The sequence below is a fragment of the Cyclopterus lumpus genome, chromosome 19 (genome assembly GCF_009769545.1).
Source record: "Cyclopterus lumpus isolate fCycLum1 chromosome 19, fCycLum1.pri, whole genome shotgun sequence".
In the NCBI taxonomy this organism is placed as follows: Eukaryota; Metazoa; Chordata; class Actinopteri; order Perciformes; family Cyclopteridae; genus Cyclopterus; species Cyclopterus lumpus.
The window spans coordinates 3,479,283-3,551,371 of record NC_046984.1 but is presented as its reverse complement, the minus strand read 5'-3'; the positions used below and the strand labels follow the sequence as shown (position 1 = coordinate 3,551,371).

General features: G+C 43.7%; 2 protein-coding genes, 2 non-coding genes and 1 pseudogene across 7 annotated transcripts; 2 read left to right on the top strand and 3 right to left on the bottom strand.

Moving 5' to 3' along the window:
* LOC117749069 overlaps positions 1-6,155 on the top strand; it is a 9,081-nt pseudogene extending 2,926 nt beyond the window's left edge.
* A 714-nt stretch (positions 6,156-6,869) lies between these two features.
* On the bottom strand, positions 6,870-6,941 carry trnac-gca. The gene has a single exon. It is a non-coding gene; the product is annotated as a tRNA-Cys (tRNA).
* A 13,896-nt stretch (positions 6,942-20,837) lies between these two features.
* On the bottom strand, positions 20,838-20,909 carry trnac-gca. The gene has a single exon. It is a non-coding gene; the product is annotated as a tRNA-Cys (tRNA).
* Positions 20,910-44,415: 23,506 nt separating this feature from the next.
* mrpl27 (mitochondrial ribosomal protein L27) lies at positions 44,416-49,565 on the bottom strand. Its single transcript, XM_034558736.1, has 4 exons — positions 49,440-49,565; positions 48,053-48,181; positions 47,028-47,095; positions 44,416-46,927 (listed from the first exon to the last, which is right to left on the bottom strand). The coding sequence occupies exons 1-4, from the start codon at positions 49,477-49,479 to the stop codon at positions 46,721-46,723; spliced, it is 444 nt and encodes a 147-aa protein (XP_034414627.1). The 5' UTR covers positions 49,480-49,565; the 3' UTR covers positions 44,416-46,720.
* On the top strand, positions 49,097-56,254 carry eme1 (essential meiotic structure-specific endonuclease 1). 4 transcript variants are annotated; one of them, XM_034558733.1, is made up of 9 exons: positions 49,097-49,279; positions 50,486-51,142; positions 51,233-51,360; positions 51,561-51,656; positions 52,839-52,960; positions 53,072-53,210; positions 53,691-53,806; positions 53,899-54,088; positions 55,193-56,254. In XM_034558733.1, the coding sequence occupies exons 2-9, from the start codon at positions 50,512-50,514 to the stop codon at positions 55,367-55,369; spliced, it is 1,599 nt and encodes a 532-aa protein (XP_034414624.1). In that variant the 5' UTR covers positions 49,097-49,279; positions 50,486-50,511; the 3' UTR covers positions 55,370-56,254. The 4 variants fall into 4 exon arrangements, with proteins under 4 accessions (XP_034414624.1, XP_034414623.1, XP_034414625.1 ...); XM_034558732.1 differs by lacking the exon at positions 49,097-49,279 and adding an exon at positions 49,785-50,016; XM_034558734.1 differs by lacking the exon at positions 49,097-49,279 and adding an exon at positions 50,023-50,175.
* Positions 56,255-72,089: the final 15,835 nt, after the last annotated feature.

Here is a 72,089-nt window from a genome sequence, read left to right as displayed (position 1 = left end):
GTCCTGACAGTTTGATTGTAATAATACAGGAAAAATCTGTAAGATAACAGTATTTCGCTGCAAAACCTGTAATGAAATTATGAAAAGCATTATGAAATAGAGAGGGATGTGGTGGAACAGTTGGAGGGGGAGAGGAGGAGAGAGCCAAGCAGAGACTGATGAGGAAGGAGAAACAAAGGCAGATGGCGAGGTCTCAGATGGGTGAGTTATAGATACATTTAAAACTGATGAACAGCATTTGATTTATCGTTTTTTTCCCCGACACAATTCAACCAGAAAGAGTTTGTTTGACATGTGATAACTCCTCTCCGACAGAGAAGCTCAACCCCGTTACAGAACTGGTTGTCGGCAGGAAAACCGGTAAGAGCTCATGTGGGAACACCATCCTTTAGCGGAGAGGCCTTCCACGCCGAAACCCAAACCACCTCCTGCACCGAAAAACGAACCGCAATCTGCGGCGAGACGGTGGCCGTGCTGGACACACCGGGCTGCTTCTCCGTGACCTCTGACCTCCTGCACGTGGCATCCTGTGCTATCCTCCTGGTCGTCAACGTGAGCTCCTCATTCACTGCTGAGCACGCGGAGGCCACGGAGAAACAGCTGGAGGCAGGCGGAGGCCAGATGTGGAGCCGAGCTGCGGGTCCTGTTCAGCCACGGCGATTGGCTGGGCGAGACACCAGCATCGAGACACCGGGGCGAGGGGGCTCAGGTTAACGAGCTCATCGGCCTGATACGGGAGACGCTGGTGGGAGACAGGTTGGCTATCCTTCACAGAGATGAGCTCATGTGGAAACGGGATTCTTTAAGAGATGTGACGCCGCGTAAAAGAGGTCAAAAGATGATCACGAGCGGCAGAACGCGACGACCGTAAGTAAATGTCGTGCACTGACTTTCATCACACTGTCTTCAAGAGTTTATCTGCATTCACCCTCGAAGCGCCCCGCCTGTCTCTTTCAGACACACACTCAAATATGTGCGACATTTCTTCCCTTCAATTTAGATTAGGAGTGGCGAGTTGAAATGTGTATTGTGGAAGGATAAAAACATTTTTTATTATTATTTGAGAGTACACAAAACAGAGGCGGCAATGCATCCAAAAATCTATATTAAGAAAAGTGTAACGCAAGGGAGGGATCAAATCTAAACTGGTTTGTGGTGTATTTATATCTCAGGACGGGTGGAGACGGTTATTAAAAAATCTGTTGTTGCAATTTTTATGGCTTGAAATCCATCTCTTTATTATCTCCTTTACAGTGACTGAATCAGCCAATCCCACCACGCAACCATCTCTAAACTGCTCAGGAGGCCCCGGTGGCGGTGGTCAGATAGTGGCACTACCAGCGAGAAGGACAGGACGGACGGGACGCAACATCCTGGAGAGAGACAGCTTCCTGTCCAGCTTGGCCTCCGCGCTCGCTGGTGAAGCAGCACCGAGGTGGTCCATAAATCTGCCCGTCTGGCTCCCGACTGATGATGTTCTCCTGAGACTGAACGGCCGTCTGTTCTCATCCACACATCCAACTGTGCTTCTGGTTGTGCCTCAAACGCAACACAGGATGCTCGCGGAGGAACATGGCATCAGCGTGCATTCGCTCTGCCATCCTGCGCTGAGGGAGCGGACTCTCAGGAGGATCAGCGAGGCCGGAGGTCTGCAGGCGCTGATCGACCAGTGGGGCGACAGCAGCCTGGAGTTAGCTGGAAGCCTTCATTGACTCGTATTTTGAGATGATCTGGGAGAAAACTATGGGTTCATTTCAGGAACCGGTTGGTCCCACGGCAGAGCAGGATGCTGTTGTTGTTGAGGAGGAGGAGGCTCGACAGCAGGAGGTGCTCTCATCCATCGACAGGAAACTATCAAAGCTGGAGCTCCTTGAGGAGATCAGGATGGATCTGGCCGAGCTGAGGACGAGTCTGGAGAACAGCTGGAAGGCCATCCAGGAACTCAGAAGTCAACAAGATGATGAGCATGTTGGTACAAAGATGGAATAAATTGTCATCTCATATAGTCAAAATTGTCTGCATTGTTATAACAATTGTCTGCATTGTTATATTCTTCCATTACAAGGTGGAGCTGTTGGACACGAGTAGGCTGTGGCTGCTGAAACATCAAATATTCTGCAGCGATGTAAAAAGTACTTAGCCCCACGGAGGACAGTTTTTGCTTTTTAATTATTATTGTTTCAACATTGTGGCTGTGTAGATGCATATGGCATGTTCTTGTTTATTTTGGAAGTTCAGAGGTCTATATTAAACTGTGTGGCCAACATACAGACACTCAGACCCTTCAGGGCAGAAATGTCCCCATTAGAAAAACAATGTTTGCAGTATTTTTGAAGCGGACAAACACCGTATAGCCAAAAGTATTTGGACACTGGAACAATACTCCATATGTGGTTATTAAACATCAATAAAACAACCACCTTCTGATTCCAGGCTTTCCACATGATGTTGGGGAGCATTAAGCAATGAGGTCTGGCTCGCACTCGGCGGTCCCCTTCATCCCAGAGGTGTTGTATGTGTTGAGGTCAGGGCTCCTTTCAGGCCAGCCAAGTACAAACTGTGCAGCATATGAGACCCTCATCAACTTCCTCTTCAGGCTCAGATTCCCTAACAAAACCTTTAAGAGGGGAAACAAAGTTAGAGACCTCAGGATGAATAACGGAGGAGGAATCCTGCTTCCAATACAGACATATATGCAAGTGATGAAATAAGAATAGTGCAATTACAATATTTAGTACAGATTGTGAACATATGAAGAACTTGGTGCAACGGAGATGCCGAGGAACTTGAAAAGGGCCTGAAACACATGACATCCACTCTACCAAGAAGACACACACACATACGCACACACACGCACACACACGCACACACACACACACACACACACAGCAAAACAAAAATGAGATTAATAACTTAAAGACCATAGATCAAGGTGTCGTTTCTTTAACCATAATTCAACTATTTGAAACAGTAGCCCCTTGGATGTGAAACATTTACAATATTTGACTTTGTAGGTCCCAGATATGTCCAAAGACCTTCATAAAGTTGAGCAGAGAGTGTACAGGAATCATTATTTGGCAACACGGGGGCTGTGGAAGTAACTGAGGAAGAAGAACTTAACTGAGGAAGAAGAACTTAAAAAGAGTTGCACTCGTCACATCCTGCTTGACCCCATGTTGGAAGCACACTGGGAGCGTCCAAATACTTTTGTCCATGCAGTGTCACACTCAAGAGGAAGGATAAAGGGGCCTAGATACAAAGGTTTCGATACACCTGACAATGAAAGGACTGCGTGTGGCTTTTTGCTTTTCTGATCAACCACTGGCCTTTCCTATCAAATGACTCCCTGCAGCTCGAAAGCCTTGAATGGTTGAAATCAACCCCGCGGTCTTCCAGTGCAGGAAAGTCCACATGTGTCCTTCTCCCAGTTTACAGCCAACCGTGATTAAAAACAGGAATGCGGCCGACCAAAAAAAAAACAAAGAAACTGTTGCGCCTTCAGTTGTTTTTCTTTGCCTCCTGAATTTATGAAGAGCTCTCAAGCGAGTCACACACACACACACACACACACACACACACACACACACACACACACACACACACACACACACACACACACACACAGAACACACATGTACAGTAACTCCAGGAGGCAGGTGGCCTTTTGATGATGTCTGAAATCATCCATTTGGTATTGTCAGTTAAAAGGATCTGATGTGTTCATTCCTCCCAACCGTTATCCATGTGTTTTACAGCAGTAAGCAGTAGAGAGATGACCTGTAGAAAAATGTTAACCTCAATAATCAGTGGATGACATGACGGTGATGTCACCACACAATCTGCCTTAACTGCGATGCTGTTTAGAAATGTTACACTTTGAGTTTTGTTTGGATAAAAATAAAAATCAGGAGATCATTAAAAAGGAATCATTTGTTTGGGGACCATGAAGAGCAACATGTTAATCAGTTATTATGTTATGATTATGACTATAACCCAAAAGGGGTTTGTCATAACTTTGTCATAAAAGGGGTCTGTCATAACACACTAAAAAACGACCTTGTAGTTCGGCTTTTATACTTCACTTCTTGCCTCAAGTGAAGGTGTCTTTTCCTGCCTCTCATCCTCCACAGTGTGGTTGTACACTGACAGATATTACCAGCGTTTAACCCAAAAGTGTCCAAAAACGGTTGTGGTACCATGTGAACATATTAGATATTCTCAACTATACAGGAACCAGACGGCGGCGCTTCGAGGATGGACTTGGAGGCTTAATAGCAACGGAGGGACTTGTAGGCAATCACGGTCCAGTTATCTCCGTCAGTCTCCATCTCGGAGCTTTCTCTCTTTGCATTACAGCGAGGGCGTTGGTTTACATACGGTCCATAGGGACCAACGTTTTGGGAAACACACACGATTGTCCACACCAATATGTGGTTAATTTGAAAAAAAATAATTGTGCACAATATATTTGCAAACTCATTCGTATTATTATGTCCGTCGCCCAGAAGAGTGAAAAATACATTTCCATGTTTTCCAAAGCGCCCTCGAGCCTGCGAGTCAAGATGCTGTCATTTAATTGGCTGAAGAGTCAGAAACACCGTGAATCGTAACTTGCAGAAGGAGAGCTGGCCGGAGTCACGGTGAGCTACTAAATACCAGGAAATAATAAAGTCTCAAATTAGTATTTTCGTTTGATCTCAGTATTGATATTATTGACCCTGTTGTGCTTTGTAGTTAGGAAAATGCCACCATAAAAGAAAAGAGATATCCGAAGTTTGTTCACCACCCAGAGGGTCGGTGTTAGTTAGCTAGTAGCAGGCTAACTCCCCACACAGTGCTAACCTGCATCCTGTTGAGATGCATTCAGGTGCAGATGTAGTGCAGGTTGAGGAAGCAGCAGCTGGACCACCAGGGCTCCAGGTGAGGTCTTACTCATGGCATGTTGTTAATGACCATTTTACCATGCATTAGCAATGAAACTGAAGGACGTTTGGGGAATCTGACTTCATGTCAGCACTTTTGGATTGTGAATTATGTGAAAAACAAGGCTGTTCCATAACACCTGAACCTATTACCTAAATATTCTAAATTACTTTCAAAATAAATACATATACTACTCATAAGGTCCACATTTATTCATTAAGGCATTATTTTGAAATGCATTCAGGAAACTCAGAAATCAGGTTGAGAAAGCAGCAGCTGGACCATCAGGGCTTCAGGTGAGGTCTTACATTGATTCTGTGTTGAGGTGTATTATCATGGCTGACAGTGTAAACATTGTCTACCTGTTTTAAGTGAATTATTATTATGAGAAAACATGCATGTGCAGACTAGGATAAGTTATCTTTGCTCTTTAGGGACCAGTTAGTTTGAGTGACAGTGGCCATCAAGGAAGTGAGTGTAGCAGAGTCCTGGACATGAGTGAACCATACAGCCTGACCTTAAATTCATCCAGTCCAGCAGTCAGTAGCCATGTTCTCTCCAACGGTTCTGCGTTAACATTGAAATATTGGTTAGTCAAAGAAGCTTTTTCTTTTCTTTTCTTTTTTATATGAATTCAGAAAGGATTGTGGTTGGTTGTTTTTTTTCTGTCTGGCATGAAATATTTGTTTCTTGACACTTAACCAATGTTTGACATCGCTACTCTATTTGATAGGTGGTCATCCTGGATGTGCGTGTGCCTTGCACCCCAGTGGCTCGGCTGACCAACCATCGCGCTTGTGTCAACGGCATCGCCTGGGCCCCCCATTCGTCATGTCACATCTGCACTGCAGGTAAAGGCCCCTGTGGATTGTGGGATATAATAAGGGAGAAAAGACGCACGTTAAACTCATCATTCACCTCTGCCTTTTTTGATTGACAAACAAAACGTTGCATTTCTTCGAAGATAAGGGACCTTAAGGCCTAACTTTATCTGTAATCGGCTGCATTCAGCCAGAAATAACTCTTTTAATGTCCTCTTTGCGTGTCTTGTTTCCTTAGCCGACGACCACCAGGCTCTGATCTGGGACGTCCAGCAGATGCCACGAGCCATTGAGGATCCCATCCTGGCCTACACTTCTGAAGGGGAGATCAACAACGTGCAGTGGGCGTCCACGCAGCCGGACTGGATCGCCATCTGCTACAACAACTGCTTGGAGATCCTGCGTGTCTAAAACCACGAACACCTGTGTGAAGAAGAGAAACTCCTTCTTGTTTCAGATTTCGGACTTGGTTTTTTATTATTCTTCTTCCCACTGCTTTCAAGACAAGGATGAGGTTGCGAGTGAACTTTCTGAGCGTGTTTGGAGTGTCGCACACCAACCCCACGATAACCCAGTTTACATTCTGTCCCATGTCTCTACTCTGTTGTCCTTCTATTAAACGTATGAAGCTCTTATTTATTTTGCTCACACGGTAGGGTTCAGAAGCTTTGAAAATCCGAGCGGCTGTGTATGAAAATCTGATTTATTTTTATACCTCTTGGTGTCATTTCAGCCAGTTGTGAGACTATCAGGAAGGGTTTAGATGTCGGGTGCCTCATCTTTTTGAGTTGTAAAGGTTGAAGATGACCTCTCTGGGAATATGTGGGAGCCTTCTTGTGGACTCATACCATGTTATTGATCATTTAAAAGGTCAGTGTACGATGGTCCCTGTAAGAGTTTTTCAAACGGGTGTTTGTCCAGTTTTATGAATTGTCAGATAACCTGAGAGGGATTTGTATTCTGTCCTCATATGATGCGTTTTAGTTTGGCTGGTGACGCTGTGAGGCCGCCACGTCCAGCATCACTCGGAACCTACAGGAGCAATTAATTATTAATAATAATAATAATAAGCATTATCAGTATTGCTGCTCTTATACAGCGTAAGGCCAAAGAATGTGTATAAAGAGGGGGCATCCGGATTTGAACCGGGGACCTCTTGATCTGCAGTCAAATGCTCTACCACTGAGCTATACCCCCGATGTGTTCAGGTGCAACAGGTGATCCTTTTCAAACTCCGGTACTTTGGTGGTGTGAGACCGCACTCATGCGTCCTTTATAGACAGGATGGCATATCATTTCTAATTTCTACAACCAAAAGTTTTGCAAATGATAAACCTTTGTTTTATTTCCCACGTTTGACAGGTTGTGTGTGTGTGTGTGTGTCTGTCCCTTTTTAATTTCAACCCCAAGTTTCTTCTATGATACAAAGGGTGATTGCTTTCAAATCAATAACTCATTTCCGGTGATAAAGAAATACACAGATCGTGTACTTAAGTCAAACATATTGGATGATTTTACATCTTCGGGCCTCATACAGTTATTTGAGGGGGTATCTATTTTTGGTTCACTGCGAACAACTCGCAGACATCCAAAATGATCGGGAACTACAGGTTTAATTGTTAACAGTGAATTGTATTTCATAAAATCATAATCTTTCATCTTTTAATATAGAATTTAATCTGACTAAAAAGTACAATATCGCCATCTGATTTTCTCAAGCAAAGGACAAGTACATAATTAATGGTTTTGATGTACACATTACTGATTTCAATGTTTGATCCCTCCTCTCTATCAGTGTCTTTCAGCCAAACTAAAATATGTGAAAGAGACCAATTAACTTAATCAAAGAGATAAGTGACTGGTGAGCTTTGCCCAATCAAAACCGTGTTCAAGGAAGAGTCAACCATTCTGGAGAGAGAGATTGTTGATACATGAAGTCGACTCCCAAAACAAATGTGCTGTACTTCTGCGTGAATGGCATCTTCATCTAAGTACTAAAAAGACATGAAGAGGACCCAGACTCTGACCAGCATGACTCACCTTCTGTAGAGGTTAGTTTATGAACATAACCTCTGACATTGTCCTGTAGAGGTCGGTGGTACAATCCAGAATCCACAGGTCCATCTACGATCGCCACCAAGGCTTCTCGTTTAACCACAACACTACTGTTTACGACTCATCTGTACACAAATGGCAGCCTTGTTGTTCTTGGAGAGTTGTGACTTTCTCCTCGCTATCCTGTCATACACACCTTTATTGTTCAGCGTTTAACAGCAAATACCGGGGCGAGTAACAGTGGTGTTGACTTTGTGGATTGGTGAAGGCCAAACTCTTTAGAAATGGTTTTGTAACCGTCTCCAGCTCGGTCACTTGACCTTCTGATGCAGGCACGGCACACTTTTTTCTGTTTGTTTTCCTTTCAAGGAAGAACAAGTTACAAATACAGTAAACATAAGAAACAAGCTACCAGACAATTATAAATAAAAATACAAATAATCCATCCATCCATCCATTTTCAATACCGCTTATCCTCATTAGGGTCGCGGGGGCGCTGGAGCCTATCCCAGCTGACATAGGGCGAAGGCCGCCAGTCCATCGAGGGCACATGTAGGGACATACAACCATTCACTCTCACATTCACACCTATGGGACATTTAGAGATCAATTAACCTGCAGCATGTCTTTGGACTGTGGGAGGAAGCCGGAGAGCGCGGAGAGAACCCACGCTGCCACGGGGAGAACATGCAAACTCCACACAGAAGGACCGCTCCGACCGGCCACTACACCACCGTGCAGCCCAAATACAAATAATGATAAAAGTAAAATAAATTATATAAGATGACAGGCACGGCACACTTTAAATGTTAAGACCCGGGTTTGCATCTTTTCAATCAGGCAGCGGCCGTTGAACTCCAACCTGATCGTATTCCCATTGAGTGAAACACGTCACTCCAATTACGCCTTTGAATTCATAACCCGAGAATGAATGAATGAATGTGTATATATATATATATATATATATATATATACATATATATATACACATACATATATATATACATACATACATACACACAATATATATACACATACATACACACACACACACACATATATATAAACATATATATATATATATGTTTATATATATATATAAACATATATAAACATACATAAAAACCCTGTAAAAAAAACATGATCAAATCACCAAAATAGTGTTATCAATAGAGAGGAAAGACTGAGCCAAACGCGCTGATATATTTGTTATCTTTGTGGAGTAACTGTAACCTAGGCAACTCTGAAGCTGTTTCTCCTCTGATCTCCATAACGACACAAACTCACGCGCGCGCGCGAGCACGCGCACGCACGCACGCGCGGCCGTTGACAAGACATTCCGTCACAGATTGCCTTTGATTCCCATGACGTCACGATTTGTTCTTAGAATGTTATAAGGAGAAGCAAAAGAAGTTCTGTTCTCATGCCTATTTTACTCAATGCATTTTTGTAGACCTACAGAGAAAGATTTAAGCAAATTTGACTCCATGCATTTTAGTACAGAGAAAAATTCGTGGACATTTTACTCAAAGCATTTTAGTGCAGAGCAAAATTTAAGCAAATTTGACTCAATGCATTTTGGTACAGAGAACAATTTGAGTATCCCAATGGCAAACACACAGAAGAAGACAAGTCAAGGACCGAAGTTAGTAAACATGAAGATCCAGCTGGAAAACACGGAGGAAGCGCATTCTTTGGATGATTTCAAGAAATTTAATGGAGATTTGCAGAAGGCGAATTGTAGCCTTAAAGCCCAGGTTAAACAGCTGCAGGAGGACTTGGAGCAGAAGACCTGCATCATCCATGAGCTGAACACCAAGCTCGAACTGGATACACAGACAGTCACCATTGAAAAAAAAGAAATGGGAGACGCCCCGAAAGATCACAATAATCCACAGCCATCCACCAAACAGGAGCCTCTGGACATCCTCCAGGGTAAAAATGATAGGCTGAAGACCGACCTGTGGAAAGCCAAGCAGAAGGTGAAGGCTGTGAATGAGATGATGGCCAACAAAGAGCTGGAGTTCTCCAACAGTTTGGTCCTCGAGAGGGCTGAAACAAAGAGACTCACCATCGAAAATAAGAAGATGGCCGAAGCCTTGAAAAATACCAAGAATCCAGTGTCATCCACCAACCAGGAAGCTCTAAACATCCTCCAGAGTAAAAATGAGAGGCTGAAGACCGACCTGTGGAAAGCCAAGCAAAAGGTGAAGGCTATGAATGAGGCGAATGTCGACTCCGAGGTCGAGTTCTCCAACAGTTTGGTCCTCGAGAGGGCTGAAACAAAGAGACTCACCATTGAAAATAATAAGATGGCCGAAGCCTTGAAAAATACCAAGAATCCAGTGTCATCCACCAACCAGGAAGCTCTGGACATGCTCCAGGGTAAAAATGAGAGGCTGAAGACCGACCTGTGGAAAGCCAAGCAAAAGGTGAAGGCTATGAATGAGACGTCGGTCGACACCGAGATCGAGTTGGAGAACTACCTGGTCCTCGAGAGGAATGAAACACAGAGACTCACCATTGAAAATCAGAAAATGGCCGAAGCCCTGAAAAATACCATGAATCCAGGGTCATCCACCATCCAGAAAGCTCTGGAGATCCTCCAGGGTAAAAATGAAAGACTGAAGACCGACCTGTGGAAGGCAAAGCAGAAGGTGAAGGCTATAAATGAGGCAAATGTGAATCCAGTGTCATCCACCAACCAGCAGCCTCGGTACATCCAGCAGGGTAACACTGGGAGGCTGAAGGCCGACCTGTGGAAGGCCAACCGGAAGTTGAAGGGCCATATAGACCAAACAGACGAAGCTCTGGAAATTGAGCGTCGCCGTTACCGAGCACTGGAAACAACCCAGAGCTGCACTCTTGCCAAGCAGGAGCAGCAAGAACAAGAACAAAAGGACTTCATTGCTGTTCTAAAGGAAACATTTGAAGAACAGCTAAAGAGAGATCATCTCCAATGGCAGCAGGAGAAAGACTCCTTTGAGGTCCAGCTCGCCAACCAAAAGGAGGAAAACAGAAACCTCTCGGATGCTGTGACCCAGGCTGAGCATCTGGTGAAGCTCCAGAACATGACGTGTCAGAAGGAAAACACCTCCATCCTTGAGGCCACACAGAGCGTCCAGCAGACTCTGGAGGACCAGAAACAGCATCTGGAGGACGAGGAAGAGCATCTGGAGGACGAGAAAGAGGAGCGGCAGATCCAGGCTCAGTTTGAAGACCTCCAAATCCCGCTCTCCAACAGGCAGCAGAGGAGAAAGTGGTACCGACGCTTGTTCTCATGTTGCAGAGGTCAACACTGAGGAACCAGTGTCCAGCTGAATGGACGGTGCTCCATTCGGCCAAAGAACTTTTTTTTTTTGGTTCAGGAAACCATTTTTATCAACACCCAGCATGCAGAAATATAGAGCCCGTGACGGTGCTCCATTCAGCTGAAGAAAGTATTTAAAAGCGGTTCAGGAAACCGCTTTTATCAACGCCCAGCATGCAGAAATATAGAGCCCGTGACGGTGCTCCAGTCGGCCGAAGAAAGTGTTTAAAAGTGGTTCAGGAAGCCACTTTTATCAACGCCCAGCATGCAGAAATATAGAGCCCGTGACGGTGCTCCAGTCGGCCGAAGAAAGTGTTTAAAAGTGGTTCAGGAAGCCAGTGGTATGCGGGTATGACATCTTACCTCAGGGAGTTGGACGCCCCTGCCATGCATAGTTTGAAAAACAGTGCCTTGCGATACAGATTCTTGATAGAATCAAAGGCTGCTCGACTCCGTCTTCCGTCGACAGTGAAAAGTCAGCTAGGAAACAAACAAACAGAAACTGACAATTGCCCAATGGAACGTCAGGACACTTCTCGACTGAGAGGCAGCTGACTTGTTTTTGATCATCATTGTTATTTTCATCTGTACTTTTTTAATAAAAATCCTTTTTGGATTAAAAAATAACCCATGTGTGTAAGTGTGAATTTGATTGGAACCTGTGATTTGTAAATGTCTTATTTTAAAATTGTTTTACCTAAGAAAATATTTGATATCTTTTGAAAAGATAACTGCACATCATATTTGAACATTACTTTACCTTGACATCCATTACTGGTGGGAAAAAAAAATATGTCCAATATTATTAGTTAGCTGTTAACATATTATATTCTAGCTAATGTTAGCTTATGTTATTTAGGTCAATGCTAACAGTAGCTAGGTCAGGGGTGGGCAAACTTTTTGGCTCAGGGGCCACATTGACATTTAAAATTTGACGGACGGGCCGGGCCAGTATCAGATGGATGGAGAGCAGGGGCTAAGCCCCAAGGGGAGTGTCACCCTGGTGAATGTGTGCGCGCACAGCACCCAGCGAATTCTTCTTGGGGCCCCTGATATCCATTGTTTCTGACAGTTCATAGATTGGTTCAATCGGAAAGAGTGTAATTTTGCTCTGTAGTTTTGCTTCATTCAGTATATAATAACACAAGAGACAAAATTTCAGGGTCATAGTGATATTTTATGTTCATTTGGACACTATCACTGAGATAAAGATGAACTAGTTCAGTGTCAACTATACCATTCAATGGAAAAAAATATTACAATAATCTATATTAATGCAAAGAATAGAGACAAGTCTATAGTTATTTCTTATATTTCAAATTTGCTTGTTCACACTCGCTCAAAGTTTCTAACTTCCCTTTCATTTGCCTCAAGTAAACCTGAATGTAAGCAGGTAACAATCGTTAACTACCGACAGACACATTCTGTAACTACCTGGACTTACAGGTAAACCTGAATGTAAGCAGGTAACAATCGTTAAAACTACCGACAGCCTCATTCTGTAACTACCTGGACTTACAGGTAAACCTGAATGTAAGCAGGTAACAATCGTTAAAACTACCGACAGCCTCATTCTGTAACTACCTGGACTTACAGGTAAACCTGAATGTAAGCAGGTAACAATCGTTAAAACTACCGACAGCCTCATTCTGTAACTACCTGGACTTAGAGGTAAACCTGAATGTAAGCAGGTAACAATCGTTAACACTACCGACAGACACATTCTGTAACTACCTGGACTTACAGGTAAACCTGAATGTAAGCAGGTAACAATCGTTAAAACTACCGACAGCCTCATTCTGTAACTACCTGGACTTACAGGTAAACCTGAATGTAAGCAGGTAACAATCGTTAAAACTACCGACAGACACATTCTGTAACTACCTGGACTTACAGGTAAACCTGAATGTAAGCAGGTAACACTCGTTAACTACCGAAAGACACATTCTGTAACTACCTGGACTTACAGGTAAACCTGAATGTAAGCAGGTAACACTCGTTAAAACTACCGACGGACACATTCTGTAACTACCTGGACTTACAGGTAAACCTGAATGTAAGCAGGTAACACTCGTTAAAACTACCGACGGACACATTCTGTAACTACCTGGACTTACAGGTAAACCTGAATGTAAGCAGGTAACACTCGTTAACTACCGACAGACACATTCTGTAACTACCTGGACTTACAGGTAAACCTGAATGTAAGCAGGTAACACTCGTTAACTACCGACAGACACATTCTGTAACTACCTGGACTTACAGGTAAACCTGAATGTAAGCAGGTAACAATCGTTAACACTACCGACAGACACATTCTGTAACTACCTGGACTTACAGGTAAACCTGAATGTAAGCAGGTAACAATCGTTAAAACTACCGACAGCCACATTCTGTAACAACCTGGACTTACAGGTAAACCTGAATGTAAGCAGGTAACAATCGTTAAAACTACCGACAGACACATTCTGTAACTACCTGGACTTACAGGTAAACCTGAATGTAAGCAGGTAACAATCGTTAACTACCGACAGACACATTCTGTAACTACCTGGACTTACAGGTAAACCTGAATGTAAGCAGGTAACACTCGTTAAAACTACCGACAGCCACATTCTGTAACTACCTGGACTTACAGGTAAACCTGAATGTAAACAGGTAACAATCGTTAACAACTACAGACAGAAACATTCTGTAACTACCTGGACTTACAGGTAAACCTGAATGTAAACAGGTAACACTCGTTAAAACTACCGACAGACACATTCTGTAACTACCTGGACTTACAGGTAAACCTGAATGTAAGCAGGTAACACTCGTTAAAACTACCGACGGACACATTCTGTAACTACCTGGACTTACAGGTAAACCTGAATGTAAGCAGGTAACTCTCGTTAACTCCAGACAGCCACATTCTGTAACTACCTGGACTTACAGGTAAACCTGAATGTAAGCAGGTAACACTCGTTAAAACTACCGACAGACACATTCTGTAACTACCTGGACTTACAGGTAAACCTGAACGTAAGCAGGTAACAATCGTTAAAACTACCGACAGACACATTCTGTAACTACCTGGACTTACAGGTAAACCTGAATGTAAGCAGGTAACACTCGTTAAAACTACCGACAGACACATTCTGTAACTACCTGGACTTACAGGTAAACCTGAATGTAAGCAGGTAACTCTCGTTAACTCCAGACAGCCACATTCTGTAGCTAACTGGACTTACAGGTAAACCTGAATGTAAGCAGGTAACAATCGTTAACACTACCGACAGACACATTCTGTAACTACCTGGACTTACAGGTAAACCTGAATGTAAGCAGGTAACACTCGTTAAAACTACCGACAGACACATTCTGTAACTACCTGGACTTACAGGTAAACCTGAATGTAAGCAGGTAACACTCGTTAACTACAGACAGCCACATTCTGTAACTACCTGGACTTACAGGTAAACCTGAACGTAAGCAGGTAACAATCGTTAAAACTACCGACAGCCTCATTCTGTAACTACCTGGACTTAGAGGTAAACCTGAATGTAAGCAGGTAACAATCGTTAAAACTACCGACAGCCTCATTCTGTAACTATCTGGACTTACAGGTAAACCTGAATGTAAGCAGGTAACAATCGTTAAAACTACCGACAGCCACATTCTGTAACTACCTGGACTTACAGGTAAACCTGAATGTAAGCAGGTAACAATCGTTAAAACTACCGACAGACACATTCTGTAACTACCTGGACTTACAGGTAAACCTGAATGTAAGCAGGTAACACTCGTTAACTACCAAAAGACACATTCTGTAACTACCTGGACTTACAGGTAAACCTGAATGTAAGCAGGTAACACTCGTTAAAACTACCGACAGACACATTCTGTAACTACCTGGACTTACAGGTAAACCTGAATGTAAGCAGGTAACACTCGTTAAAACTACCGACAGACACATTCTGTAACTACCTGGACTTACAGGTAAACCTGAATGTAAGCAGGTAACACTCGTTAACTACAGACAGCCACATTCTGTAACTACCTGGACTTACAGGTAAACCTGAATGTAAGCAGGTAAGACTCGTTAAAACTACCGACAGACACATTCTGTAACTACCTGGACTTACAGGTAAACCTGAAAGTAAACAGGTAACACTCGTTAAAACTACCGACAGACACATTCTGTAACTACCTGGACTTACAGGTAAACCTGAATGTAAGCAGGTAACACTCGTTAAAACTATATATATATATATATTTAGATTTCTTCCATCCATCAATCCATTATCTCCCGCTTATCCGGGGTCGGATCGCGGTGGCAGCAGGTTCAGCAGGCCGACCCAGGCTTCCCTCTCACCCGCAACACTTTCCAGCTCATTCTGGGGGATCCCGAGGCGTTCCAAGGCCAGCCGGGAGATATAATCCCTCCAGCGTGTCCTCGGTCTTCCCCGGGGCCTCCTACCAGTTGGACGTGCCCGGAAAACCTCTAATGGGAGGCGTCCAGGAGGCATCCTGACTAGATGCCCGAACCACCTCAGCTGACTCCTTTCGACACGAAGGAGCAGCGACTCGACTCCAAGCTCCCCCCTGATGTCCGAGCTCCTTACCCTATCTCTAAGGCTGAGCCCGGCCACCCTACGGAGGAAGCTCATTTCGGCCACTTGTATCCTTGTATTTATATTTCTTTTAGATTTTTAAATATTTGGACAGGTTCGGCGGCCCGGCGGCCGTACTTTGCCCATGTCTGTGCTAGGTCAACATGACATTCTTTTCTAGATAGCTAATGTTAGCTAATGTCAGCTAGGTCAACAAAATACAACTTGAAATAGAACTGTATACAGTATACTTGATCAACTGATTGAACATATTATTAAGTGTTTTAGTGTGGCTTGTCGCGGTCATTTCAGATTTACAGCTGAAATGGTCATGGAGATGCTACATGAAGAACAAGATGCAGCAATTCTTGATCCTGAGTCTGAGATCTCTGATGCTGATGACCTAGACTATGTACCACAGGGTCAAGCTGGAGTTGTGGGCGTGTCTAGAAATCCAGCTCTCCGAGATGAAGAAGACTCCTTGGATGAGATTGAAGACTCGCCTGATGATTCCTCTGAAGAGGAACCTCAGACCCAGGCCAATAGACCTTTTCAACATGTTCAACAACCATTTCACCAAAAGATCCAGAAGTATTCCAGTGCTATAACCGAAATCAGGTTTAAGAATCACAGTTTGAGAACCACTGGCATAGCCACACCGAATAAAAATAAGCCTGCAGAAGTACATGCAGTGTGGCTTGCTGCAGCAAGGCTCTATGAGCCTGCTGCTTCGCATAGCCACATCGAATTACAAATGCTTAAAACGTCATAACATTCACCTTGTGGTTGGAACTGGAAAATCGTCTCAAACACACGACACCTTGAGGCAACTGTAAAAGTTCAGAGAATCTCGAGCTGCCTGGTGCTTGGAAGAAGAAGCTCCGAAGCCAGAGATATATAATAATCATTATTTAATCATAACAAACAAGAGTCATCTGTATACATACATGGTCCAGGCCCGGACGCGCTCACATGGCTTCGCTTCCACAGTCTCCTGACGTAGCCAGCAGTTTCTATCTGGCGTCACCACGTAAGAGACCAAATTCACGTCTTACAATTAGTTTTATTCGCAGTCCATTCGCTGAGCTAAGCTCCCATTGGTTAGTGGAGGTATTCATGCAAATACCTTTCAGAGACACAGCATGCTACGCTGACCAGCGAATAAGACATGAGGTTCACACCTGAAGGTTAGTTCCATTGGCCACTTCAAAGAATGCCTCAAATCCATAAAGTAGCGGGGTCAAAGCTCACACTTCCGGTCAAGGACAGGAAGTCCCTCTTCAGAATAAAACCCTATTATCCTGCCTTCAGAATAAAAGCAACATCTCAGGTTTCAATCGGCATCCCTTTAACTATTGTCTAAACAATAAAACATCCATTCATTCTCATGCATCATACAATTAATCATTACATTTGTCATTAACAAACAGAATAATAAAACAGTGATCCTCTCTTATGTTTCATAATACATTCCTCAGAATATTCCTCAAATTAATTATCATAACTTTCATTATGTATTAATTTAAAACATAACCTCTCTTATCTACATGTGCAAGTGTATATAAAATCCACTACAACTCAACACAACTTTTCTGTGCGTCCACTTCACAAAGCCAAGCAAACTTCTGCACTTTTTCCCTTTTACCTGTTTCCGTGTCGAGAAGTCGAGAGCACGTCCTCTAATGTTGGCACAATAATAAACACATCAAGTGCATTATGAAACCACGAAGAAGAGTGGAGCAGAGCAGGTGCACAGACACAGACACAGGGGGAACCGAGCAAAGCGGTCATGATCTGAAACAAACCCGTAAGAGCGATACGTGTAAAGGTATAAGAAACGATGAAGACGTTCTCTGCTGCTCGGCTGTGTATGTCGCAATAACCTTCTCATGATCACACGTCTGTTTATTCGTGTGTCTAAATGTCGGCGCATGAAATATGAGATGAAAATGACACTTTTCTCCAACACCGCCTTGAATCCTTCAGGGTGACAGACAGCTACAGTATGCCTTTTGATATTTTTGAACATACACACCAAAACAACAAAAGTGTGCCTCTAACTTATATCACTCATAGTTTATTACATTTACCAGATGTATTGTTCATAAGACCGATACATCTCTAATATTAGGGAAATAAATTCAAATTCAAATAAATGATTACATTTCTCTAAGCTCAAGTCTAATTGGTCGATTCTTATACAAAGTGGATGCAGATAATTCTTCACTTGTGAAACATGTCTAGTACTACATACATAGTACATACTAGTCCGTGACACGTGACACTAGTCCGTAGTCCTGCTGGGTGTGAATAAAGTCATCCTCGTACAGGACCTCGTGTCAGGATCTGTAGTGTTGTGTCGTGTTTCCTGTTTTATTTTGAAGTCCTTGTCTATCGTGTCCTCTGTTTCTCTGCACTTCCTGTCCCTGTGATTGTCTGCTCTGTCCCTGATTGTTTCCTCCTGTGTCCAATCACCTGCACCAGCCCTCTGTATTTAAGTCCTGTTGGTGTCATTCCCCTTTGTCGGTTCGTCTTGTCTAGATCATTGAAGATCATTTGTGTGAGCCTGTTTTGTTTGTTTTGAATCCTGTGGAGCAATAAAGTTGCCTTTTCCAGTGTTGACGTCGTTTGGGTCCAGTTACCTGCAGCTGCACATAACACCTTCTGCTGTGAAGGAAACGCGCTGTTTGCCATTCAGCAGTCCAGGAAGCGGTTTGGCCTCTGAAAATCGAGGAGCGGCGAGGTCCACGGAGGACAGGTGTGGCGGGTCGGCGTCCGGCGACATGGACGCCGTGTCGTCAGAGGCCACAGTGAGATGGATCCCACTGGACAGGGAGTCCTTGGATTTGCGGTTGAAGCCTGCGAGACAAGATGCTGTCATTTAATTGGCTGAAGAGTCAGAAACACCGTGAATCGTAACTTGCAGAAGGAGAGCTGGCCGGAGTCACGGTGAGCTACTAAATACCAGGAAATAATAAAGCCTCAAATTAGTATTTTCGTTTGATCTCAGTATTGATATTATTGACCTTGTTGTGCTTTGTAGTTAGGAAAATGCCACCATAAAAGAAAAGAGATATCCGAAGTTTGTTCACCACCCAGAGGGTCGGTGTTAGTTAGCTAGTAGCAGGCTAACTCCCCACACAGTGCTAACCTGCATCCTGTTGAGATGCATTCAGGTGCAGATGTAGTGCAGGTTGAGGAAGCAGCAGCTGGACCACCAGGGCTCCAGGTGAGGTCTTACTCATGGCATGTTGTTAATGACCATTTTACCATGCATTAGCAATGAAACTGAAGGACGTTTGGGGAATCTGACTTCATGTCAGCACTTTTGGATTGTGAATTATGTGAAAAACAAGGCTGTTCCATAACACCTGAACCTATTACCTAAATATTCTAAATTACTTTCAAAATAAATACATATACTACTTATAAGGTCCACATTTATTCATTAAGGCATTATTTTGAAATGCATTCAGGAAACTCAGAAATCAGGTTGAGAAAGCAGCAGCTGGACCATCAGGGCTTCAGGTGAGGTCTTACATTGATTCTGTGTTGAGGTGTATTATCATGGCTGACAGTGTAAACATTGTCTACCTGTTTTAAGTGAATTATTATTATGATAAAACATGCATGTGCAGACTAGGATAAGTTCTCTTTGCTCTTTAGGGAACAGTTAGTTTGAGTGACAGTGGCCATCAAGGAAGTGAGTGTAGCAGAGTCCTGGACATGAGTGAACCATACAGCCTGACCTTAAATTCATCCAGTCCAGCAGTCAGTAGCCATGTTCTCTCCAACGGTTCTGCGTTAACATTGAAATATTGGTTAGTCAAAGAAGCTTTTTCTTTTTTTTATATGAATTCAGAAACGATTGTGGTTGGTTGTTTTTCTGTCTGGCATGAAATATTTGTTTCTTGACACTTAACCAATGTTTGACATCGCTACTCTATTTGATAGGTGGTCATCCTGGATGTGCGTGTGCCTTGCACCCCAGTGGCTCGGCTGACCAACCATCGCGCTTGTGTCAACGGCATCGCCTGGGCCCCCCATTCGTCATGTCACATCTGCACTGCAGGTAAAGGCCCCTGTGGATTGTGGGATATAATAAGGGAGAAAAGACGCACGTTAAACTCATCATTCACCTCTGCCTTTTTTGATTGACAAACAAAACGTTGCATTTCTTCGAAGATAAGGGACCTTAAGGCCTAACTTTATCTGTAATCGGCTGCATTCAGCCAGAAATAACTCTTTTAATGTCCTCTTTGCGTGTCTTGTTTCCTTAGCCGACGACCACCAGGCTCTGATCTGGGACGTCCAGCAGATGCCACGAGCCATTGAGGATCCCATCCTGGCCTACACTTCTGAAGGGGAGATCAACAACGTGCAGTGGGCGTCCACGCAGCCGGACTGGATCGCCATCTGCTACAACAACTGCTTGGAGATCCTGTGTGTCTAAAACCACGAACACCTGTGTGAAGAAGAGAAACTCCTTCTTGTTTCAGATTTCGGACTTGGTTTTTTAGTCTTCTTCCCACTGCTTTCAAGACAAGGATGAGGATGCGAGTGAACTTTCTGAGCGTGTTTGGAGTGTCGCACACCAACCCCACGATAACCCAATTTACATTCTGTCCCATGTCTCTACTCTGTTGTCCTTCTATTAAACGTATGAAGCTCTTATTTATTTTGCTCACACGGTAGAGTTCAGAAGCTTTGAAAATCCGAGCGGCTGTGTATGAAAATCTGATTTATTTTTATACCTCTTGGTGTCATTTCAGCCAGTTGTGAGACTATCAGGAAGGGTTTAGATGTCGGGTGCCTCATCTTTTTGAGTTGTAAAGGTTGAAGATGACCCCTCTGGGAATATGTGGGAGCCTTCTTGTGGACTCATACCATGTTATTGATGATTTTAAAGGTCAGTGTACGATGGTCCCTGTAAGAGTGTTTGTCCAGTTTTATGAATTGTCAGATAACCTGAGAGGGATTTGTATTCTGTCCTCATATGATGCGTTTTAGTTTGGCTGGTGACGCTGTGAGGCCGCCACGTCCAGCATCACTCGGAACCTACAGGAGCAATTAATTATTAATAATCATTATTGCTGCTCTTATACAGCGTAAGGCCAAAGAATGTGTATAAAGAGGGGGCATCCGGATTTGAACCGGGGACCTCTTGATCTGCAGTCAAATGCTCTACCACTGAGCTATACCCCCGATGTGTTCAGTTGCAACAGGTGATCCTTTTCAAACTCCGGTGGTTTGAGAGCGCACTCATGCGTCCTTTATAGACAGGATGGCATATCATTTCTAATTTCTACAACCAAAAGTTTTGCAAATGATAAACCTTTGTTTTATTTCCCACGTTTGACAGGTTGTGTGTGTGTGTGTGTCCCTTTTTAATTTCAACCCCAAGTTTCTTCTATGATACAAAGGGTGATCGCTTTCAAATCAATAACTCATTTCCGGTGATAAAGAAATACACAGATCGTGTACTTAAGTTAAACATTGGATGATTTTACATCTTCGGGCCTCATACAGTTATTTGAGGGGGAATCTATTTTTGGTTCACTGCGAACAACTCGCAGACATCCAAAATGATCGGGAACTACAGGTTTAATTGTTAACTGAATTGTATTTCATAAAATCATAATCTTTCATCTTTTAATATAGAATTTAATCTGACTAAAAAGTACAATATCGCCATCTGATTTTGTCAAGCAAAGGACAAGTACATAAATAATTGTTTTGATGTACACATTACTAATTTCAAGGTTTGATCCCTCCTCTCTACTCTCCAGTGACTTTCAGCCAAACTAAAATATGTGAAAGAGACCAATTAACTTAATCAAAGAGATAAGTGACTGGTGAGCTTTGCCCAATCAAAACCGTGTTCAAGGAAGAGTCAACCATTCTGGAGAGAGAGATTGTTGATGCATGAAGTCGACTCCCAAAACAAATGTGCTGTACTTCTGCGTGAATGGCATCTTCATCTAAGTACTAAAAAGACATGAAGAGGACCCAGACTCTGACCAGCATGACTCACCTTCTGTAGAGGTTAGTTTATGAACATAACCTCTGACATTGTCCTGTAGAGGTCGGTGGTACAATCCAGAATCCACAGGTCCATCTACGATCGCCACCAAGGCTTCTCGTTTAACCACAACACTACTGTTTACGACTCATCTGTACACAAATGGCAGCCTTGTTGTTCTTGGAGGGTTGTGACTTTCTCCTCGCTATCCTGTCATACACACCTTTATTGTTCAGCGTTTAACAGCAAATACCGGGGCGAGTAACAGTGGTGTTGACTTTGTGGATTGGTGAAGGCCAAACTCTTTAGAAATGGTTTTGTAACCGTCTCCAGCTCGGTCACTTGACCTTCTGATGCAGGCACGGCACACTTTTTTCTGTTTGTTTTCCTTTCAAGGAAGAACAAGTTACAAATACAGTAAACATAAGAAACAAGCTACCAGACAATTATAAATAAAAATACAAATAATCCATCCATCCATCCATTTTCAATACCGCTTATCCTCATTAGGGTCGCGGGGGCGCTGGAGCCTATCCCAGCTGACATAGGGCGAAGGCAGGGGACACCCTGGACAGGCCGCCAGTCCATCGAGGGCACATGTAGGGACATACAACCATTCACTCTCACATTCACACCTATGGGACATTTAGAGATCAATTAACCTGCAGCATGTCTTTGGACTGTGGGAGGAAGCCGGAGAGCCCGGAGAGAACCCACGCGGCCACGGGGAGAACATGCAAACTCCACACAGAAGGACCGCTCCGACCGGCCACTACACCACCGTGCAGCCCAAATACAAATAATGATAAAAGTAAAATAAATTATATAAGATGACAGGCACGGCACACTTTAAATGTTAAGACCCGGGTTTGCATCTTTTCAATCAGGCAGCGGCCGTTGAACTCCAACCTGATCGTATTCCCATTGAGTGAAACACGTCACTCCAATTACGCCTTTGAATTCATAACCCGAGAATGAATGAATGAATATGTATATATATATATATATATATATATATATATATATACATATATATATATATATATATATTTATATATACATACATATATATATACATACATACACACACACAATATATATACACATACATACACACACACACATATATATAAACATATATATATATATGTTTATATATATATATAAACATATATAAACATACATAAAAACCCTGTAAAAAAAACATGATCAAATCACCAAAATAGTGTTATCAATAGAGAGGAAAGACTGAGCCAAACGCGCTGATATATTTGTTATCTTTGTGGAGTAACTGTAACCTAGGCAACTCTGAAGCTGTTTCTCCTCTGATCTCCATAACGACACAAACTCACGCGCGCGCGCGAGCACGCGCACGCACGCGCGGCCGTTGACAAGACATTCCGTCACAGATTGCCTTTGATTTCCATGACGTCACGATTTGTTCTTAGAATGTTATAAGGAGAAGCAAAAGAAGTTCTGTTCTCATGCCTATTTTACTCAATGCATTTTTGTAGACCTACAGAGAAAGATTTAAGCAAATTTGACTCCATGCATTTTAGTACAGAGAAAAATTCGTGGACATTTTACTCAAAGCATTTTAGTGCAGAGCAAAATTTAAGCAAATTTGACTCAATGCATTTTGGTACAGAGAACAATTTGAGTATCCCGATGGCAAACACACAGAAGAAGACAAGTCAAGGACCGAAGTTAGTAAACATGAAGATCCAGCTGGAAAACACGGAGGAAGCGCATTCTTTGGATGATTTCAAGAAATTTAATGGAGATTTGCAGAAGGCGAATTGTAGCCTTAAAGCCCAGGTTAAACAGCTGCAGGAGGACTTGGAGCAGAAGACCTGCATCATCCATGAGCTGAACACCAAGCTCGAACTGGATACACAGACAGTCACCATTGAAAAAAAAGAAATGGGAGACGCCCCGAAAGATCACAATAATCCACAGCCATCCACCAAACAGGAGCCTCTGGACATCCTCCAGGGTAAAAATGATAGGCTGAAGACCGACCTGTGGAAAGCCAAGCAGAAGGTGAAGGCTGTGAATGAGATGATGGCCAACAAAGAGCTGGAGTTCTCCAACAGTTTGGTCCTCGAGAGGGCTGAAACAAAGAGACTCACCATCGAAAATAAGAAGATGGCCGAAGCCTTGAAAAATACCAAGAATCCAGTGTCATCCACCAACCAGGAAGCTCTAAACATCCTCCAGAGTAAAAATGAGAGGCTGAAGACCGACCTGTGGAAAGCCAAGCAAAAGGTGAAGGCTATGAATGAGGCGAATGTCGACTCCGAGGTCGAGTTCTCCAACAGTTTGGTCCTCGAGAGGGCTGAAACAAAGAGACTCACCATTGAAAATAATAAGATGGCCGAAGCCTTGAAAAATACCAAGAATCCAGTGTCATCCACCAACCAGGAAGCTCTGGACATGCTCCAGGGTAAAAATGAGAGGCTGAAGACCGACCTGTGGAAAGCCAAGCAAAAGGTGAAGGCTATGAATGAGACGTCGGTCGACACCGAGATCGAGTTGGAGAACTACCTGGTCCTCGAGAGGAATGAAACACAGAGACTCACCATTGAAAATCAGAAAATGGCCGAAGCCCTGAAAAATACCATGAATCCAGGGTCATCCACCATCCAGAAAGCTCTGGAGATCCTCCAGGGTAAAAATGAAAGACTGAAGACCGACCTGTGGAAGGCAAAGCAGAAGGTGAAGGCTATAAATGAGGCAAATGTGAATCCAGTGTCATCCACCAACCAGCAGCCTCGGTACATCCAGCAGGGTAACACTGGGAGGCTGAAGGCCGACCTGTGGAAGGCCAACCGGAAATTGAAGGACCATATAGACCAAACAGACGAAGCTCTGGAAATTGAGCGTCGCCGTTACCGAGCACTGGAAACAACCCAGAGCTGCACTCTTGCCAAGCAGGAGCAGCAAGAACAAGAACAAAAGGACTTCATTGCTGTTCTAAAGGAAACATTTGAAGAACAGCTAAAGAGAGATCATCTCCAATGGCAGCAGGAGAAAGACTCCTTTGAGGTCCAGCTCGCCAACCAAAAGGAGGAAAACAGAAACCTCTCGGATGCTGTGACCCAGGCTGAGCATCTGGTGAAGCTCCAGAACATGACGTGTCAGAAGGAAAACACCTCCATCCTTGAGGCCACACAGAGCGTCCAGCAGACTCTGGAGGACCAGAAACAGCATCTGGAGGACGAGGAAGAGCATCTGGAGGACGAGAAAGAGGAGCGGCAGATCCAGGCTCAGTTTGAAGACCTCCAAATCCCGCTCTCCAACAGGCAGCAGAGGAGAAAGTGGTACCGACGCTTGTTCTCATGTTGCAGAGGTCAACACTGAGGAACCAGTGTCCAGCTGAATGGACGGTGCTCCATTCGGCCAAAGAACTTTTTTTTTTGGTTCAGGAAACCATTTTTATCAACACCCAGCATGCAGAAATATAGAGCCCGTGACGGTGCTCCATTCAGCTGAAGAAAGTATTTAAAAGCGGTTCAGGAAACCGCTTTTATCAACGCCCAGCATGCAGAAATATAGAGCCCGTGACGGTGCTCCAGTCGGCCGAAGAAAGTGTTTAAAAGTGGTTCAGGAAACCACTTTTATCAACGCCCAGCATGCAGAAATATAGAGCCCGTGACGGTGCTCCAGTCGGCCGAAGAAAGTGTTTAAAAGTGGTTCAGGAAGCCAGTGGTATGCGGGTATGACATCTTACCTCAGGGAGTTGGACGCCCCTGCCATGCATAGTTTGAAAAACAGTGCCTTGCGGTACAGATTCTTGATAGAATCAAAGGCTGCTCGACTCCGTCTTCCGTCGACAGTGAAAAGTCAGCTAGGAAACAAACAAACAGAAACTGACAATTGCCCAATGGAACGTCAGGACACTTCTCGAATGAGAGGCAGCTGACTTGTTTTTGATCATCATTGTTATTTTCATCTGTACTTTTTTAATAAAAATCCTTTTTGGATTAAAAAATAACCCATGTGTGTAAGTGTGAATTTGATTGGAACCTGTGATTTGTAAATGTCTTATTTTAAAATTGTTTTACCTAAGAAAATATTTGATATCTTTTGAAAAGATAACTGCACATCATATTTGAACATTACTTTACCTTGACATCCATTACTGGTGGGAAAAAGAAAAATGTCCAATATTATTAGTTAGCTGTTAACATATTATATTCTAGCTAATGTTAGCTTATGTTATTTAGGTCAATGCTAACAGTAGCTAGGTCAGGGGTGGGCAAACTTTTTGGCTCAGGGGCCACATTGACATTTAAAATTTGACAGACGGGCCGGGCCAGTATCAGATGGATGGAGAGCAGGGGCTAAGCCCCAAGGGGAGTGTCACCCTGGTGAATGTGTGCGCGCACAGCACCCAGCGAATTCTTCTTGGGGCCCCTGATATCCATTGTTTCTGACAGTTCATAGATTGGTTCAATCGGAAAGAGTGTAATTTTGCTCTGTAGTTTTGCTTCATTCAGTATATAATAACACAAGAGACAAAATTTCAGGGTCATAGTGATATTTTATGTTCATTTGGACACTATCACTGAGATAAAGATGAACTAGTTCAGTGTCAACTATACCATTCAATGGAAAAAAATATTACAATAATCTATATTAATGCAAAGAATAGAGACAAGTCGATAGTTATTTCTTATATTTCAAATTTGCTTGTTCACACTCGCTCAAAGTTTCTAACTTCCCTTTCATTTGCCTCAAGTAAACCTGAATGTAAGCAGGTAACAATCGTTAACTACCGACAGACACATTCTGTAACTACCTGGACTTACAGGTAAACCTGAATGTAAGCAGGTAACAATCGTTAAAACTACCGACAGCCTCATTCTGTAACTACCTGGACTTACAGGTAAACCTGAATGTAAGCAGGTAACAATCGTTAAAACTACCGACAGCCTCATTCTGTAACTACCTGGACTTACAGGTAAACCTGAATGTAAGCAGGTAACAATCGTTAAAACTACCGACAGCCTCATTCTGTAACTACCTGGACTTAGAGGTAAACCTGAATGTAAGCAGGTAACAATCGTTAACACTACCGACAGACACATTCTGTAACTACCTGGACTTACAGGTAAACCTGAATGTAAGCAGGTAACAATCGTTAACTACCGACAGACACATTCTGTAACTACCTGGAGTTACGGGTAAACCTGAATGTAAGCAGGTAACAATCGTTAAAACTACCGACAGCCTCATTCTGTAACTACCTGGACTTACAGGTAAACCTGAATGTAAGCAGGTAACAATCGTTAAAACTACCGACAGACACATTCTGTAACTACCTGGACTTACAGGTAAACCTGAATGTAAGCAGGTAACACTCGTTAACTACCGAAAGACACATTCTGTAACTACCTGGACTTACAGGTAAACCTGAATGTAAGCAGGTAACACTCGTTAAAACTACCGACGGACACATTCTGTAACTACCTGGACTTACAGGTAAACCTGAATGTAAGCAGGTAACACTCGTTAAAACTACCGACGGACACATTCTGTAACTACCTGGACTTACAGGTAAACCTGAATGTAAGCAGGTAACAATCGTTAAAACTACCGACAGACACATTCTGTAACTACCTGGACTTACAGGTAAACCTGAATGTAAGCAGGTAACACTCGTTAACTACCGAAAGACACATTCTGTAACTACCTGGACTTACAGGTAAACCTGAATGTAAGCAGGTAACACTCGTTAAAACTACCGACGGACACATTCTGTAACTACCTGGACTTACAGGTAAACCTGAATGTAAGCAGGTAACACTCGTTAAAACTACCGACGGACACATTCTGTAACTACCTGGACTTACAGGTAAACCTGAATGTAAGCAGGTAACACTCGTTAACTACCGACAGACACATTCTGTAACTACCTGGACTTACAGGTAAACCTGAATGTAAGCAGGTAACACTCGTTAACTACCGACAGACACATTCTGTAACTACCTGGACTTACAGGTAAACCTGAATGTAAGCAGGTAACAATCGTTAACACTACCGACAGACACATTCTGTAACTACCTGGACTTACAGGTAAACCTGAATGTAAGCAGGTAACAATCGTTAAAACTACCGACAGCCACATTCTGTAACAACCTGGACTTACAGGTAAACCTGAATGTAAGCAGGTAACAATCGTTAAAACTACCGACAGACACATTCTGTAACTACCTGGACTTACAGGTAAACCTGAATGTAAGCAGGTAACAATCGTTAACTACCGACAGACACATTCTGTAACTACCTGGACTTACAGGTAAACCTGAATGTAAGCAGGTAACACTCGTTAAAACTACCGACAGCCACATTCTGTAACTACCTGGACTTACAGGTAAACCTGAATGTAAACAGGTAACAATCGTTAACAACTACAGACAGAAACATTCTGTAACTACCTGGACTTACAGGTAAACCTGAATGTAAACAGGTAACACTCGTTAAAACTACCGACAGACACATTCTGTAACTACCTGGACTTACAGGTAAACCTGAATGTAAGCAGGTAACACTCGTTAAAACTACCGACGGACACATTCTGTAACTACCTGGACTTACAGGTAAACCTGAATGTAAGCAGGTAACTCTCGTTAACTCCAGACAGCCACATTCTGTAACTACCTGGACTTACAGGTAAACCTGAATGTAAGCAGGTAACACTCGTTAAAACTACCGACAGACACATTCTGTAACTACCTGGACTTACAGGTAAACCTGAACGTAAGCAGGTAACAATCGTTAAAACTACCGACAGACACATTCTGTAACTACCTGGACTTACAGGTAAACCTGAATGTAAGCAGGTAACACTCGTTAAAACTACCGACAGACACATTCTGTAACTACCTGGACTTACAGGTAAACCTGAATGTAAGCAGGTAACACTCGTTAACTACAGACAGCCACATTCTGTAACTACCTGGACTTACAGGTAAACCTGCATGTAAGCAGGTAACACTCGTTAACTACAGACAGCCACATTCTGTAACTACCTGGACTTACAGGTAAACCTGAACGTAAGCAGGTAACAATCGTTAAAACTACCGACAGCCTCATTCTGTAACTACCTGGACTTAGAGGTAAACCTGAATGTAAGCAGGTAACAATCGTTAAAACTACCGACAGCCTCATTCTGTAACTATCTGGACTTACAGGTAAACCTGAATGTAAGCAGGTAACAATCGTTAAAACTACCGACAGCCACATTCTGTAACTACCTGGACTTACAGGTAAACCTGAATGTAAGCAGGTAACAATCGTTAAAACTACCGACAGACACATTCTGTAACTACCTGGACTTACAGGTAAACCTGAATGTAAGCAGGTAACACTCGTTAACTACCGAAAGACACATTCTGTAACTACCTGGACTTACAGGTAAACCTGAATGTAAGCAGGTAACACTCGTTAACTACCGAAAGACACATTCTGTAACTACCTGGACTTACAGGTAAACCTGAATGTAAGCAGGTAACACTCGTTAAAACTACCGACAGACACATTCTGTAACTACCTGGACTTACAGGTAAACCTGAATGTAAGCAGGTAACACTCGTTAAAACTACCGACAGACACATTCTGTAACTACCTGGACTTACAGGTAAACCTGAATGTAAGCAGGTAACACTCGTTAACTACAGACAGCCACATTCTGTAACTACCTGGACTTACAGGTAAACCTGAATGTAAGCAGGTAAGACTCGTTAAAACTACCGACAGACACATTCTGTAACTACCTGGACTTACAGGTAAACCTGAAAGTAAACAGGTAACACTCGTTAAAACTACCGACAGACACATTCTGTAACTACCTGGACTTACAGGTAAACCTGAATGTAAGCAGGTAACACTCGTTAAAACTATATATATATATATATATTTAGATTTCTTCCATCCATCAATCCATTATCTCCCGCTTATCCGGGGTCGGGTCGCGGTGGCAGCAGGTTCAGCAGGCCGACCCAGGCTTCCCTCTCACCCGCAACACTTTCCAGCTCATTCTGGGGGATCCCGAGGCGTTCCAAGGCCAGCCGGGAGATATAATCCCTCCAGCGTGTCCTCGGTCTTCCCCGGGGCCTCCTACCAGTTGGACGTGCCCGGAAAACCTCTAATGGGAGGCGTCCAGGAGGCATCCTGACTAGATGCCCGAACCACCTCAGCTGACTCCTTTCGACACGAAGGAGCAGCGACTCGACTCCAAGCTCCCCCCTGATGTCCGAGCTCCTTACCCTATCTCTAAGGCTGAGCCCGGCCACCCTACGGAGGAAGCTCATTTCGGCCACTTGTATCCTTGTATTTATATTTCTTTTAGATTTTTAAATATTTGGACAGGTTCGGCGGCCGTACTTTGCCCATGTCTGTGCTAGGTCAACATGACATTCTTTTCTAGATAGCTAATGTTAGCTAATGTCAGCTAGGTCAACAAAATACAACTTGAAATAGAACTGTATACAGTATACTTGATCAACTGATTGAACATATTATTAAGTGTTTTAGTGTGGCTTGTCGCGGTCATTTCAGATTTACAGCTGAAATGGTCATGGAGATGCTACATGAAGAACAAGATGCAGCAATTCTTGATCCTGAGTCTGAGATCTCTGATGCTGATGACCTAGACTATGTACCACAGGGTCAAGCTGGAGTTGTGGGCGTGTCTAGAAATCCAGCTCTCCGAGATGAAGAAGACTCCTTGGATGAGATTGAAGACTCGCCTGATGATTCCTCTGAAGAGGAACCTCAGACCCAGGCCAATAGACCTTTTCAACATGTTCAACAACCATTTCACCAAAAGATCCAGAAGTATTCCAGTGCTATAACCGAAATCAGGTTTAAGAACCACAGTTTGAGAACCACTGGCATAGCCACACCGAATAAAAATAAGCCTGCAGAAGTACATGCAGTGTGGCTTGCTGCAGCAAGGCTCTATGAGCCTGCTGCTTCGCATAGCCACACCGAATTACAAATGCTTAAAACGTCATAACATTCACCTCGTGGTTGGAACTGGAAAATCGTCTCAAACACACGACACCTTGAGGCAACTGTAAAAGTTCAGAGAATCTCGAGCTGCCTGGTGCTTGGAAGAAGAAACTCCGAAGCCAGAGATATATAATAATCATTATTTAATCATAACAAACAAGAGTCATCAGTATACATACATGGTCCAGGCCCGGACGCGCTCACATGGCTTCGCTTCCAGTCTCCTGACGTAGCCAGCAGTTTCTGTCTGGCGTCACCACGTAAGAGACCAAATTCACGTCTTACAATTAGTTTTATTCGCAGTCCATTCGCTGAGCTAAGCTCCCATTGGTTAGTGGAGGTATTCATGCAAATACCTTTCAGAGACACAGCATGCTACGCTGACCAGCGAATAAGACATGAGGTTCACACCTGAAGGTTAGTTCCATTGGCCACTTCAAAGAATGCCTCAAATCCATAAAGTAGCGGGGTCAAAGCTCACACTTCCGGTCAAGGACAGGAAGTCCCTCTTCAGAATAAAACCCTATTATCCTGCCTTCAGAATAAAAGCAACATCTCAGGTTTCAATCGGCATCCCTTTAACTATTGTCTAAACAATAAAACATCCATTCATTCTCATGCATCATACAATTAATCATTACATTTGTCATTAACAAACAGAATAATAAAACAGTGATCCTCTCTTATGTTTCATAATACATTCCTCAGAATATTCCTCAAATTAATTATCATAACTTTCATTATGTATTAATTTAAAACATAACCTCTCTTATCTACATGTGCAAGTGTATATAAAATCCACTACAACTCAACACAACTTTTCTGTGCGTCCACTTCACAAAGCCAAGCAAACTTCTGCACTTTTTCCCTTTTATCTGTTTCCGTGTCGAGAAGTCGAGAGCACGTCCTCTAATGTTGGCACAATAATAAACACATCAAGTGCATTATGAAACCACGAAGAAGACTGGAGCAGAGCAGGTGCACAGACACAGACACAGGGGGAACCGAGCAAAGCGGTCATGATCTGAAACAAACCCGTAAGAGCGATACGTGTAAAGGTATAAGAAACGATGAAGACGTTCTCTGCTGCTCGGCTGTGTATGTCGCAATAACCTTCTCATGATCACACGTCTGTTTATTCGTGTGTCTAAATGTCGGCGCATGAAATATGAGATGAAAATGACACTTTTCTCCAACACCGCCTTGAATCCTTCAGGGTGACAGACAGCTACAGTATGCCTTTTGATATTTTTGAACATACACACCAAAACAACAAAAGTGTGCCTCTAACTTATATCACTCATAGTTTATTACATTTACCAGATGTATTGTTCATAAGACCGATACATCTCTAATATTAGGGAAATAAATTAAAATTCAAATAAATGATTACATTTCTCTAAGCTCAAGTCTAATTGGTCGATTCTTATACAAAGTGGATGCAAATAATTATTCACTTGTGAAACATGTCTAGTACTACATACATAGTACATACTAGTCCGTGACACGGTGACACTAGTCCGTGGACCCTGCTGGGTGTGAATAAAGTCATCCTCGTACAGGACCTCGTGTCAGGATCTGTAGTGTTGTGTCGTGTTTCCTGTTTTATTTTGAAGTCCTTGTCTCTCGTGTCCTCTGTTTCTCTGCACTTCCTGTCCCTGTGATTGTCTGCCCTGTCCCTGATTGTTTCCTCCTGTGTCCAATCACCTGCACCAGCCCTCTGTATTTAAGTCCTGTTGGTGTCATTCCCCTTTGTCGGTTCGTCTTGTCTAGATCATTGAAGATCATGTGTGTGAGCCTGTTTTGTTTGTCCCGTCGCCGACCCCGACTCCCCGTGTCCCGTCGGCGCCCTGGCCAACCCCGACTCCCCGTGTCCTGTCGGCGCCCTGGCCGACCCCGGCTCCCCGTGTCCCGTCGACGCCCCGGCCGACCCCGTCTCCCCGGGTCACGTCGGCACCCCGTGTCCCGTCGGCGTCCCGGCCGATCCCGGCTCCCCGGGTCACGTCGCCGCCCCAGCAGACCCCGGTTCCCCGGGTCACGTCGCCGCCCCGGCAGACTCCGTTTCCTCCTGTCCCTTTGCCGCCCCGGCCGACTCAGGCTCCCTGTGTTCGGTCGCTACCCTGGCCGCTTCCGGCTTCTGTTCCCGGGGTTCCTTTGACACGGCCTACGGCTCCAGAGCCCGGTTCCCCTGAGCCCGGTTTTCCAGAGCCCGGTTTTCCGGAGTCCGTCTGTCCGTCTGGTGGCCGTCCTTCAGCCCGTCCCCCGGGGTCCGTCCGTCCGCCTGGTGGCCGTCCTTCAGCCCGTCCCCCGGAGTCCGTCTGTCCGACTGGTGGCCGTCCTTTAGCCCGTCCCCCGGAGCCCTTCCGTCTGTCTGGTGGTTGCCCTTCTGCTTTGAGCAGTCGGAGGGGAAACACTCCTGTGCTACCTTTTGAAGGAGAATCGATGGAAAGAAGGATGAATTTAAATAAATGTAAATCAAGTCCAATCGTCATGAATCAATCTCACGGCAGCCGAGTCCACGGCAGCCGAGTCCACGTCACGTGCTTATTTCACTCTGAGGTCTACCGCTCTGATTTCCGAACTATTATCTATCAAGGAGAAGCACGAGACATTAATGTGGGAGCTTCTGGTCCTCGTTGAGAACCTATTACAACGTCACATTAATGCTGTGTGTGACACACACACCGGACCCTCTTCCATCTTCCCAAATCCTCGACTGTCACTGAGCCCTGTCAGGATATGCCGGGTCAGGGAAAACCTCAAGGGCAAAGTTCAGGAAACAATTAAGGGAAATAACTGCACAGCAGAGGAGCGAATTCCAGCTCCAGTGTGAATATGTTTCTGTTTCTCAGAAGGTCTCACTCGTTAAATCATTAACCTCCAAGACTTGGAGACCACAAAAAGAGGAAAAGCAACACAGTTGTACGTTAAAAAAAGTAGGCGCCATCTGCTTCGCAAGTGGCTATTACGAGAGCTATTACAGAGAGGGATGAGAGGAGAGCCCCCTGTAAATCAATGGAGGCTTACAGGGTTCGTGGTTTGACCCTGAAGTCGATTTCACCTTCAGACATTTAGCTCCCAACGACAGCCAACAAGGCAGAATGCTTTCACAGCATTTATCACTGCGATATGTCAAACACGCTTAATTAGATACATGTCATACAGAATCTTAACATGCTGGAATACAACGAGCAAAGCAAGAGCGTTGTGGAGAACAACAAACATGTATGTTAGCTATGCTAGCAGTGTAGTCGTCGATTAGCAATACAGGTCTGTCCACCACTTTGGCCCAGGGTGAGAAATATCACAAGGCATTCGCACTTATCCAGTGAATTATCTCAACATCTATATGAAATATGATGGTTCAAACATTCTCTCTGAAATAACTTTGGGGATATTTGCTTCTTGGCTAACACCAAAATCAGGACACAATGCTCGTCTTATACTTTGGCTTATGACCTGCAAAACCATGCAACCATTCCCTTCCGCCGCAGCAGTGCGTTTATTGATAATTATCAAATGCAAGCATAACTAAACTAAGACGATGAGCGTGTCAAACATATGCCTGCTAAACACCAGCACGTTAGCAATGTGACTTAACATGTTGCCGTGCTGACGTCAGCGTTTATCTCAAAGCACCATTGCTCACAGCTACGATGGCTCGATAGTCTTGTTTATGTTTTCTGGTAAAATACTGGGAAGTATTCCCTTTTTGTTCTTCCAAATGTCCTGAAATGAAAGCGGAGGAGAGAAAAACGCTCTTTCAACAAGGAGTCATTTGGGCCACAAGCCAAAAAGTGTGGGAACCACCGTTTTATTGGCTGGAATGTGCATGTGTTTAGTTGCAGTGTTACATCAACATGCTAATAGTGCCAACTTTATACGCGGCAGGATCCACAAATTCATTCTAGCATCGAGACAATCTTGAACATTATATTTTAGATGGCTGATTTTAATCGTCCAGCTATATGAAACTGACGTCTTTTCTTCCCCCGAAGACGAAATTGTATGGCTGAGTGGAGAAGACTCTGTGGCTTGAACGACGACAACATAAAGCTCTTTAAGAAGGTTATTGAGATGCGCGTTGTGTAAAGAGAAATGTGTGGTGACGTTTACTGGAAAACGAGATAATGGGGGAAAAAAAAAACAGCAACAAGAAAGAAAAACAAGACGAAATGATACAGATTTTCATGTTTAGAGACGATTATGTTTTAATACTTCGCCTTCTACCTTCACACGATGCGTGCAGTAATAAACTCCAATCAAGGAAAGGAAATGCAGGTATACGCAAACACATGGATTCACCAAAAGCGATTGGGCGTTTGAAATAAAGCCTTCATTACTGAATATTATTTAATGTCAGTGAGCTGTTTGTGGAAGTAAAGGATGCCTAGAGGAAGGAAGACGATCAGGTTGTCTATGATTGCTATTCAATACCATCCAGCCAGCTAATCGTATTACTTCCCTTTCGGTGCCCTGCCGTCAATACTCATCCTTTGGGTTGCTCTCAGTCAACAGCTCACCTTTTTTTTTTTTTACTACCATCTCTTTTTGTCTCTGCTCTTAACACCTTTTCATTTGTTATCGATTTTGCCCCTTGCCTCCTCCCACACGACGCTCCAAAGGACCAAAGGAAGCCTAAAACGACAATGTCCACGCCTTGTTCACAGACGGTAAGCTCCTTTGATCCCAGGACGACACAATGCGCGCCAGGCAAGTGAAATGTAAATGCCTCTCACCTGCAGGGTATTATGCAGATGTGCTATTTATTCTATAACAGCGAGCAACATAATTGCATTCTCACATTTGAATATATTTTGAATCGCAATGGGCTCTCATGAGGGAGGATGAGAACGAAACCGCAGATTTATCTGCCGAGGTGCTCGATGCACTCAAAGAGCAGGAAATATCACGGTTTTAAAATCACACCAGCGCCATCGATATTCCATCACCGTCACCTTGAGTGAAGCGGCTCGTCCATTTGGCTGATTACAGTGGTTAGCTGAAGAGGACCGAGGAAAGGTGGTAAGAAAGCAGATAAGATAACTACTTCTTCCTGATTACAGCGGCTTCGCTTCACAGCGGGGAGAGGAGTAGGTGAGCAAGAAAGGAACCGTGGCATTACCTACTGGCAAAAAGGATGCTCCCAAAACCACTTCATAAATTTATCTTTATTGTCATTTTCAGAAGGAACACAAATGATAAAGGCAATAACTCAGATGATTAAAGAAGCCCTTCTGGGATAATACAACATATGGAATTATCCCCAAAAATGTATAAGATTGAACACATTTAAAAAAGAAAGAAGCATCATCTGGTCCCCATGAGATTTAATAAGTGTTAAATGGGCCGTTTACCTCATGGACTGCATGTTTACCTTCAGTATATAAAGCTATTGTAGCACTAACATCTGTCTTCTGGTCACAATCAACATTGACTGCAGTAGTCCACTGGACTCCTGTCCAAAATGTTGTTATTTGATAAATAAAATATTTAAGGATTGGGACAACTATTACAATTTACTGAGGTACAAAACATACATTTAATAAACTCTCCTCAAAGCCACCAGACTCCAGTCAGACAGCAGTAATGTTAGCACACTGATCATTGTAACATTTTTGGGACATCATTGTAACATTTAAACGAGAAAGAAACTAAATAAAACCAAACAGAAAAATATCTACTGGCAACAGGAAAGGAGTCAATCGCTTATGTTTTCGTGGAGCTAAATAGCTTCTAATAGTAATAGTAATAGTATAATAGTTAAATAGCTGCATATATACAAAAATACACATTTTTCCATGTAGCCTTTATCTAATCCTACAGATAGTTTATGTTGTATCTTCACAGGTGTTTGAGAAATCTGTATCTTTCTGCTTCTACGTCAATACAGAGTGAACAAAGTAAATTGGATTTTCTTTGTGGCGCTCCAAGCATTAAACAATGAAATTGGAAAAAAAACTCAACTGTAGCTTTTCTTTGCAACATGGAGACTATTTATTTGGTAGAAAGTAGTTCAACTGTTCACACCGAGGTTTGGGGTTATTCTGACCAGCAAGTGCACATTATAGCTTTCTATATCAGTTATCTGGGTAATAATCCAAAAATGATTGTCTATTAACCAACTTGAAAAGACTCAATTATGGGCATGGCTTTGTAGGGGTGTGTGAGAAGGTGTATTCAAAAGATTCTGATGAACTGATCCATAAGGTCACACACTTGTTTATATATTCCTGTTGCTTCAGTAGAAACATCGGACTAATCCCACCCGTCTGAGAGAAACTTTCCACAAAACCAAACTTTATATTAAATGAGTCGTGAAACTACTTTTTTGCAGTAAAAAAACGACCTGTATACAGTGTCACCTGTGTCAATACAACCTCTCTTTGTTGCTCTTCCTCTGCACCTTTCAGCTTCTGGTTCCCAGCTCCGTCGGGGTTCATTGACTCTGAGGGGGGGGGGGGGGGGGCATGTCTGACAAGACATGGCCGTCCTGCACATGTGGATCAGGGTCACCAGCAGCACTCTGACAGAGGTGCTTATGCAGAACCTGCAATTTAAGTATCAACGGATACAACTTTACTTTATTGGGTGCACAAAAGCCTAAATAGCTATACAGGTGACGTGTATTCGCAGCTTCCTTAAAAGATCGATTTCCAGCATTCCAATTCACATGTGTTTCTGGTTAGGGGCCCCACGAAACAATGCCCTTTTGACGTTGCAAGGGGGGTCTGTTCCGGGGCCCGGGGGTTATGTGATAGAGGCCTTTGTGTGACCCCATCTGCTATGTACAAATCCTGATAGGATACTTCTTCCTGGGTCTGGAAGATAAGTGTTTAGATTGGGGGTTCCTGAGTGACGTTATGGATCTCAGGAGCTGACCACGACAAAGTGAGTATATAACTGAGCTGATCTGACTCTCAAATCAGACTCTCCATTGGACTGCGAAGTCTCCGAGCGATCTAGACGCTCGTCCTGACCTGTGATTCCTCTCTGTAATAAACTCTATTATAACGGAAAAGAACAGTGTCCGCGGAGATTCCTTCATCCTCATTCTTCAACATCACAGCCGTTTAAAAGATACGACACAGGTAAATTAATAGCCTACCAAAAACGTTCATACTTTTTTACAGTTATTATCATGGCCACACACTCATTTATTCTTTCTCGCATCATTAGCATATCTAATGACATGTATTTTAAATTGACCACAGTCTAAATGTTTTATCGTTCATCTCACCCTGCACCAGATGTCTGGAAGTTTATTTTGTATTATTTCCGTATGAGATAAGTAGAGAATTTTTGGAGAAAAGTTGGATGCAACATGTGTTGCGTGCTCCAAAACACTCTCTTATCTCTAATAAAGAATAACCTCTGGAGATCATGGTGTGCAGTTGTGCTGAATTTAGAATGCAAGTTGGAACAATAATTCCCGATCAACAGAAAACACTTGAAAGGGGATACATATTGAATATCATCAAAACCAGATTTTTAACAAGCCCAAATGTTACTGTATCAAGCTGGAAAATCAGCCATGGTCTTCATAATGATCCGACTTGGCACGGGACAGGAGGGGCTTCATGTTTGTTGCTGGGAGAGTATGACACCAGTTCAGAGTCTACAGCCATGATGCATGCAGATGCTTCAGCTCTGTGAGTCTGGAGCTAGTTAAGACACTGTGGGATGCAAACATGCTCACAATGATCACGCTAACCGGATGTTTAGCAGGTGTAACGTCTACCATGTTCACCGGCTTAGATTAACATATTACCATGTTATAATACACCCGACTCATTGGAAAAATATTTGTGATGAGTTTAAAACAGACGTAATCCGGGAGAAATTACACGGGAACGGACATTTTTGGAGACCAAGCTGGTACCAAAAATCCATGGAGAACCACCGCATGTCAACCAGGACCAGAACACCTGGAGTCGGAGGGGATTCCTCCGACTCCAGGTGTTCCCGGATCATAAATGTGAATTTCATGGCAATCCATCAAAAGGTTGTCAGACCAGAGTGACAGAAGACTGGCTGGCTTGTTCAGTAATCATCATATGCAGCTGATCCAGAACTAATACTTGTTTATTATACAGTATTTTATAGTCCGTTCCCAAGTAACCATAATTACCTTAAGTAGTCCTTAATTCAGATTAAATCAGTAGCTACTTGGTGTGTTTCACCAACAAAGAAACACACCCTCCTTATTACAATAACAAAGACACATGTGGTTTAATCCTGTTCAGAGGATCCAAACGGTGGAAGTCATAATCACTCACCTACTAATCATCAGGGGAGTCAATTCATGCTTCGCTAATTCATTTAGCACAGCTCAGAGAAAGATTATCGGGTGAAAAGAAAGGTCAGTCGTTTATCTTGTAGACACCGTAACACAGACTTAAAATGTGCTGGCAGACGGAAATGTTGTTGATCGTGGGAAGGGCCAAAAAGGAGAAAGAGACGCCATTGGCCAAAAATATTCAAACAAACAAATATTACAGCTTGAGCCAGTCTGGGGGTAAAAAAAAATGAACCAGGAATGTTGCTATGAAAAGGTGCGGTTGGCGTTCGCTGTATCTGTTATACATATGTGATAGATATATAGATATATACTTTATTAATCCCCAAGGGGAAATTTGTTGTCATAGTTTTACAGACACCAAATGGAATAGACTAAATAAAATATAAGAACAGGGATGACAGATATATACAAAATAAAAAATAATATATATATATATATACACAATAGAATACAAATAACTGCAGTGTGTATTAAGGAAATTCAATTAAATGAAATGTAACCAGAGTGTGCAAAATGTGCAAAATATGTAAAATATATATACACAATAGAATACAAATAACTGCAGTGTGTATTAAGGAAATTCTATTAAATTAAATGTGCAAAATATGTAAAATATATATACACAATAGAATACGAATAACTGTGCAGTGTGTATTTAAGGACATTCATTTGAGTTTAAACAGAGTGTGCATAATGCAAAGTATGTGTAGTGTATATGAAGCGTAAATCAACATAAATGTAAATGTGTATGTGATACGTGGGGAACCTTCTGTAAGAAAAGCTCTCTGGTTCCTGTAATAATGCTCTAACAAGGCCAGTTGAACGACTCCGATGGGATCATCCACTCAAATATCCATTTTTTATTCGTCTCTTTGAACCTCCGATATCTGAGCCTAACATTCTAGACGTGGGCAATCTTTCAGAGGTAAAGTGAACCGAGGAGAAAAACCCCAAAAAACCAAAGCCATGAATATGACAGCGTAAAGACAGGCTGCCAGGAGACCAGTGTCCGTTCCCCCTGGAGCATTGGCTCAACTCCAACGTTCAGCGTGTACTTTTTGTGGTTTTGATATTTACAAACGATTTGTGAAGGGTCAATGCGTCTCCTCCTTTGTTTTGAGAGGGAACCATAACTCTTGTTTTTAAGATGTGTAAGCAGCCACAGGTGCCGTCCTATCCCCTACTTGGCAGACTGTTAAAAACATATGGCGTCCACCTTCTGGACTTAATATGCCTCCCCGTGCAGCTCCCTCAATGCATGCTGGGCCATAACTTCATACAGTGGTCATCCGATGACCGATATCGGCCCCAATCCGTCACCCTAACAGCTCCGATATAAGAAATCACAGCTGTTGTAACATCACACCAGGGTCACACTGAAGGCTCTTGTCTGGACTGGACTGTGTGTGTGTGTGTGTGCGTGTCCTGGACATGGCTCAGGGACTCAGTGGACATAATATCACATGTGACAATTTTTTTACATCGTACAAGCTGGGACAGGAGCTTCTAAAGAGGAAGCTGCATGGTAGGAACGATGAGAAAAAAAACGGTCTGAGCTCCCTCCTCAATTGCTGCCTACAAAGAACAGGCCTGTCAACTCGTCCAAGTTTGTCTACACGGCTGACACGTCCCTGGTATCCTATGTGCCAAAGAAAACCAAGAACGTGGTACTCATGAGTACACTGCACAGGGATGGAAGAATCTGTGGCCTGGAGCATCAGAAACCAGAGATAATCATGGACTACAATGCCACAAAAGGAGGGGTGTACAACATGGACAAGCTGGTGTCTGCCTACAGCTGCAAGAGGAGGACCCTACGCTGGCCACTGGTGATTTTCTTTGACATTCTGGACATCTCGGCGTACAACGCCTTTGTCATCTGGATGGCATTGAACCCAGAGTGGAACAGGGGGAAGCTCCAGAGGAGACGCCTCTTTCTCGAGGAACTTGGAAAGGCACTGGTGAAACCACAAATCCTGAGAAGACAGCATGTTCCGAGAACCTCAGCCTCTGCAGCCACCCAACCTACAGAACCACCATCTGCAGAGCCTGAGGTAAGTGTGTGATGCTGTTGCAGTATATGTTTGACACTCATACCTTGCGAGACAGAGGTTTTAGTAAAATTCATGATCTTTTCATCTTTCTAGGTTGCGGCCGGCAGCAACAAAAAGAAACGCTGCGAAGTGTGTGGACCCAAGACGGACAGAAAGACGCAATATACATGCATCAAGTCCAAGAAGTACATATGCAACACACACACAGTAAAACTCTGCCACTCATGTGTTGAATAGGCTGGTGTTGTATAGGCTGGTATGAAAAGGTAATGTTTTCAACAATGTAATGTGTTCAATGTAAACTGTGTGTTGTGTTATGTAAAATGACCTGATTACTAATGAAATTCAGTGAAATTCAAATAAATAAAAATCAATAGTTATGAACAACCTTGCTACATTTGTAAATGTGTTGAATTTTGTCCACTCACATCTTGATTATAATTGATTTTCTTGATTTTATCAATAAAACCCAAAAAAACGAGTAGCACTTTAATTTGTAAATGTGTGATAACAAAGTTAAAGGGCAAATATTAACCATATTTGCTGTTTATATTGCTTCTAATTGGGTTGAAGAAAACATCTGTTGAGTATTTTAACATAAAATAGTTTGATTGTGTTGAATTAAATACACCCAAAAATACGGCGGGTCCAACAGACCCACAACACCTGCTGAGTAACAAAACAATGAACACCATACAAGGGTTAACATGGATATATCTTTTTAGTTTAGTTAGGAGACAAAAAGGCAACCAAGGTGTGATTGATTAGGTGGATATTTTATTCAAAGTCAAAAAATCTTCTTCTACCCTTCTTTCACGTTCGAGTTCGACCGGATCAGAGACAAAAAGAAACTGGCAATAAATCAGTAAGTCCGAGGCAGCTTTTGGAAAGTGGCACATTTTCTGTTGTTTTGGCTCTGCATCACAGAAGAGGTTGCAACCAAATTCAAGACTTTAGTTTGAACCTAAGTTGGACAAACAGTATATGAGTTGTAGTCCAAATGTAGAGGAAATATGTATATAAAGACATGGATGTGAAAACGTTCAAAGACCCCGTACAGCTGAAAGTCATTACTTTAACCTCAGTCATAATTTCCTTTCATATCCAGTGCAAAGCCCAAACAATGTGCCTCTGTCCGAATACTTAATCTATGGACATATCGGCACTCATTTCAATGTCTAACAAAACAATGTCCATGATTAAAGAATATGGGTTGTATTATAGTCACAGGTTCTTTAAGAATCTTTACCACAATCAGAACAAATATGCATTTATTGTGAAATGCAAAGAGATAGAAATTCGTCTTTGATTTTTGTGCCAAAGCCCAACAAACACGGACTGAACGCTGTTGTATGTGAGACGAGAAGTCAACGTGGATTTATGTCGTCACATAACTACGGTGGTAGTTCCTAGTTATTCTAACTAAACCGAACTAAGTAGTTTCCTGTGAAGACGGAAGTTTATTTTGAAAAGACTGTAAACGGTTAAATCGACACTCGCTTTTCGTAGGAAGACGCTCATACAATAAGTAACTTTTGTAAGATATTCTGTAAACCATTAAATGAGGATGCATTGAAATATTAGCTTGGTCACAAATCTGAGAGAATGTCATCAATAAAAGCTTTTATTGATGACATTGTTAGGTGGATGGAGAGTTGTTTAAAAAAATAATACATCCATAGAGCTTTTGAAAAGGTGCCAGTTTTCATTTCATCTAAATAAATTCATGGTAAGATATCTGATATTTGGTTGACCAAGGCTTCTTTCACACTTTTTTTCATCAAGATGTGCATGAATAAGCTTCTTTTTTTTTTTTTTAAACTGGCAATAGGCGATAGACTCCTTTTCCTCTGCCGACGAAAATAAATAAATAAAGAATATCTGTGATGCAGCAGGCAGCGCTTAATGGACTCAAAGCTCAACTTGTTCAGCCGGTTCCCAAAGAAAGTGCGTCCGACTTCATCCATCTCTTCAACAGAAGTGCGAAATGCTGCAGCCGGTCATGGGAAATGGAAGAATGCTATTACATTATCACAATAAAAATGATTTTAAAAAGACAAGTGTCTTGTTTGAAATAAAAATGTAACATTTAATCATATTTCCATAAACTCTCCTTTGAGCACCCTCAGACACATTTCCAGTTCAGTCCCCAGGACACAGATACATAAAATCTATATATCACCATGTTTAAAAGAGGCTTCTGAAAATACATACAGTGCTACATTGTGTCGCGGTTGGAGTCGGTCACGTGGAACCTGAGATCAGTGACAACGAAGCCTTTCACATTGCAAATTGTTCAGTGAAGTCACTTCAACCTCATCCTTCGTTGTGAAGCTGCTGCTGGTCTGAGCTCAGCTGAGTCGCCCTCTTGTGGTACATGATGACATTGCACCTTGTAGACTGAGTGATGGAGAGAATGTTTGGACTTGGATGTTGCTCGGTAATTAGTTGAGACACACAAGGGTTTGTTTTGCACAGACATAAAGTCATTAAGTCAATTTACAAAGGGAGATTTTGTCAAACTTATTCATCTGATTTCAGAGAAAATTAAAGTGGACCAATAGAAAACTAGAAACACCTGTTATCCCTGCAGTCCTTGAGGTTTCCCGATGATGCTTCTGAGGCTGTGCTCTGTGGTAGTCTGGTTTTGGAGTGCATCATATGGAAAGGGGTTTCTATTTTTTAACAATGTTTCTGCCTGCCATATTAACATAATTGGGGACGAAGAAACACATGTCATGATAATGCAATCCACTGCAGCCTTCGGCACAGTGGCAACATTGAACATTAGATTAGATGATGGGTCCACTATATGGCCAAAAGTATGTGGACGGTCTGATACTGTGTTACGCCCAGAGGTAATGGTGACACGTGTCATGCATGTGCTCCTTTCAGAAACCAGAGCATTAGTGGGCATGCTTCATATTCTACAAATCAATTATTAGAGCGGCATCAATGTTGTCATTTAACTGATAACTCGTCAGCGTAGTTCCGATAAAGCATTATAGATATTTATGAGTGTTTATAACTTTAACCGTACATATCTTCTCATACCACTCTCGGTTATTACTTTAGGTGTAAAAACATGAAAGATTCAATTCAATTCAATTTCTCAATTCACGTACAGTGTGCTGTTCCTCTCTCCCACCTCCGGGTCCTGTGTAGCGTCTTGTTTAACGATGCTGGTGCTGGTCCTGTAAAGATCCTCTCTGCTGCACATTCAGACCCAGCAGGACTGAACGCGTAAGAACAACTAGTCAGTATAACAACAGAAAGACTGTTCTATAAGAACATGTACAATACAGAATCCACCCCCTTCATACCAGATTTTATTGGGATGAGAACGTCTTTGGGTGCTGTTATACAGTTAAAAAGCACAGAGAAGCTTGGATTTCAAGGTAAACATTATTCCACGATATCTTTACATTGCAATTTGTTTTCTGCTATATTAATGCTTTTCCAAGAATGGTATAATGGATTTAAATGTTTGGCAAATGTGATTCTTTCCAGGGTGGTATGTTTGTACTGGAGGCTTTTTATTTCATTTAACATCTTTGAATTGAATAGATTTGACACAAATTAAATCTTGAATGTCCAGATCAGGCTGAAAAGAGTCGAGGACAAACATTTGGACTGTCAGAGGCCTTAACATGCTGATGTTCAGCTCCTGAAAAGGTATTGTTTAGACTACCATATTCACGTTGGCATGCTAACATTCGCTAATTAGCGCTTAACCAGGCGGCAACCCTCGGTTCTGCTGGGTGAACGCCGGAAGTGTCTTAAAACTTGTATTATCTTCTATGGCCAGCAGGGGGCGACTCCTCTGGTTGTATAGAAGTCTATATAAATGACTCTACTTCTCTCTTGATTTATTCCCTCAGTAAACATTGTAAACATGAGGTTATGGTCTCAATCTCTAGTTTCAAGTCTTCTTCTTCAATACAGCATGATGTTCATTTTGTAAATTATGGTCCATTTAGAGTCAAACGGACCATAAAGCATGGGATGCTTTAGGGCGGGGCTAACTTGGATTGACAGGTCGCTGCTGCTACCAGAGACGTATACGGCTCTTCCAAATATGGTAACTTTGAAATGTAAATGTGTTCGGCCTGCACTCATCACCGACGGCCGCCACTGAGTTCCCGAGGTTACTCTTTAACCCGATCAAACAATAAATAAACACAAACTGCTCTTTGTCGTTTGTGCATACGCAGAAGAGGGAAAAGACGTCACATGGTCCATTCGCTGTTTCATTTCGGTATGTTGTCCAAATAGACGACAGCTCAGCAATAGACCGCCGACTCCTCGCATCCATCACTCTGCTTCATGACAGCGTTCCAACTCCCATGTGGTGGACCAGGCGTTACCCACACTCCCACCTGCATACCACTCGTACCATTCACAAGGCGTTTCATACGGTGGGGCTTCCACCTGAAGGCCGTGGCCTGGTAGAGGTTTCCTAAAGTCATCCTAATCCTTTGGAGGCATCATTCTTGAGGTTACTGTTTTTCTTCCTGTAACTTCCAATATGTGAAGAAACAGACCAGCTATGTGAACGTGGACCCGATACTGTATACATAAAGTAATGAAGTAGTGGTTGTACTACATCTTGTGGTCAGGTTTTGGTATTGCACCTTTCCAACATTTATTCCATGTAATACTACTTAATTACTTCTCTGTAATGTTAACATCTGTGAATCAATATCCAACAATCGATGTAATCCTCCGTGTTAAATCCTGAATATTTTAAACACTCAATCAAAATGTGCTTAAACAAAAAGGATCGTGAGGATGTGCTTGGTTACATTTGGTTGATAGTGGGGCACCCGAGGCTTATGGGGCAGTGAATGATGTAAGAAAACACGTACAAATCTAATTTCTAATCTAATGGGCAGTCAGTCAGTTTAAATGTCATCTTCTCTCAAGAATGTGTGTAACATGATCGATGGGGGTCTCGTTCTGATGTAGACACGGGGACGTTTTGCTCTCTGTGCATTCATCATTGTGAATTAATGCGTTTATGCCGGCGACAACCTCCTGAAAAGCTTGTTTAGTTCGGGGGTCATTAGCTCTGCTCGTCATTGAAGCAGAGAAACCAACAAAGCACGTGTGAATTAAACATATGGTTAACGTATGACCATCGACAGTTGGCCCATTAAAGATTTGGGTAGGGTCAGCTAGCATCCGCCTGGTTATATTACCGATTAAAGTAGCAAGCTGCACCAGCTCCAAAGGGGGTTTATTGATTGCTGTAAAGATAATCTCAACTAATATAACTCATGATAATCCTTCAAACCGTCACTGGAAATGTTTTTCTTGAAACATTTGATTCAGTCATTATTTTGTGTAAATAAACTGAACAAATAAATAGAAATCCAACGCGTTTGTACAGGTGCCATAGAGTGCGTCACATAAGTACTGAACTCGGAGACAGGAAGCTAAGGGGGGCCCAAGAGTCCGCAGGTCTCCACCGACTGCTCTCTGCGTTCTGGCTGATGGTGCGCTGCTCACTTCGATCTTGGGAAATCAGTGAAAGTGTCCAAAACAAAGCCTTCTTGATCGGGGTCCACAGCGAGAAGACCAGGGGAAACGACGACGTCCCAGTCCGGTCCCGGTCTCAGACCATGTCCACCAGTTTAAACTTACCCTCCTGTTTAAAGGGCAGGACGCTGACGAAGGTCTTGTAGAGCACAGCTCCTTTTGGCAGCTTGGTGATGACCCGGGTGGCCTCGGGGCTGCGCGGTGCCGGGACGTAGACCTCCTTGGTGTACCGGACGTAGCCCTCCTCCAGGGCGAAGAGCGTCTTGTTGGTTCCCATGCCCACCTGCAGGACAGGTAAGGGGGGACAGGAGGCACGATAAGAACGTGTCCGTTCTCCACAACACCAGATCAACGTTTCACTTGATACGGAAAGTGTTGCTTACGTGCGCTCCTGGGTGATACCTTATCTGCCTCTGTGTTGCAAGGATGTTACCCGCATGGACATAATTACCTTGTAAGAAGAAAAAAAAAAAAAGACGTTAGATTACATCATAACAATGACAGGAAGTAACACCTCTCTGTGGAATAGAATACACGTTAAATGTAGTCCGTGGGAACAATAAATTAACAATAATAAATAAATTAAAAAAAACAGTGAGCTATATTCTCCATAGAAAGTTCTTCTGCACATGGAGCTGCCGTACCTACATGTACCATGGTGCATTGCGCATAACGCTAACGACGCCCAGTCATAACACAGTGTAGCCAAGTTGGCACGTACTCATGAGAGAATCAAAATAAAAACACGGAGGCACCGCAGTCCGAACTGGCAACAGCTCTGTATTATTGTCATATTGTCATAGCACAACAGCTCCACTCCTCCTACTTTAAAAACGTTTACAATAAAAGCCCAACTTAAATTGACTCAGCATTTGGCCAAGACGCAAGATGCAGTTTTTTTCCCCTCACTCAAGGGCAATTTGCCTGTTGGTCTCGGTTGTCTTTCACTTCCAGTTGACCTTCGGGATCATGCAGCAGATCTCCATCATACATTTGAACAATTAGCAACCTACATTAGGCAACTCACAACAGGTTTAGGACGTTCCGTTTACGAGTCGCATACTTTCTTTTAAACCTTCCTTCATGATGGAGGATTTACTGCATTGTTTCTGTTGTATTAGACTGCATTACATTGGCTAGGTGGATTTAATATAAATAAATTGTTGGTTTAGTATTATCTTATCTTTATCTTTCTTCTTTTCTATTAAGGTTATTCAGAGTAAGAAATATATACACATTTGTCAGCCTTCTCCTTTAATAATATGTGCTTAGTTTGACCTAAGGTTGGGGTCGGCACCTCTCTTTTACTGCAGTTTAAAGAACAATAATTAGTAGTACCAGGCTGTCACGTGGAGGCTGAATAGCCACAGCACTGACAGGAAGTGGTTTAAAAACAACGCGTTACTACCGTCATATTTCTTGGAGCCATATCTTCGCCCGGGGCTCTTCCCACCGAGGTTCTTGCTGCTGCCGCCGGCCTTCTTGGACGCGAACCTCACGGAGTCCAGAAGAGAGGTCTGGACAGGTACCAGCAGACCTGAAACCAGCAGCACAAAGAAAGCCAGGTCAAGTCACATACACACAGTGTCCGTATGCCATAACGACTAACTTTCGTGGTGTGTCACTGGTCACCAGCTCGACACGCCCCTCATTGTTCATCAGTTATTTGATTGGACGTTGCAGCTGATCGGACTGATCGCTGCGGTTACATACCAGAGTGAAGACGGACCACAGACTAAACTCAAGTTGTATATTAGATTTGTTTTCTGATTCACCATATGGTTAAAATATATGTTCATTGGAGGTGAACAACAAAAGGATCACAAACAACTTTCTTGATCCGTTATTTCCCTCAATACATTTTGTTATGGATATAATTAAAGTCAGAGAGAGGAAACTCTTTTCACATAATTTATCATTATTTCATTCAGTCACGTGTGGCTGATCATGATAATTGTCAGATTTGATGAGTTATATAATTTAGGTTTAACCTGAAACATTGAGCCTAAAAATGTAATTCCAGTGTTGAAGAAAACCATAATCATATTGTGGGTTACTTTATAATAATATCACAATCAGAATTTCAAAACATACAGATACAAATAATTAGTAAATAAGACAAACGCATTCCGCCGGTATAAATCGGTACTGCGCCCAGAACACAGGTATGAATACCACACACTGTGTATAAATACTCAATGCAGTTTGTTAAACTAGTAACAGGCTACACAGAGAAACCATCTCCACTCTGACAGTGATGTGTCTGTATTAGTATAAGTGGTAGTTTAACACCATTAAATCAACTGAAAACATTATACGATCATTGTTATCAATATTTTAAGTGGATTTTCATTATAAAGTTCGCTAAAAACTGTCCGGACCAGAACCAACTGTTAAAGCCGACTGACAGCTGATCAGCGGCTACCGTCATCAGAAACCGACGTCGCTTCACGTGACGTCACATTTCTCTTAACACATATTTCCTCGTTTCCTCTCTCCTCGCATGGTTTCCTTGCGTCTCTCCATGCATCCCTGGTGGGAGGGACGCAAGTGAGGGAAACACATGCAATTAAGCGGTTTGGGATGCACCCATTGACATTCGTAGCTAATTTAAACATTGAGTTAGCTCTGCTAGGTAAGTTAGCTAAGATAGCATGTAACAGATTAAAAACGTAGCTAAATGTTTACAGAAAGCCCGGAGCTGCTGATAATAAATGTGCCTATTTCTCACGTCGGCACGAGACATTTGTAAATATTGGGAGAACGTGTAAATTACAAATGCTGGTACTCGATACCTGCTCTCGACTTCAACATCAAGGACGCCAGCGCCGCCATCTTTAACGGTGTCACTCACGTCGTCTGCGTAATTGTGTCACATCCGGATATGTTTGCTGCATTCAAGATCCCCAAGACAGGCCTGTATCAGCAGACTACAAATACTGACCCTCTTTCGTGTCCAAGTTGGAGCGAAATGCCACCAACAGTCATGAAATGCCATCACAAGGATCTGTTACGTTTGCTTTATTAAGACACAACTACAAACAATGCTTAAAATGTAAAAAAGAATATGCTTTTAAATTTTCTGAGTTTATGATTTAAATTAATAGCAGGCAAAGACAAATATTACTTTGAGTATTTTTTAAATAAAACAAACTAAAATGGGTCTCCTACGGGCTAAAGAGAAAAGACTGCGGTGAACGGAAGTTGAGGGTCGTTCCATAAACCTGAATGCAACATTTCCTCGCAACCGGGGAAATTTAAACGCGCTCTTATGCAAAAACATACTTAACGCGCTGCATGCGTCATCTGGTTATTGCTAAAGGCACTAACTTCTTAAAATAACCCACATCTGTGAGCGGGATTTCGTGTGAGGTGAGTATGACCAGCGTAGTGAGCTTCCAGCTGACGTAACGACGTCTTTTTCCGTTTTAACGTCGGCTGCTCCGTGTTGGTTTAATAACTTCAATGTTTTCGATGTGGCTGTTTTCCCCCCCGAGGGAACATAAATGCTGCAAAAACTCAACTGAAGAAGTAACTTAAGCATTTCTTATTCAAAATGTATTTTTCTTATCGTTCAAGTAATAATTTCACCGAGCAGCAACGTTTACTGGAATAAGTGCTGCTTAGTTGGTTATAATAATAACTATAGTTGCTGTGTATTATATGTTATGATCTGGCAGATACTTTAAAGTAAGATACACTAAAATTATTTAAAAAAAAGATTTCTGAATGAATCTTGTTTGGGTGTCTGTGTGAAGATGAAAAGGCACTTCTGGGCCTAAGCTTGGTCCTCTCGATGCAATTAATATATTTTTTAATGAATTATTGTCTCTTATCTCAGGAACTTCTGCTTGCACGTGAAGGGGCATGGGCAGCTACAGTGACTCCACCAGTGACCTCGATGAGGAGTTGCCCGTGTTTGACTTCCTCCAGGCGGGTCGATGCCGAGCTTCCCCGAGCCACGATTCGGATGCCTCTGAAGCCACGGCGTCCGCAGCGAAGGGCAACGCGGCCGCCCGCACGGGGACGGCGGATGTGCTGATGATCAGCAGCGATTCTGATGACGGCGTACCTTATGTCCCTCTGGCACAGAGGCTCGCGCAGAGACGAGGCAAAGCGATTAGCGCCTCCTCCTCCACCGGTAATGGGGAAGATGCCGAGCGCTGTTCGCCACTCGATCTGGCCGGCGCACGGCTCCCCCGTCCGAACTGGCCTCCGGGGTCAGAACGGCCGCTCGGCCTCCATCAGGTCTCGTCCGGGGGTCCGGAAGCCTCTCCTGTTAGGAGGAAACCCACCAGGCGGACAGAAGAGGAGATCCAGGCCTCCCGGGAGGAGGCTCTGTGGAGGAGGCAGGCCGGGCGGGGACAGCAGAAGGGCAAGGAGGCGCTCCGGCAGGAACAAGAGAGACAGAAAGCAGAGAGGAAGGCTCTGGCCGAGGCCGCCAGGGCCTTGAGGCCGGAGGAGTGCATCAAGCGCATGGTGGTGGCCGTGGACCCAGGTCTGTAGATCAATTTCATACTGCAATCAAAGCCCATGTGCTCGGAAGGCATTATTCAAGCTTCTTCTTTGTTGTTGTTGGCGTCTGCAGCTCTTTTACAGCTGGAAGGAGGCGGCACTCTGCTGGCGTCGGTGCAGGCTCTGGGCTGCAGCTGCGCCGTGGAGAAACAACCGGTCCCACGCAGCGTCAGCTGGAGGAGGAGGACTCCCGGTGCCCAGGTGATGACACACAACACACGAGTTGTCTGCTCCAACCGCTGCGGCCCACACAGGGTGACACATGAATATTATGTACTCGAGACAAATGGGTCCGTGGTTAAGGAGGAGGCGTGTGTGTTTGTGTGCGTGCGTGCGTGCGTGCGTGCGTGTGTGCGTGTGTGCGTGCGTGTGTGTGTGTGTGTGTGTGTGTGTGTGTCCAGCCCGACGACAGCGGCGGCGCGTGTGTCCCAGAGGCCCACGTGGTGATCCAGTTGACGGTGGACGACTTCATCACTCTGATCCACGGCTACGTTCAGGTTGGTCCGGCGCTTTTTAAAAAAAAACGAGGCCCCGATTAATGAACCGACGGGCGGTAGGAAAGAGACGTGAGGATAAAGCCGAGGAACAGGCGCACGGGATCTCCAATGCAACGCGACGGGATATGACATCGCAATATAGTCAGAGTAATATGTAGAAGTATGTTAATTAGGTGAAAAGAATATGAGCGTACGAATAATTCAACGTCGCAATTGAATTGTTCACGGAGCGAAGCAGAAGGTACTTGTTTCCAGTAAAGTGTGACGGCATCAGAATACATTAGCAATATCAAATGTCTCATCATCATCATATGGCCATCATTCATATTACAAAACAATTGCTGAGTGTGGTTTGCTCGTCACAGAACGTAAAAAGCAACACTAATATATTGTAATATAGAAAAACCAAATCCTTTACAGGACAGAACTGATGTCATACATTTTTCTCACCAACTACGTTCACATGACCTCTTATTCCAAGTTGTTTACATTGCTAATGAGAACGAATTCCACAAATATGTTTGTTTGCACGCCGGCCGTGTACTGTGATTAACGTAAAACGCCTATTTTGAAGCCTCGTGTTTGGAAATTTGTCCGTCGCCTTCTCGTCTCTTTACAACCAGTGAATGAACGGAAGTGACCATATTTGGCCTGTGGAAGAGTGACCTAGAGACCTGTCAATCACAAGGTAGCCCCGCCCTAAAACATACTCTGCTTTATGGTCTATTTGACTCTAAACCATACTTTATGAAATGAAGATTGTTCTGCTGTATTGAAGAAGACTTGAGATTAAAACCATGAACTCTGAGGTTAAAACTGCAATTGAGTTGTTTATGTGTCCAGAGAATATCAGTCTCTGGTCTTCCCGAGGCCTAATATGGAATGCAGCGTGCCGTTTACACGTTTCAAATCCAGTCTATTGTCATATTTGGAGTATTGTCGTGCATGGAAATAGTCGCACTCAGACCCAACCCTCCACTGATGATGTACATCTTTTAAAAGCACCTCACAAATATATATAGTGTCATTAAAAAAGAATCCATCACTCAAACAGGAGGCAGTAGCTGCTTTTGTTTGGGACTACTTTCAGTGTCGGATTAATCCACACATGGTAAATGGTAAAGGGCGTTCCACTGTTTATTTACAGCAGTGGGCCGGTGCGTGTGGGTGTGTCTAATGCAGGAAGAGAGGCGTGTCCTGGGCGGCTCTGGTCCGACTCTGACGTCCTGGGTGCAGGAGCAGCAGAGGCGTCACCCCGGTAAGGTCCTCAGCCTGGCGGTCATCGACCTGGAGAAATACTTCAGGTAGGGAAGGACGGCCTCAAAAGAGTGACGTCTTCATCATCGGGAGACAAAAGGAGCGGCCCCGGTCTTCACTTATTATTATTATTATTATTATTTTTGTCTTATCTGCAGATCCCAGAAGTCCCAGAGCCAGAAGCGCTTCCGAGACGCAGTCGCTGGCGAGGAGCGGGGGGGAGGGAAGGCGAAGAAGAGGAGGAAGAACGGCGGAGACGAGGCGCGACCCGAGGTGTCGCGGGTTGAGGTGGAAGAGGTAGGCATTCTTTTCTTGATCTGAAACAGACTTTAGTTCATTATTCACGCCAAATTCATTTTTCAGTCACTGATGATGTGTTTTCTGAAACAATAGAAAATATTATTTTATAAAATAAAATATTTGAATTGATCGTCTGCATGGTTTGAAGGGTAAAAAATTCCTCAAATTGTAAAAAAAAAAGGAGAAAAGAATACCAACCCCTTATTTATAGGGTGTCTAATTTCAAAACAAATCTTGATGAATCCCAGTAATGTCTTCATAAATCTTGTTAATCTTTCCGCATGCTTGAGGTGAACCCCTTTTAATTTGCTTCTTAAGTGAAGGTGGCACAAATGAATGTGTACCTGTGATGTCATTTGCATACTTTAAGGCCCCGTTGCCCCTTAATTTAAAAACCCTGTCGTCCGTGCAGAAGAACACATGGAACCTGTAAAAGATCTGAATACATACTGTTAATTTCCCTTAAACTCCCATCAGGCAGTGGTGCATCTCCAGCTTCACACCGGCGTCTCCGTCCGCTTCTTGTTAGCCTGGAAGGACTTCTCGGCTCACATCGCCATGACGACCAGAGCGGTCGCAGAGGCCCCTTACAAGTGAGCGACCTCCCAAGTTAACTCCTCTTTGGGGCGCACGCGGTCGAGAGACTCCTCAGATAAAACGATTGTTTCCTCTGTGTGTTTCGCAGGCGAGAGAGGGAGCAGACGGGCTTCTCGTTCTACCTGGAGAGCGAGTGGGCGGGGGGGCAGCGGGTGGACCGAGGAGGGAGGGGGCTGCTGCAGGCGTGGAGGAGACAGATCCAGCAGTTCAACAGAGTCAGTCCGGACATGGCCTCGGCCATCCTGGCAGCTTACCCCTCCCCACAGCTGCTGAGGAAGGTACACGCCCACTTCTAGCAGGCCGGTTGACCATCCCCCAGCATGCCCCAGCATATGTTAGGACAAGATGTCTGGATTACTCCATTTTAACGGGAGGCCTTTTCTCGTAATAACAGCATATGCATTTGATCTGATCAACAAATCTCTTAGGGCCGTGCCCCAATCACACTTTTCTGGACGTTAAGTTTAAAAAATATATATATATTATTGGGCTGCTTGTACAGCTGTAAGAATGATTTAAGTCTGTTTTAAAAGAAGATCAAATCAAATTGTGAACAGGATATTAACCTTTTTTTTTCTTTCTTTGTAAAGCATGTAATACTTGACTTCTTTCCTTACAGGCTTGTACAAAGGCAATACAGTAGTCCGTGAATATGAGATATGAGTTGACAGATATTTTACAATCGGCGTCGTGGAGGTTGGTTTATGGCTTTCTGCCGGTTGTTGTGTGCTCGTACGCCCTCTGGCGTAGAAACAAACTAGTGTTTTTATGACAGATTATTATTGTTATTACTAGGTGTTATTGCAATTTCTTTTAAAAAAAGGAAATTTACTACGTAGTAATGACTAGAACATTGTAAATAGCTTGTTATCCTGTGAAAAATAGCAAATCTTCTTGCCATAATAATAAATGAGCAGATTGCCTTTGTCACAATGGCAGCAATATGCCGTTCCATTAAAACTTTGAATCCTGATTATAGGGTTATACTAGTCAGCCACCTAAAATAAAGGCCTACCAAAAAGAAAAAAAACCCAATATGAGGTGAAGTTCAGGATTATTTATTTATTTTTTCTTTCCCGAATTCCTTCCTGTTTTTCTGTGGATTAAATATTCTGTATTTACTGCTTTTCCTCTTGTAAAAAGCACCATGAGAGCGCTTCAATGCGAGCACAGCTTCCCTCTTAGTACAAATGCATCTTTATGGTCTCAGATGTCAGTTAGCTGCAGCCTACAAGGGAATGACCCTTCTGTGGGGGTTTAAATGGCAACGCAACACATCCACACGATTTGAAGTCACGTCTGCAAACACAGTTTTCTTCAAATCAAATTTTTTTGTTTATGAAGTACCCCCCCCCCCCCCCCCCCCCCCGTCTTTTCCGCAGGCTTACAGTCTTTGCAAGACCGAGCGTGAGAAGATCTCCCTCCTGTCTGACCTGGTGGTCCGCCGAGGAGAAGGCGTCACCTCCACGACTCGCCGCGTCGGCCCGGAGCTTTCCAAGCGCCTCTTCCTCATGATGAACTCCTGCGATCCTCAGCAGACTCTGGACTCCACCGTCTGACCCCGTTTTGGAATACGATGTGGATCGTCTCTGGACTGTGGCCGTTTCTGTTTCGAGCATTGCATTTTTAAACTTTTTTGGTGACATTTCTTTCTTATGTATAACTTGAAGTTTTATAGAAAATTGCATTTCTTTGAAGATTGCAATCATTAAAAGGTGCAATATTCTGAGCGGTTCTGGTGCCATTTTGGCGCAACGCTAACAGCGCTAACAACGCTAACAGCGCTAACAATATAAATTACGGCAACCTCCGGTTCTGTTGATTAAAGCCGATGCCGAAGTGTCTTAAAACGTGCGTTCTCTCTCCTGACCAGCAGGGGGCGACTCCTGGTTGCAAAAAGAAAGTCTGCGAAAATGACTCCTTGATTTATTCACCTAGTAAACATGAGTTTATAATAATAATACTCCATTTTATTTATATGGCGCTTTAAAAGGTACTGAAGGCACTTCAAGGTCTCAATCTCTAGTATCAAGTCTTCAATACAGCATGATGTTCATTTAGTAAATTATGGTCCATTTAGAGTCAAAACGGACCATAAAGCAGAGTATGCTTTAGGGCGGAGCTTACTGTGATTGACAGGTTGCTGTCAGTGCCGCATTCTAAATATGGTAACCTCGGTTCATCGCTTGCAAAAAAATAACAACAACATGGCGACAGCAGTAATCCAAGATGGCGACAGCGAACTCGAGGCTTCATAACAGCAGTCCAAAGCCCAAATGGGTGACATCACGACGACTACGTCCACTTCTTGTATTCAGAGGATGACATTGACAGCTGCTGTCTCCTCTTCTTTTTGCCCTGAATACTAACAATTTAAAGAAAAATACTCAAAAAAAGTTGGAAGCTATGTTCATGGTACTTGGAAAAATAAAAAGTCGACATTTCTATTTCCCCAGTACCTGGGCCAGAATCACAGAACGCGTGTTTCACAGCTTACTTGTGTAATATCTTTGTGTATTTAAACTGCTGTCTAATTTAATGTTGTGGCTAACCTCTTTATGTGTCATCAGGCTCTCCTGTGTGTGTGTGTGTGTGTGTGTGTGTGTGTGTGTGTTTAGCAAACGTGGATCCTGACCAAGAAGAGATGAGGGAAAGGAATGAAAGGGTTAAATGTTAAATGGGCTTCAGAGATGAGCATCATGCCTCCCACCACAGGTGCTGCAGACGGAGAGTCCGCGGTGACGGAGGCGGTTCAGAGGGGAACGAGGGCAGCAGTAAGCTGGGAAATGAATTCAACACGGGTCTCAAGCTCACTGGACAATACAGGGTTGAGCAATGCCTTTAATACCACACGGAACCAGCCTCTGGGGAGGGTTCGTCCCCGCTATCCCTTTTATGGTAGATTTAGAAAAGAAAATCTATTTTGTAAGATGGTTTTACCAAAACTACAACAAACAATCTTGTGTGTTTTAAAAGCCAACGAGTTCAAAACCAGTAATGACGACTAAAGTGCAGATCTCCGCCAGGTGTGTATGAAACAGTTGATCAAATATGTTGTGTATAGAATATGCTTTCATAAAAAGACAGCCACGAGGGGCCCTTGAGCATGCAGTCAAAAATGAGAAGAAAAAAACAAGTTCAGGCTCATAGGTCTGTAGCGCGAGCAGAGCGTGAGATCATCCGTGGATGGATGGACACAGAGATGCACACACACACACACACACACACACACACATAATCTCCTTGCGGAGATGATACAAGTACATGGAAAAACATAAAAAAACAACATTAAAGCTGCGCTTCTGAATAAAACTACCCTTCACTGTAGTCGGCAAGGAGCGGTCCCCTGAGGGCCGATGTGTCCCTCGGGGGGCCACAGCGGAGCTCGTGTCTCCGGGCTCGGAATCGAACGCTGACGTTGCTCCACGTCTCCTGGAAGTGCAGACGGGCATTAGAGTACGACAACGTAAGGACACGTTCATAATGTGTCCAATGTGTGTGATTATCAGTTTGTCATGGAGTTCCGCCTCCCGAGTGGCCATAAAAGGAAAAAAGCATAAAAACATTAACGACGGGTTTAAATTGGACCAGAATACAAAGCTCGTAAAAAAATAAAATAAAATAAACAAACCTGATTACATTTTTGATACAATAAAATATGATTCAACCAGGCTTTATTTTTCTCTGTGGAGGACACGGATCCATAAACCTGCAGTCAGACCAGAGACTTCTGTACAATGATCTCAAAAATGCAAATGAAACCAGGACCGTCTGCGTGGAGGATACTGCACCGTAACATCTACTGCGTCTGCCCACTGACTGCCATCATTGCCCCAAAAAGCCACCGTGTCACGTCACATGACTCGGTAGCTTTCGGTGTCGCGGTGCTGGAGGAGCGGTCCGCTTCCCCTCAGATACCCTGAGTTCAGGTCACAGAACTTGGCAATTACAGGGAAAGATACACGGCTTTGCTCTCCCTCAGGACAAGCCTCTGCTGCACGTCGTGTCTCGTTTGCTTGGAGGTGGGGGGGCGTGGGGGATGGAGCCAAAACAGGAAGAAACTAGAAAGGGGGGGTGTGTGTGTAAAGGCCTCGTCTTATTTCCCTCTGGCCTCTTCCCTGTGAGGCAGATCCACACTGCGTGATAAGGCTGCACTTTAAAAAGACATTGTGAAGAGGATTTAAAAGGTGCTCATGTTGGTGAGCGGGCCCAACACAACGAGAAACACCAGTCTGAACTGAAAGCTTTCCGATCAGCACAAGGTTAAATACATATGAGAGACACATGTATCATCTCTAATGTGCAACAAGGAAAGAAAAGAAAAAAATCCCTTCAATCAACCATGAAACACTGGTAATGAGTTTATTGTGATGATGAATGAACGAGGAGTCGTACCAGAGTCCCACTTTGAGGTCTCGTCGTTGCATTGCACGACGAGCTGTCAGAGGAACGCCGTCATGTTAAATGATCCCCCCCCCCCCACTCCCCCATGCTCATTATGAAGGCATGAACTGCAAAAACAAGTTTCAAAATCCATCATTGACGCCGCTTTTGAGAGAACTGACAGCGCCCTAATAATCCAGATGCCCCACTGCAACCCCCCCAATCATACAGCGGGCGCCAAATATCACGCTATTGTGGCTCTTAATGTCTGATAACACACACTGGTGTCTGAATGTCAAACCAACTTTAGGAGTACAGTCACAAGAGGGATCTGAATCAAATCTTCTGCACGTGATTGGACCGTTAAAGAAAAGACAGTTACACTGATTCAATGGTGTCATTTAGACACAAACTAAAGACATGCCTGTTTACTCTGGCGTTTGTTTAATTACATTTTCTATGGCCTGCTTTCATCTTTTTTCTTTATTTATTTTTCTTATTGTTTTCTTATATTTTTGACTGCACCATCTTTTACTGTGTATTTTACTCTGCTCTTTAACTGTTGAAATGTTTTTAATTGTCAATTTGTTGTAAAAGACCCTTTGTCTGTGAAAAGTGCAATATAAATAAACTTTACTTACAGTTACAGTTTGATTGATGGATGGATGCTGGGATGACGTATTTTGGGCGTCGCCCTGGTTCCCTCGGGGGGCAAAACTGGATTTTTCCGGTTGGATTTTTAATTATTACAACAAACGGGCGATCTTTTTGAAGCTGTGGTGACTTGATTAAATACTAATATATGAATGTGTTCAATGTAAACATAATATAAAAAAAAATTGATATGGACAAGATATGGACCAAGCGTCACGAGTGTGTTACCTATAAATGCGTTGAGCTACAGTTACAGGCCCACACAATATGTATGAACACATGTCGAATGAACCAGATTACCAACAAACTCATTTCCACACGGTGAAGCTGGAGCCCTTCGGGGCCCCCGGGGGCCCGTAGACCTGGAGAACCCAGCCTTGTTGACGATGTTTAATGAGCAGAACATTCAAACGTGACATTACTGTGTGTCACTATCGTGAACTTCCAGTCTGTTATTTCCTGTCATCACAGCCTTCCGACGCTCTCCACGTGAATGGATGTTGCAAAAACATAAACAAAAATACATACCCACAAATGAGATGAAGGTGCAAATTAATCTACTTATCAGATTTAGAGCTATGGGAAATTGTGCCGTGTGAGTTGCATGATGGAATTAAGTCACTAGGGGGCAGACTTGCGCCACATCCCCGCCCCCCCCCCCCCCCCAAAAAAAAACATTGGCTTCGACTGGAGTCAGATGGGCAGATAGAAAAACATCAGCATGTGTCAGGATTTGAGAGGCTGGATAAATGATCAGGCGAGCACAAAATGCATCCTGTAAACTAACGGACGGAGGAAAGATAAATATGCGGCGAGAAAACCGTGCTAGATTTTGATAAATGGCTCCGATAAGTTTCTACGTGCTAAAATAAGATTTCAAAGTGATGGGCGTGTCAGCTCGTGTTTTATCTTCCGCGTTGGATGTCGGGCATCTCTCGGCCTGCCTCTGAAGGAGGCCCATTTGTGTTTGTCGAGGGTTGTGTGCAGAATAAGGAGGGGGGGGGGGGGGGGCTGTGAACCAGGTCCTGGCCCATTAAAGTGTGTGATCATGAAGTGAGATACAGTGTCAGACTATCAGTGTTTTTTAGTGTGAATGTAAAATTCACTAAAGGTCGAGTCTGAAATAAAAAAGAGGAAGGACGAAGGCAGCGCGGCGCCTTTATTGTGTCATCTTTTTGAATGAATTCGATCCCTCGCCCCGGCAATGCTCCATCCTTTGATGTCACGGCGGGTGTGTTGCCGGTGACAACCGTGAGAACGCGTCCAGTTGTGACATCACCGCGGCCCGCTCGATGTTTTAACCTGCGGTGAAACGTTTCAGCTCTTCTTCCATGTGGAATGACCCTTTAATCCAAACCATAACCGTTCTAAACACACGCTTGGCTGCTCGACAGTTCAGACATTTATTCCAATTATGGGGGGGGGGGTTATATTTCTGATTCTAATCTTAATCCGGAACCCAATTTTTAACCCCCCTCTTTTACGAAAAGTCAAAAAAGCCACCAGGATTTCTGTCTCCAGTGGGAAAGGTACAGTCGGCGTTCACTCCCAGACAAATGACTCCGCAGTAGTCGCAGGTATTAATCGTCTCCAGCTAAATAAATACATAAAGTCAACAGGGATTATGACAGTTATTCAAACACTCCCATTCATGCGCTCCTCCAAGCCACCAGACCTCCGTCTGTCAACAGTAATTTGACCTTTAACACTCAGAAACAAAACACTGGTTTAGGGGGATGAGGACACATTGTTATTGTTTATTTACCAAAACTGTGTGCATGAAAGCACTGAAATATGGAAACAGGAAATGGCCTTCCCCAAAACAGTTTGCACTTTAATTTACAATATCCCTGTCTAGCTACTTCAACATTAACATTCCTCTTATTTGGAAGTAATGTGCAATCAACAAATGACCCAAACATTTAAAATTATAAATCCCGCTTTTTATTTGGAGTTAATTGTGATTTCAAAATGTCCTGCAGAACAGCAGGTTAAGAACATGGATCAATCTGTGGATTATTTCCTTCATTGATTCATTCATTAAGTTTCCATTCATTGAAAATGTCAGAAAACGGACAAATCTATCCATCATAATTTCCGAAAGCCATTTTGACTTGTCATAGCAGCATGCCATAAGCAGGGTAAACACATGTGTAATTGGTCAAATTAATCACGGTCCCATTCCACTTGCAGTGAGCTGGACCAAAACCAAAACTACTTGGTTAGGGTTGGGAAAAGATTATTAGACTGTAGTTATTTGGGGTTTAAATGACGACAGAACCCTTCAGGAGAGAAACAGAGGAGGATCCCTCTCCCCGGATGGACAGATGCAATAGATGTCATGTGTACAGAATGAACAGCATTACAAAGTTACATAAACACATTACATGAATATGACAATGTATGAATGGAACTCCAATCCATGAAACAGAAGGAGGTAGAGAGGAGGGGGGCGGGGCATCAGCAGGGCCAACGCGGGAGGCCGGCTCACCAGGCATCAGACACCTCCAGGTCCAATGGACCCTATGAGACGTGAAGTCACAAAGACTCCGGGGAGGAAGCAGAGTTAATAAGGTGCAATGGAGAGATGTAAATTCATCCATAAGGAGAGAGAGAAGAGGAGAGAGGTGCTCAGTGTATCCTAAAACATCCCCCAGCAGCCTATAAGCCTATAGCAGCATATCAAGGGGCTGGACCAGGGCAAACCTGATTCAGCCCTAACTATAAGCACTATTAAAGAGGAAAGCTTTGGAAAGTCTATTCTTGAATGAGGTGACTGTGTCTGCCTCCCGGGCTGAAAGTGGAAGCTGGTTCCATAAAAGAGGAGCTTGATAACTGAAGGCTCTGGCTCCCATCCTACTTTTTAGGACTCTAGGAACCATGAGTAGCCCCGCATTTAGTGAGCGCAGCTCTCTAATAATTCGTAATAGGCATGGACCACGATCTAGACCTCAACAATCCATGAAACAGAAGGAGGTAGAGAGGAGGGGGGGACGGGGCGATCAGCAGGGGCCATGGCAGGAGGCCGGCTGACCAGGCAGGAGGCATCAGACACCGCCAGGTCCAATGGACCCTATGAGACGTGAAGTCATAAAGACTCCGGGGAGGAAGCCGAGTTAGTAAGGTGCAATGGAGAGATGTAAATTCATCCATAAGTAGAGATCAGTCAAACTGTCTCACCAAACACGGTCTCTATTAGCTCCTTCGCAATTTGTTCAGTCCATTGAGCACATTTGACTGTATGGGGCCAAACTGCTCAGTCAATGTGGCTCATTGAAGTCTGAACACAGCTCATGAAGCTCCATCGGTGTTCCTCTTTGTTGTGGAAGGTGTCACGACTATAGAGTGCTAACTGCCAAGCTTTCACCACCAGTGTTTTAACAATCCAGGACCAGGACTAAAGCCTTGATGGAAGTTGCCCTCGAGCACTTATCAGAGATCATCTTATACTCCTTAAATCATAATGTTAACAGCAGCAGGGGAAGGGGGGCTTGTATTTGCCCTTGGAACAGCAGATATGTAAGCAACCCTGCCCTCAGCGACCGGGAGCTACAAACTACACCCATCACATTTTCATTGATCTCCTGTCCCACAAATCAAGACTCATCCTCATTCTTCCCCAGCCCGCTGTCAGATACCCGGGTGCTTGTTTTATATTCCACGCAGCCTCCCCTCTCCCCCGATGGGAAAAAGAAGAAAAAAAAAGCCCAGAACTTTTGTAGCTCGTCAAAAATGCACAAACAGCGGTGTGGGTGTAACCCCGTGAAAGAGGCAGGCGGAAAAGAATCAAAGTGGACAACCTCCAAACCCCACTCCGTCAGGCAGCGGCCGCACATCAGTATTCCCTCCACGCTGGTAAAGACAGCGGATAGGGGGCGCTCCTGCGGGGCGTTTTTAAAAAAGAAATTAGCATTCCGCTCGGCTGCCGTCGCGGTTGCTTGATCCACAGAAACAAATTGGGAATTGCCTTCGATACAGGAGTTGAAAACACTCCCAGGGAGTTCACTGACACGCGAGAAGCACGGCTTCCTAATCGCACGCAGGCACAAATACTCAGAAACGAGGACAAAGATGCATGCACATAACATGCCCCCCCCCCCCTCATTCAGCAGAGCTCCATTCAAATCAGACACCACGACGCCGTGGACATGAAGTGGAACGCTCCCACGAAGTCCTTGAGCCGCGCGCAGAGAGCACCGGGCCCTCTGGAAGTGATGTGTGAGGCCTCCTTTCTAGCAGCATCCGGTTGGACTGTGTCCTCTCTCTTTTATGCAGCTGCACTGCATCATTCGCCGCATGTGACAGGATGAAGACGAGCTCCTTCTTCCTCACGGGGCTACGAGCGGGGGGGGGGGGGGGGGGGGGGGGTGAGAAGACAGAGAGAAAAAGAAAAGGTGGACGGCGTCGAGAGAGAAGGAGGGGAAGAGGATGGAGGGAGAAGGTGTGTGTTTGTTGGGTCATTTATCATCAACTCTTATCCGCTGGTCTGCCTCGCTCCCTAGCGAGACACAGAGAGATAATGCATGGAGGAAAACAAAAAACACACAGACACACACACACACACAGACGGACACGCACACACACACACACACACACAGACAGACACGCACACAGACAGCCAGACAGACAGACACACACACACACACACAGACGGACACGCACACACACACACACACACACACACAGACAGACACACACACACACACACACAGATAGACAGACAGACACACACACACACACAGACAGACAGACACACACACACACACAGACGGACACACACACACACACAGACACACACACACACACCCCGCGGGAGGACAGAGGGACGAGCGGATGGTGGGATGAGGTCCCCGTGGTAGAATATGATATGCGATTCGAGGGAGTTGACAGGAATATGTCAAAATAACCTGTTCTTATTATCTCGTCATTGCCGAAAAGATGATCTTTGAAATCAAGCTGCATTAAATGAGTTTTCTTCGCCCCTCGGAGCTGCATTTGCATTAAAAAGCGAGATACTGGATTTCTTAATTTTTTAAAGCCCACACCAACAAACGCATTTCAAAGTTAAATCATATAATGATATATATCGGCTTCCTTAAATAGCATACATTATGTTATTAAAGAAGTTGATTAATATATGTACTGAGTGGGACATTTTAATATGCAACCGGTTGTCAGCTTATACTCTCAGCTCAAACTAATGCAGTCTGATACAACATCCCTTACAATTATCTTTGATGAACTGGGAACGCACTGGGAATGCAGTGGGAACGCACTGGGAACGGACTGGGAACGTACTGGGAACGGACTGGGAACCGACTGGGAACGCACTGGGAACGGACTGGGAACGTACTGGGAACGGACTGGGAACGCACTGGGAACGGACTGGGAACCGACTGGGAACCGACTGGGAACGCACTGGGAACGCACTGGGAACGCACTGGGAACGGACTGGGAACGCACTGGGAACGCACTGGGAACGCACTGGGAATGGACTGGGAACGCACTGGGAACGCACTGGGAACGCACTGGGAACGCACTGGGAACGGACTGGGAACGCACTGGGAATGGACTGGGAACGCACTGGGAACGCACTGGGAATGGACTGGGAACGCACTGGGAACGCACTGGGAACGGACTGGGAACGGACTGGGAACGCACTGGGAACGCACTGGGAACGGACTGGGAACGCACTGGGAATGGACTGGGAACGCACTGGGAACGCACTGGGAATGGACTGGGAACGCACTGGGAACGGACTGGGAACGCACTGGGAACGCACTGGGAAAGCATTAGAAGGTCTGAGATGAAAACAAGGACAACACCCTGGTAGCTCTACTGTCAATCACAAGGTATCCCCGCCCTACAGCATTCCCATATTTATGGTGAATTTCACTCTAAATGGAGCATCATTTACTAAATGAACATCACGCTGTATTTGAAGAAGACTTGAAACTAGAGATTGAGACCAAAAACTCATGTTTACAATGTTTACTGAGGGAATAAATCAAGAGAGAAGTAGAGTCATTTATATAGACTTCTATACAACCAGACTTCATATTTGGACCCAGAGTCTCCTCCTGATGGCCAGCTAATCGCACCGTAAACAACGAGCGGTGCACAGAAGAGGAAGTCTTCACCAGAACCCCAGAATGGTACCGCCTTGCGCCCCCAGAGGCTCGTCTGTGGCGATAGCTGATGGCTTTCCGGAATTGGCGGCCATCTGACGAATATAAGTCAAATATTGTTATCGTGTCTCAACTGAGCTCTTGAGAAAAGTTTAGCTTCTAGATGTTCCCCAGCCTAGTTTGTCTAACTTTGAGCAGGCTTCGTGTTCACTGACTTGTTATGGATGAGCCATAAGCTGGAAGAGGATTAAAGCCCCCGTAGATCTGTGGGGCTGCAAAGTGGAGCGATAATCCTCCGTGAGTTCTTCACTAAGAGCATATACACAGTCATCGGATCCATTGTTAACACAAGAACATATTGATTAAGGAACTTTAAGAATCACAGTGTCTGACTGCACATCATGTCTTTATTCTTTATGGCACTCAAAGCATGTTTGACTTGACTTATTACAACCCCCCCCACCCCCCACCCCCCCGTGATTGAAAACCAACAGCCAAAAGGAGCCAATGACTCCCGTCCAGTACCTCCGCACAACATTTCCGCCTCATATAAACTTGAATAAATGGTATTGAATGCAACCTTGGCCCCTGGTGTTGCTCTCTATGGGCGCTACCTCTACCTCAGCCCCAGTTTACTCCCTCCTGTCTACGCCATTACACACGATGAAGTGGGAGATCCATCACTCCGACCGGCTGCTCCACTCAGCCATCAGCCAATAACCACCAGTGAAAAGAAAGAAAAAAAGTCCTCTGTTACGAATCAGTTGGGGAATTAAGACATTCTTATGTGGTCTGGCTAATGAGGTGATTACCAAATACAGGCTTGTATATCGCCGCCATTAAGCCGTGTAATGTTGCTGCTGTCCCTCTGGACTAGGTTTGCTAATTCATGCTCTTTTAAAAAAAAAAAGAAAAGAGGGAGGACATTCATTGGAAATATCTGCAACGGGGACAATAATTATTTTGCTCGCAGAGTGATGTCTTCTGCCACCGAGCCGGACCGCGGTCTCAAAAGTGGAAAAAAAGAAGTGTGAAATCATTTTATTCTGCCCGGATTGGCCGACTGCTATGTGTAAACTAGAGAGACGGATGCGAGCCGCCAGATAGATTCAGGCTTCAGAGCCACTTTTGAAAATGACCCTGATGGAATGGAGCTGCCTTCCTGGTGTTGAGGACCGAATTGAGTTTCTTACTCCAACGGCTCTTCGAGGGTTTGGACCGGAGAGGATTTTCAAGAAAAAAAACCTGATTTTGAATAAGAAATCTGAATCTGTATTTGCGGCGTTTCTTTCGAACCTCTGTACTTTGGTGTCAAAAAGAACATTTTAAGGTTTGGTATTGTCAAGTGTTGTGATGCATGTGTATATAAAGATAGACGTTAACGCTTCTCGAATATAATGATACAAAGAAACACATTTTCCTCAAAGATGGTTGGTGTCATTTTAGGTAGTTCTATCCAGCCTGATGTATGTTACGCAATTAATTCTACGACGCTAAAAAAGGGGGCGTGACATCATGATTGACGGCTGAGAGATGTACCGTCCGTTAACCTCCTGTAACCGTGATTGGCCGTTTCAAATACAGACTGTATGTCATCTGCGTGTCTGCTGACGCTTTTGTTCTTAGGATACGAACCACGGAAACGTTCGCTATGCTAGCTACGTGGGGACGTTTCTGGAACACGTATCGCGACATGCGTCATTTTGATCACGAATATTCAATATATATTTCATCCTAAAAAGTGACAATTGCCAGCCCGTTTCTAAATAAGTTACGCTGTATGAACCAGGTGGCAATCTCCAGTTCTGCCGATGAAGCCAATGCGGAAGTGTCTCAAACTTGCATTCTAATTCAATTCAATTCAATTCAGTTTATTTTGTATAGCCCAATATCACAAATTACAAATTTGCCTCAGAGGGCTTTACAATCTGTACACATACGACATCCCTGTCCCAGGACCTCACATCGGATCAGGAAAAACTCCCCAAAAATAACCTTTGATAAGGAAAAAAGTGAAGAAACCTTCAGGAGAGCAACAGAGGAGGATCCCTCTCCCCGGATGGACAGAAGCAATAGATGTCATGTGTACAGAATGAACAGCATTTATAAAGTTACATAAACACATTACATGAATATGACAATGTATGAATGGAACTCCAATCCATGAAACAGAAGGAGGTAGAGAGGAGGGGGCGGGGCATCAGCAGGGCCAAGGTGGGAGGCCGGCTCACCAGGCATCAGACACCTCCAGGTCCAATGGACCCTATGAGACGTGAATTCTCTCTAATAGCCAGCAGGGGGCGACTCCTCTGGTTGCAACAAGTCTATGAGAGAATGACCCTGCTTCTTTTCTTTTAATATGGGGGCACATACAAGTGTCAAGTGTCTTTGAGTTTCATGAAAAGTGCTATATAAATTCAATGCATTATTATAAAATAAACGACCCGTTATGTCACGTTAGACTGTTAAGTTATGATGCTTAGTTATTTTTTATGAATATTCCTTCTACAGCACATGGGGATTTCTGCTGTAAAAACAATGATTTTCTTGCAGTTGAACTGGTTCTCTATTGTTTGGCCCGTGACTTCCTGTCATTTTCTGGATAATCAAAAAGGTGTGGCTACCCCGGGCCTTCCTGGCAAAAATGTCTTTTTTAATTAATGATATTTCCTTTCCCAAATATGAATCAAGTTCCAATTCAACGTTTTAAAGTCACTGACATATATTAAGCCAGTTGCTGTCGGTTTGTAAGATTTAATTTACCGGGCTGAATAATCATGTTGAAGAGTGTTATTGGCTCGCTAACAATTCATCATGTTTTTTGAGCAATGCAAATGAGCCCCATCCATTCGCAAAATGAAAAGAAGACTCAGAAATGGATAATCCAAAGGCAGGAGTCGCATAACAATCGTGTACGTCATTTTCCTTTTTTAAATGTTGTATTCTCTAGCTGCAGAAATGGCTCTCTATGTGTTTTTATGTCAGCATAAAACACTGAATTTAGATAGACTGCGTGTATCTTCCTGTAGACGTGTTGCACAGACATATCCAGTTGCCATGGCTACCCCCTCAACACCACTATCCTGCCATCCTGCCAGAGTGGAGCTGGTGCTGAAGCGTGATATGTGTTTTGCTAATCAGCGTCCCGTCACTCTGATTATAATTGTTTTTTTTGTTTTTTAAGATTTGAACTCTATATTAGGATATATATATTAAGATTCTGAATCATTTATCCCTCTTCCCCTGCGGTTATTTTAAAGATTTCTCAAACAAATAAACCTCATAATAATATTCTCTTAATATGCCGATGATATTCCAACAAGGACTTAATGTTTCTCTGTGGTAAAGTAGGCCTCTCAACACTGAATTGATGGAGCGAGTTTCATTATTCTTTATACTACTCCCATGACATCAATTCAACACTCCTGTAGGACATCCTATGCAGCTGATCATTTTCACCGCGATAAGTGCAAGACCAATTACTATCAGACACTATAGTTATTATATATCATGAGGGTTCAGACAAAAAAGAAAATGCAAATCAAGTGATGCAGGCGAATAGTTTCCTGTGATACGCACCGGAGCAGACACGGAACCACTGAAGGTCTAAATCTCTATTAACCGCCGGCTTCCCCAGCGATGAAATATATAAATGGTGATAAAGTTTACAGACCTGACAAGCGATGACAAGGTTATCATAACTTACACACACACACACCCTCTGTGTTAACCCCCTTAGTGTGGCGTTGTGTCCCATCACGTGTCCTCTCATTGGATAGTTTATGATGTGGGGCCAACATATATGTATGGGGGGCTTATCTGAATACCACAGGTCCCAGTGCTTATCGGGGGAACTCTCGCTCCTTTTGCAATGGGACCAGCTGTGTGGGGTTTGCTGTAAGCCTGCTAAGTGGCTCTCTGCAGGAGGTCCACACAGCTGGAGGGGCGTGTCTCGGGGAATATCTCATATTTACTCCAGTCTCTAAAACTAAAAACGGGACGATGGAAAATGTGGCATTGCATCAAAATCGTTACTAAAAAACTAATTATATGGCTTTTTTTGCGGATCCGCTGGGTTTAGTTGTGGGAGGGGTCATTGGAAAGTGGGCGTGTTCAGCAACCTAAGAACACCGCGCCATATTTTGACATCAATTTACACGCAGAACAGGTTTTACTATTAAATTGAGGAGAATAAAGGTAGACTTTTAGTTGACAACATAATGTGCGCTTCCGTTGTCGTGTGACGTCAGACAACTTCTTGGTGAAGTTCACAATACAATAAGGAAATGAGAGGCGGCTGGATTCCATTTCACTGCTTCGGTTTCAGCGTCCTGGTATTGTGCGTGCTTGTTAGTATTGCAGGTAACAGTTAAGTTAAAAACGTCTGCTGTGGAACAAAAAGGACTTACCGGGCAGCTGAGAGGGGTCTCACTCCACGGATGAAGCTCTGTCCAAAAAAACATGCACCGAGAAATCGTAAATCATGTACTCTCTCTTCTGGATGTTGAACAGTTTGTCCATGCGTCCAGCACTTCAGTTCAGGGACTTATCGTCAAGGTGAGGTTATATCGGATACGTCCGATCTCAAAGGTCGCTGTCGGGGCCAATCAAGGCCGTATCGGTATCTGCGATATTGAGCTGTTGAGCCTCCATCCGGTTCTTCGATTTACGTCAGCCGTTTTTACTCGAGAAGCTTTTCATGCATCCGGTGCAGCCAACGTCAAGTCTCCCACCGTCCTCCTCTCCTCCACTCCGGTGAGCTTCCCTGCCCCGCGGCCAACAAACAGCCCCTTGAGCTACAGCAGAGGAACAAACGCAGCAGGAGACCATTTATTTGTGTTATTCACCACATTCATGTGCACTCGATTCATTTCCGCTCGGGGTTCAGCGAGCTGACGGCCGCACGCCACTGCCGTGCCACAAAAGCGCGGCGAGCAAAAAGCCAATTAGGGCAATTTATGAATGAGGGGAAAATGAAAGAGGGAAGGTTTGTTATTTTGTAAAAAATAAAATAATAATAATAAAATAAATAAAACGTTGCTTTCTAACTCGGATGCATGATCTTGTTTTTCTTTTTCTTAATGCAAGGCAGAGCTATTCAATTGTCAAGGATGTACATTTGATTGGTTTAAATAGCATTAATGTTCTCGATGTGTGCAGCTGTATTAGCTGGCAAAACAGAAGTATTGGACTGGGACTCTGTATTAGAAGATGCTCAATATCAAGTGACTCGGATCTGGAGCAAATAACATGTCTATAAAACAAATTGAAAGTGGCAGAGGTTCCAAACCGGCCAGTAACCAGTCCCAGGTGACGTATAAGTGAGCTGCTAGGTGTATTTTATTTGTAATGACTATGGGACAAAGCCAGGCCGAGTCTTTATGCAAGGCTTAACCGAACTGCATCCCCACTACAGCTCCAAACCTAATGCACAGACATTACATTGGTATTGATCTCCTCATTGGAATGATCACATTACCCAACACATTGAACCACTCCTTTAACCAGCATGTGACAGAGTTTAACCAGCATGTGACAAAGTTTAACCAGCATGTGACAGAGTTTAACCAGCATGTGACAAAGTTTAACCAGCATGTAACAGAGTTTAACCAGCATGTAACAGAGTTTAACCAGCATGTGACAGAGTTCAACCAGCATGTAACAGAGTTTAACCAGCATGTGACAGAGTTCAACCAGCATGTAACAGAGTTTAACCAGCATGTGACAAAGTTTAACCAGCATGTAACAGAGTTCAACCAGCATGTGACAGAGTTCAACCAGCATGTAACAGAGTTTAACCAGCATGTGACAGAGTTCAACCAGCATGTGACAGAGTTCAACCAGCATGTGACAGAGTTTAACCAGCATGTGACAGAGTTTAACCAGCATGTAACAGAGTTCAACCAGCATGTAACAGAGTTCAACCAGCATGTGACCGACGCGAGAGGGGAACCTAGAGCGTCCTAGTTTTTAGCGTAGAGTCGAGGTTTGATGAACATTTACTTTGCAAATTGTTCTCATTCCCCATGTGTTCATTGAAAAAGTGGTTATGAGCTAAAGCATCGAGTCCAATTACTGCCACGCTGTACTAAATTCCACGACATCATGCTGTGTGCAAATTTCACCCTTCAGCTGACTTAATACCCGTGACTATGCACTTACTCTAATTTAATACTATAAAGAGCTTTTGACCTGTGCACTGTGGCACTCATTACGCTGAATGGCTCTATTTATCTTGTCATAGGGACCGTTGACTGCAGGAGAATGACTTCACGGCACCAGCAAAATGCCAACAAGCATTTTTGGAACTAGATGTGTATTGATTAGTTTAGCAATTAGCGTCCGCTGACTTGATCCTGCTTACTGGACAGCCTTTTAATGTAGCTTCTGGACACTCCCATACATCACAACGGCAACATACAAGTCATTTCTGCCTGTGATTAAATGCTAATGACCACTCGCGCCATTAATACCTGCACTTTTTCATTTTTGGAAGTATCACTTTCTTCACATTGGGCTCGCAAAACAACTTCAAATGTCACCGTCTCTCCCGAACTGCAGATTTCCTGCGGCGAGGACTCATTCCAGCAACAGCCATCAGTCTGCACATGACAGGGATGAGCAACAGGGAAGCAGATTTGCACAGAATGAGTTTGCGATGCTAAATAAAAGTCACATTTTCCCACTGAAACACACGCCTGCCGGAAGACATAAAGATATAGGGAGCGATATTATAGAAGTGAAACAGGGGAGGAGCTTGTTTGAGTGTGTTTATGTAAGATGTCTCAGCTACGCTTAAACAGTTGGACTCAAGAGGTCCGGAACAACTAATAAATATGACTTTTGGATAAATGTTGAGCATTCAAGCCCTCTTCTGGTTTTCTGTCACAAAGCAGCGGATCTGCCGAATTGGACTGATGCAAAAGTCGATGTCTTGACGATTGGTGCCGTTTATATCGCCGCAGGTCTCTACATTGTTTGCTAACATTACAATCAGGAGGAGCTAGTTTCCAATTTCAAAGCTTTATTGATCAGTCGGGCCGAGCAGCTGTTTCTCCCATCAACATCAGCATTCTGAGATAGTCAGAGGGATCACTTCATCAACAACATGGGA

Bases quoted from the DNA above. Each gene is read 5' to 3' on its own strand.
- eme1 (XM_034558733.1), top strand. From the start codon at position 50,512: ATGGGCAGCTACAGTGACTCCACCAGTGACCTCGATGAGGAGTTGCCC. The intron at 51,361-51,560 runs GTGATGACACAC...GTGTGTGTCCAG, and splicing joins GGAGGACTCCCGGTGCCCAG to CCCGACGACAGCGGCGGCGC. The intron at 52,961-53,071 runs GTAGGGAAGGAC...TCTTATCTGCAG, and splicing joins GACCTGGAGAAATACTTCAG to ATCCCAGAAGTCCCAGAGCC.
- mrpl27 (XM_034558736.1), bottom strand. From the start codon at position 49,479: ATGGCGGCGCTGGCGTCCTTGATGTTGAAGTCGAGAGCAG. The intron at 48,182-49,439 runs GTATCGAGTACC...TGCTGGTTTCAG, and splicing joins GATGTTGAAGTCGAGAGCAG to GTCTGCTGGTACCTGTCCAG. The intron at 47,096-48,052 runs GTAGTAACGCGT...TCTTCTTACAAG, and splicing joins TGGCTCCAAGAAATATGACG to GTAATTATGTCCATGCGGGT.